A 72089-nucleotide genomic window follows, 5' to 3' on the forward strand; every position below is an offset into this window, starting at 1 on the left:
AAAGGAACTTATCAAGGCGTCAAGCTCATTGATGAACTCTCCAAGGGAACCTGGAGGGCGATAGATGACAAGGATATTAAGCTTAAATGGGCTAGTGACTGTGACAGCGTGGAATTCAAATGAGGAGATAGACAGATGGGTTAGGGGAAAAATTGAGAATGACCACTTGGGAGAGATGAGGATTCCTGTGCCACCACCCCTCTGACCAGATGCTCTCGGGGTATGCGAGAACACATGGTCAGACGAGGAGAGAGCAGTAGGAGTAGCAGTGTTTTCAGTGGTAATCCATGTTTCCGTCAGCGCCAGGAAGTCGAGGGACTGGAGGGTAGCATAGGCTGGGATGAAGTCAGCCTTGTTGGCGGCAGAACGGCAGTTCCAGAGGCTGCCTGAGACCTGGAACTCCAGGTGTGTGGTGCGTGCAGGGACCACCAGGTTAGAGAGGCAGCAGCCACGCGGTGTGAGGCGTTTGTGTAGCCTGTGCGGAGAGGAGAGAACAGGGATAGGCAGAGGCATAGTTGACAGGCTGCAGCAGATGGCTACAATAATGCAGAGGAGTGTCACGATCGTCTAACATAGAGGACCAATGCGCAGCGTTGAAGGTGAACATATTTTATTACTATAAATGATCACACGATCAAAAACACAAACGAAAACGTGACGTCTACGGTTTCACACAAACCGAAATGAACAAGAAACCACAAACACAACGTGAAAGACAGATAGTTAAATATGGCTCCCAATCAGAGACAACGAGCCAACAGCTGACACTCGTTACCTCTGATTGGGAGTCACTCAAACAAAGAAATACAATAACCTAGAACCCACAACAAAACATATAAACTAACACCCTGGCTCAACATACGAGAGTCCCCCGAGCCAGGGCGTGACAGTACCCCCCCCTAAAGGCGCGGACTCCGACCGCGCCAACGAAACACAACAGGGGAGGGACCGGGTGGGCACTCCGCCTAGGCGGCGGATCCGGCTCCAGTGGAACAGGCACGTGCCGTGCCGGACCGACGACGCACACCACTGGCTTGGTGTGGGGAACAGGCACGGGCCGTGCTGCACTGACGACGCACACCACTGGCTTGGTGTGGGGAGCAGGAGCGGGCCGGACAGGGCTGACGAACCGCCCCACAGACTTGGTGCTGGGAGCAGGAATGGACCGGACCGGGCTGGCGACGCGCACCACAGACCTGGTGCGGAGAGCAGGAACGGGCAGAGCCGGGCTGACGAGACGCACCACAGACTTGACGCGGGGAGCAGGAATGGGCCGGACCGGGCTGGCGACGCGTACCCCCGACCTGGTGCGGGGAGCAGGAACGGGCAGAGCCGGGCTGACGAGACGCACCACAGACTTGATGCGGGGAGCAGGAATGGGCCGGACTGGGCTGGCGACGCGCACCGCAGGTTCGGTGCGGGGAGCAGGAATAGACCGGACCGTACTGGGGACACACACCACTGGCTCTACACCGGGATCTGGAACGGGCCGGACCGGACTGGCAACACACGCCAGTACCTCTCGCCGTGCCTCCACACCTTCCATCCCCTCTTCTACCAGTGGCCCCCGTAACCCGGCGGCCTTCTCCGGCAACCCACTGGACCGCTCTATCGCGGCCTCCTGCTGGTCCGCCGTCGTGAGCCCCCCCCTAAAAATTTTCGGGGCGTCTCTCCTACCCGTGGACCACGTCTCCATATCCCTCGCCAGCTTCTCGCCCTTCTGCCATAATGTCAAGCCCTTGTCTTCCTCCCTCGGCTTGACCCAGTCCAGGAGGCGAAGGAGATCTGTGAGGGATCTCCCTGGCGATGGCTCCTGAACACGCTGCTTGGTCCCATCTTGGTGGTTTCTTATGTCACGATCGTCTAACATAGAGGACCAATGCGCAGCGTTGAAGGTGAACATATTTTATTACTATAAATGATCACACGATCAAAAACACAAACGAAAACGTGACGTCTACGGTTTCACACAAACCGAAATGAACAAGAAACCACAAACACAACGTGAAAGACAGATAGTTAAATATGGCTCCCAATCAGAGACAACGAGCCAACAGCTGACACTCGTTACCTCTGATTGGGAGTCACTCAAACAAAGAAATACAATAACCTAGAACCCACAACAAAACATAGAAACTAACACCCTGGCTCAACATACGAGAGTCCCCCGAGCCAGGGCGTGACAAGGAGATCAGAATGAAATGAACTAAACATCTGGGAAAGGAGAGAGCAGGCCTCCCTCACCAAAAAAATAAAATATATATAACTCTCCCAACTTCCACCTCAGAAACTATAATTGTTTCACTGAACCACCCGAGTAAAACTCTCCCAACTTCCACTTTAGAAATTAGAATTGTTGTAAACTACAGCAGACTGTTATCAGTAGCTGTAATTAAGTACAGCAGCTACCAACCACCTAACGTTAATGCCTCGGATGAGGTTAGAAAAACAGCTGAATGGTAGCAGCTAGCTGGCTCAATCACAGGTACTCTTAAGCATGAAATAACATTGGAAACAATTAACCACAGTTGCAAAAAGTTACCAGTAGCTACCCGCTAGCTAGCTAGCTAGCTTTGTTGGTCCAAGTAGTGGGTAAGCTAGCCTCGTGCTTCGCCGGGGTCTGCCGAATACAATACTTACCTACAATAATTACCTACAATAACCTTCAATAACTACCTGAGTAAGCTACCTATAATACCAAACTACAATACCTACCTACAATCTAAATACATGGTTTAAGCTTAACTCAACACCATATAAGAAGCCAAGCTTACCTTTCATAACGCAGCAATGATTAAACGTTGGGTAGCTAGCACAAAGATATTGTATTTAGCTACCACAGTACAGCCAGCTGGTAGTGTTGGCTGGCTAGCAATGGCTGCTGTGTTGACTTTGTTTGAAAAACGGCGTCGCTGCGAACGAATGTAGCTGGCTAAAAGGATATTGTTTTTAGTTGCTACCGTTGCTAATAGCTACTCGCCAGCTAATCCAGGAGGTGAGTTAGCTAGCTAGCTTCGTGCTACACCCGGCACCGCCGAATACAAAAGTAACCTACAATAACTACACAACAGCTACCCACAACAGCCCACGATGCCTACCTATACTACTTAATAATATACAGCCCACGATGCCTACCTATAATACCTAACTACAATCTAAATACATAGTTTAAGCCTTACTCGACAAAGCCCAAGCTATGTATAAAGCCAAACTGGCAGACTGCAATCAGTAGCCGTAATTAAGTACAGCAGCTACCAACCACCTAACGTTAATGATAATGAGGTTAGAAAAACAGCTGAATGGTGACGGCTAGCTGGCTCAATCACAGGTACTCTTAAGCGTGAAATAACATTGGAAACAATTAACCACTGTTGCTAAAAGTTACCAGTAGCTACCCACTAGCTAGCTAGCTAGCTTTGTTGGTCCAAGTAGTGGGTAAGCTAGCCTCGTGCTTCGCCGGGGTCCGCCGAATACAGTCCTTACCTACAATAATTACCTACAATAACCTACAATAACTACCTGAGTAAACTACCTATAATACCTAACTACAATACCTACCTACCAATTGTAAAGTGGTTATCCCACTGGCTATAGGGTGAATGCACCAATTTGTAGTCGCTCTGGATAAGAGCGTCTGCTAAATGACGTAAATGTGCCCTTGAGCAAGGCACTTAACCCTAATTGCTCCTGTAAGTCGCTCTGGATAAGAGCGTCTGCTAAATGACTAAAATGTAAATGTAAATCTCCCCGTAGTCTCGACTTCCAATGGATTGTTGATGATGGAATCGGAATCTCTCCACACCTTTCTTGTTTCATCTCCTCCAGTCATTGTCCTTTCACATTGTCCTTTCATATTGTCCTTGTTTGAGTATTTCAATCTCCATATGTTCCCCCAAATGCTTCTGGAAGAAAAGAAAAGACCAAACAGTATCTTTTGCAAAACAACACTTTCAAATTAAACATCAATATCAACTAAGAATATAAAAATGATATATAAATGATGTATGAATCACATTAAATGATAGAATAATGAACTAGGATAATTATTCATTCATACACTTCCCCCCTTTGATTCATAAAATCATACTAAAAATCACACTAATATTGAAAAAATTGAAAAATGATCAAATAATCAAAAAGGATATTTATCCATCCAGTTCTACTTGTCCATCTTCATCCAGATCAGGAACAGTCAACACCGGCATCTGAGTGTTGTCTCCAGGCATCACTCTCCAACCTATCTCAATATCATAGCTTTCTCAAAGGTCAGTAACAAATTACAAACATCACACACAGTGCTATCAAAGCTGCAACTAAAATCTGAACCATCACTGCCCCTACTGGGCCTACCTGATCTTGCAACCAAGTCTTCGCTGACTTCCGCTCCTTCAGATCTACCAAATGCATCCCTTATATTCTTCAATGCATATATAACCCTAGTGATAATATCTGAACTATCTGGACTCAAAGTATAACTAATATTATCAATATGATCTTCCCAAATGTTACACCATACCATGGAAAAAAAGTCCCCCCTTCTCCCTTGGACTCATCCTTCAATGATAGGCTTGAAGACTATGACATGTCTCCATGTCTTTTTCATCCTATTTCCAACCCTAGATTTATCTGTGTCCGGTGGTACCCCTCTTTTAATGGTAGAAACCTCATATGGAAGCTTCAACGTTGACATGTAACAACATCCTGTCCATCCATAGGGTAAGAATATATATGCTTTATCACCACAAACCCACCAAATATCTCTAAAATTCCCAATAGTTACATTGACAGGCAAAAGCTGATCTTTCACCATCAAAGTCCTGCTCTTCTTACTACCTGGTACATAAAAAGTAACATATTTCTCATTACTACCCTTAAGGTCATGCATACCCAAAGTTATCATATAATCATCACAATCTGATATTCCCATAAACATACCCCTTACATCATATGTTTTATTAGAACAAAAACAACTTTTAGCCCTCACTGGTTTCACCTCCAATACTTAGGGTTCGCTGTTACCTGAGTTTCCTTCCCATCTAACAAATGCACACAAGTTAATTCACTTAACCCACTAACACCTAACCCTAGACTTAAACAAATGTTTTGACAACGACATTATTTTATCGGTTACTGATTGTTGCTGATACCACAGTCATGACAAAGCATAAGATTGACACATACTTGATAGAGGTCGAGCGACCGTCTCTAAAATGTTTGACTGGAATTCTCAACAGACATGGACCCTCAAGATTCCTCACTGATCTTACAGAATGAGTTAACTGCTGGAACCAAAGATTTCTCCCTGCCCATTGATCTCTAATTTTCACAACAGAAGAATCAAACCCAATACATTTAGTTTCTCTCTTCCCTAACGAGCGGTACTGATCAGATACCTCTCCTTGTCTGTCATTAAAATCAAAGACCTCATCCTGTACCTCCATGATAGTATCCTTCACTATTTCAGATGAATCTATATTGTCTCTACCACTATCTGCTCTCCTATTTTAACCCTATTCGTACTATCATTGACAGCACTCTCCATCCGTAACATAAACCCCTGAGTCCTTCTTGCTACCCCCTTTAATTTCAGAAAAGTTGTTGTCGGTGTCATACTTCCTACATTTGCTATTGCCATCGTATCATTAATCCCTTTCAAAGTTACCATTAAAGTAGTTGATTTAGTTGATGTATTAACCTTAATTATTTCTAGTGGGAAGGCTACCGATTTCCTATGTGCATTATTTACTGTTGGAGTGACTACTGTAATCTACTCCTCCTGAACTCCCTCGGTGACTGCGGAAGCTTCAACAGATTTCAAATCTTCCATTATAGGCGTCACTTTACGAATTACATAGCCCTTTAACCAATAATTCTTAACCGGAACAAATTGTAATGCTTGCACTAGATAAGTACACATATTCTCCCTAATCTTCTCTTATCATTTACGCAAAATAAGTGAACAATCACTCATAACCCTCTTCCCTTCCATATTGTTGTACAAACTATACCTCCTTTGACTAGGGGCACCGCTTCTACATCTGGTCCTGATAACAATACTTCTTCTCCATAATTATCTCTCCATGTGGGAGGAACGTCCCCATCCTAACCCCAATAAGTATTTTTCCTCTAAAATTGGTGCTGGAGCCATTGGCTCCCTTATAATCAAATGCGATATATTTATGGCTTTAATAACTATCAATGTTGAAAGAGTTAAATTGCTTCTCACTGTTGTTTTAATAGACTGAAGTGTTAATGTCCTTAGTTACTTCATCCATTTTCCCCAAAGCTTTGAAGTCTTTGCTTGTACTTCCATCTATCACCACTAGTGTCACTTTTTCCCAACTCTCAGTCCTACCTCTAATCCCTGACTTTCAAACTTTTGATTATAAAAAATACACCTATAATTACCTTGATCTCCCTGCTGGGAACTGTAAATATAGATACTCAATCACCCTCAATCTTCTCTTATCATTCAGCAACACATACTTTCTCAATGCATCTGCTTCTAACAGATCTAAACTCCTACCATATCTTCCCATTAAACTCTAAAATGTCCTTCACCACTGTTCTCTCTCTCTTACTACTAACTTTGAAACTTAGCTTACTGTCTTAGAGTTCCTTCATCCTAGTTCTCCTAACTTATTTTAATCTAATCTTTTCTCCTAACTTTTAAAAACCTTTTCCACTGATTTATTCACAAAATCTCTTTACCACCAAATTTTTAGGATATGTGATTGGGAAAGTCCCCACCTGCTTCTGACTTCTTTACACACAGACTTGGCAAACGACTAAACACCTTTTAGCCTAGCCTGAAATCTCTTGGTGTAAGAATGTAACCCAGAATAACAGTCACCCCTTTTAACTTTATTTTCCAGACAGATTGTCTAATAGGCAGTCTAATAGATTATCATCCTTCCTATGATATTATCTTTTTAAGCAAATATGATTCCCAAAAACCCTACTTTTTAACATCTTCTACCAGACAGCCGTTTAGTGTACATCCTATTGTACAGTTCAATTTACACCATGCATCTCTTTCCAACAATGCAACAGGTATATGTTCTAATATTAGTATGTCTATTTTAATTTCTCTTTGATTTTTATAGCAGAGCTCAATTGGTTCCCTAAGAGTAATTAACTGTTTTACTACCTCAAATCCCTATCCTAATTAGTTAATTTTACCTAGTGAGATGTTTAACCTCTTTAGGCTGAACACAGATAAGATTTTCACTATTCACCATTATTTCTCATAGTCCTCTGTTTTTACTTCAATTGTTAGATATTTTCTTCCTAATTGGTGCTATCAGCTGACACCCCCCTTCGTATCTTCTAGGCACTCTAGAATCCTTAGGGTTCACCTGGAGAACAGGTGATCTTGACTGGCCCCTGTATCTTCCTTAAAAATGTTCTCTGTTGTTTCCTCCTGGTCCATTGCACTCACAGGTAAAGTAACCAACCTGTCCATAATTATAACAGTCTTCTGAAAGTTGCTGGAAGTGTAGCTGAAATCTTCCTCCTCCTTCTAAGCCTTCTCGTCCTCTTCCTCTCCAATTCTGTGTCTGTCCAGAAACTGGCTGTGGATATGAAACACCTGGTACCCCCCTTGGTGGCTGGTACAATTGCATTTGATATTGTTCAGTTGAAGCTGTAACAGTGATTGTTGATTTGGTTCACTCTGATTCTTCATAACCAAAGCTTCTCTTCTCCACCAGTTGTATGATTGAGTTTTCTGAGAGTTTCTTGATCCCGTTCTTTCTTGCTGTTGACATATCAGGATTCTTCAAAAGCTTATATTCTAAGTTCTGTCCTCGAAATATCATCTTCCATCATCTTCTTACTGTTCTCTTCCAGACATCTCATTTTCTTCCTTCTGGAGTTTTGGATTCATCTTTCTGGTCGTTTCTGCTTGTCCTCTATCTATTATTCGTTCATCTTCCTCTCTGATGCAATAATCACCCTGCTGGATGATCACTGGAAGCTGAGGATAAACATCCCTAAGCTCTACTTCCTTCTCATAAGGTGGGTGTCTTTTTCCTGAATCCGTATGTGAGAAAGGTGTACTAACTTCTGCCATTAGTTTTTCTGTCACCTTCTCTATATCTTTGTTTATCGCTGGAATCTTTTATCAGTTTTTGTTTGAGAATGAAGGGCAACTTTTATTTCATTTGCCGGACAACCTAACACTACTTTAGTTAAAGGATTACAATTTTTTCCCTATATCAACCGGTGTAATCACCTTCATAGCCTTGCTGTCCTTTCTCCCCATTATAACAACCCTTTTATATTCCTTTATCGTGAATTATTTTATTTTAGACTATATAGCCTATGGCTTCCCCCCTTTAATTATTAATATAAACCTTTTTTTTATTTTTATAAATCAATAAAAATATGACTATGAAATAATTCAATTAAAATTTCTATTCAAAAACCATTTCTAATTAAAATAAAAAATCAATTAAAAAATCAATTAAAAATTATGAATAATGAAAACCAATTTTTTATTTCTACATCCTATGTCACCAATTTATCAATTAGTGGTGGCTATCTTACCACAACCCATCAAATGCAAATAGTCAACTTCAGACCCATAAACAAAGCCTGTAACCCTACCATTACTACAATTCCCATAAACCCCCTTGCTCTATAGGCACCTAATTATCTTTATTTTACAGAATAATGTCAGTCCTTGATTCCCAACACAACTCCAATCAACCCCAGTGATGCACATAGCCTCCAAAATGCAATTTTTAATGAAATAGTATTTGCCAAGCCTATGTGAAATTGTCATAACATCAGATATCCTGTAGGGGAAGGTTTTGTAACCAGACCAGTCTCAAACCCTTGACTCGATCCTCTGTCGCGTCACGTGACGTGTACGTCAGCACCCCTTCTCTTTCTCTCCCTCTCTCCTGTCGTATCGTCCTATTGCGCCTCTCATATGACAAAAGAACAGAGACACAGGAAAATATTTTAGTAGTTAATGCAATACTGAGTTACTTCAACCATATTCAATATTCCCCCACTCACATTCGCTTTAAGACTTAACTCAGGATTAAATAGATCGCTCAAAAACATTTTTATTTTAATTTTTATTTATTTTAATCGTCTTCTAATTCAATTTATTATAATCCGTCACCATATATCTAATTTATAAATTCACTACATCTCAACAAATAGTTTCATTTTCGAACAACAGTCACTTTAACGATTTAGAAGATTCGTGTCCAAATATCTCTTGTCTGTGGCTATTTCTCCCCCTGCAGTGTAACCCCACAGAAATATGACCCTTCACCCCCAATCCCGTGTTGTAGTTTTAGCAAATCACCTCGTGTCGTAGTTTTAGCGCCGTAAAATCAAGCGCATGCGCAAATCCATTTAACCATACGATTGCCACACAATAGAACCCCAGCGTTCTACCTCAGTTCTCTATTTTACACTTATAGTCAGACAATTACACATAACAGAGCTCACATTTGCGTAGAACTCTGAATTCCACACACACACAAACAAGTTTAAGAGGCTTATCTCATCGCAATGAGACCTCTAAGGACACGTTAGCATGTAGCACGCAACACAATTAGCCTTAGCATTTAGCATTAGCCGCTATGTACAATGTAGCATGAAACCCAATCCAGCATTTAGCATTAACATTAGCCTTAGCCTTTAGCTAACTGTGGCCTACCACACCCTAAGTAACCCTGCATTGTGCCTAAATCATTGTCCATTTATCCCCTGCTAACTTTATGCTGCCGTAAGTTATGGATATCATATATGAGCGGTTACCCCATGCAAATACTCCGTCGACTATAAGATGAGAATAACTTACAATATAACCGTCCACCTTATAGTTCCGAGAACTAACCTGAAACACCGAATGCATAATCAGGATTTATGGCCCATCTCTATATGATGGCCCCTTAACCTGGGGTCTTTATCAGATTCACAATGCCCTAACGTATACGCATATCTGCCTTAATTGCACACCTTCAATACTTAATTCCTACCGTTTTATGCTCTAAAATTCCAATTATCTGCCGTTTACCAATGGAATCACATTTTAGAATATTATTACAGACTCCTAGTCGACAGCAATAACGTCACATCAACAACGACCCAAGTACTTTTAACTGTACACCTTCAATGCCCTCTCATGAATCAGCGGAATAACTAATGCCCAAATTTTGTGAGTAATCTCACCTTTAAAGCCGGCTTGGGCAGTAGTCAACTCGCGACTCAGGAAAGGAACCAAGAACGATGAAATCAGAATCCCGGACGAGCCCCCATTCTGTCGTGTCGCGTCTGCTGTTGGTGGCTTATTGCTGTCAATCAAAGAGTCCGCTTAGGCTGCACCGTGATTAGAGGCTTTTATTAATATCACAAGGTTACAGCATAAGTTACAGACCCGCGGTGTCTGGAGAAGCCCCGTCCCAAATTAATCTGAATGCTTCTGACTCTTCTTCATTTTTCCCCCAGTATATATAATCTCCCCAAGATGTGGGTGGCTCCCTCTACTGTCCAATCCCCTGTCTACAACACACTTCCTATCTGTTGTATGTGGCGTTACACTAAAACATTCCCTCTTGATACTAAAATCAACGTCCTCTCCGGTTCCACTTAAAACATTAACAACGTCATAATCTTCATATACGATACTACCATAACAGCCTCCACTCTTCTGGGAAGGCTTTCCACTAGATGTTGGAACATTGCTGCGTGGACTTGCTTCCATTCAGCCACAAGAGCATAGTGAGGTCTTGCACTGATGTCGGGCGATTAGGCCAGGATCGCAGTCGGCGTTCCAATTAATCTCAAGGGTGTTCGATGGTGTTGAGGTCAGGGCTCTGTGCAGGCCAGTCAAGTTCTTCCACACCGATCTTGACAAACCATTTCTGTATAGACCTCGCTTTGTGCATGGGGGCATTGTCATGCTGAAACAGGAAAGGCCCTTCTCCAAACTGTTGCCACAAGGTTGGAAGCACAGAATCGTCTAGAATGTCATTGTATGCTGTAGCGTTAAGATTTCCCTTCACTGGAACTAAGGGGCCTAGCCCGAACCATAAAAAACAGCCCCAGACCATTATTCCTCCTCCACCAAACGTTACAGTTGACACTATGCATTTAGGCAGGTAGCTTTCTCCTGGCATCTGACAAACCCAGATTCGTCCGTCGGACTGACAGATGGTGAAGTGTGATTCATCACTCCAGAGAACGCTTTTCCACTGCTCCAGAGTCCAATGGCGGTGTGCTTTACGCCACTCCAGCTGAAGCTTGGCATTGCACATGGTGATCTTAGGCTTGTGTGCGGCTGCTCGGCCATGGAAACCCATTTCATGAAGCTCCCGACGAACAGTTCTTGTGCTGACTTTGCTTCCAGAGGTTGTTTGGAACTCGGTAGTGAGTGTTGCAACCGATGACAGGCGATTTTTACGCGCTTCAGCATTCGGCGGTCCCGTTCTGTGAGCTTGTGTGGCCTACCACTTCGTGGCTGAGCTGTTGTTGCTCCTAGACGTTTCCACTTCAATAACAGCACTTACAGCTCTAGCAGGGCAGAAATGTGTGGAACTGACTTGTTGGAAAGGTGGCATCCTATGACAGTGCCACTTTGAAAGTCACTGAGCTCTTCAGTAAAGCCATTCTACTGCCAATGTTTGTTTATGGAGATTGCATGGCTGTGGGGTTGATTTTATACACCTGTCAGCAACGGGTCCACATACTTTTGTATATATAGTTTATCATGGTGGCAAGGAATATGAACTAACATGTTATAGAGCAAACAATGCAATTATCACAACACATAGGTTGTAATATGGCCTTTTTTTCCTGGCTTCGTTTCTCCAGTGATTTTACCCACACACCGCTACTGTTGCACATTCTTCCTTGCAGATCTTCTCAAGCGCTGTTAAGTTAGATGGGGAGCAGCGGTGAACAGCAATCAAGTCTTTCCACAGATTTTCAATGGGATTCAAGTCTGGACATTGGCTGGGCCACTCAAGGACTTTCACAGTCTTGTTCTGAAGCCATTCCAGCATTGTTTTGGCTGTATGCTTGGGGTCATTGTCATTGTCCTGTTGGACAGTCTGAGGTCGTTTGCACTCTGACGCAGGTTCTTATTAAGGATTTGCCTGTATTTGGCTTCATTCATTGTTCCCTCTATCCTTACCAGTGTCCCAGTCCCTGCCACTGAAAAGCATCCCCATAGCATGATGCTGCCACCACCATGCTTCATGATAGGGATGGTGTTAGATGGGTGATGAGCTGTGCCTGGTTTTCTCCAGACATAGTGCTTTGCCTTCAGGCCAAAGAGTAAAATGTTTGTCTCATCAGACCACAGAATATTTTACCTTATGCTCTCAGAATCTTTCATTTTCCTTTTTGCAAACTCCACGGGTGCTGTTACAGTATGAGCCTTTTTCTCAGGTATGGCTTCCATCTGGCCACTCTCCCATAAAGCCCATGACAGAGCCCAGATTGGTGAAGTGCTGTATAGAAACTGTTGTCCTTCCGGCAGGTTGTTCCATCTCAGCCAAGAAACTCTGTACTTCTGTCTGAGCGGTCAATGGGTTCTTGGTCACTTCCCAATTTGGTCGGATGGCCAGCTTTAGGCAGAGTCTGGGTAGTTCCATATTTTTCCATTTCCCAATGATGGAGACCACTGTGCTCTTGGAAACTTTTAACACTAGAAATTGTTTCATACCCTTCCCCAGATATATGCCTCATCACAATTCTGTCTCTGAGATCTACGGACAGTTCCTTGGACTTCATGGTATAGTTTCTGCTCTGACATGCACTGTCAACTGTGGGACCTTATACAGACAGGTGTGTTTCTTTATAAATTATGTCCAAATAATTGAATTGGCCACAGGTGGACTCCAATGAAGTTGTAGTGACATCTAAAGGATGATCAAAGGAAATTGGATGCACCTGAGCTCAATTTGGAGCGTCATAGCAAAATGGTGTGAATACTGATGTAAACAAGATACAGTGGGGAGAAAAATTATTTGATACACTGCCGATTTTGCAGGTTTTCCTACTTATAAAGCATGTAGAGGTCTGTAATTTTTATCATAGGTACACTTCAACTGTGAGAGACGGAATCTAATACAAAAATCCAGAAAATCACATTGTATGATTTTTAAGTAATTAATTTGCATTTTATTGCATGACATAAGTATTTCAGTTTCCCAGCACCTCGACCAGCACCAGCAGCAGCAGGCCCAGTTGAACGCCGCCATGCAGAAAGTGCTCCAAACTCTGCATAATCTGCCCAGCGCTCCGGTTCCACCTCAGGGAGCGGCGAGTGCACCCAGTCCACCTGTTCCTGTGCTATCACCCACTTCTGAGGGAACCCTCACCCTACCGGAGCACTATGACGGTAAAAATACTAAATGTAGCGGCTTCCTGCTACAGGTTTCACTTTATCTGGCGCGTCAGCCTGAGGCATATCCATCTGACCAAGCCAGGATAGTGCTGGTGATTTCGCTACTTAAAGGAAAGGCGCTGGATTGGGCCACGGCAGTCTGGGAAGGAGATGAGGCCGTGGCGCTTCCCTACTCCACCTTCCTCGCTCGTTCAGGGCGGTGTTTATGGAAAGAGCGAAGACGGACGGCGTCAGGTCATGGCCAGTCCCCAACACCATCAAGGGTCTTCAGAGCTTCCTGGGCTTCGCCAATTTCTACCGGCGTTTCATCAGGTCCTTCAGCTCCATAGCCGCCCCGCTCACCTCTCTCCATAAGGGTGGGCCTCAGAAGCTGGCCTGGAACCCTGAGGCTGACGCTGCCTTCAAGAGGCTGAAGGAGAGGTTCCCCACAGCGCCCATCCTAAAACACCCAGAACCATCTAGTCCTTTCATCCTGGAGGTGGATGCATCGGAGGAGGGCGTGAGTGCGGTCCTCTCCCAGCGGCACGGTAAGCCAGAGAAAATGTATCCCTGTGCCTTTTTCTCTAAAAAGCTTACCCCCTCAGAGAGGAACTATGGAGTTGGAGACAGGGAGCTGTTGACGGTGGTCCTCGCTTTGGAGGAATGGAGACACTGGCTGGAGGGCACAGTCCATCCATTCCGGATTCTTACTGACCACCGGAATTTGTAGCACATACGGGCAGCGAAACGGATGAACTCTCGTCAAGCCAGGTGGGCCCAATTTTCTTACTCACTTTCAATTAATTCTGTCCTTCCGTCCAGGATCCCAAAATGTGAAAGCCGACGCACTCTCCAGGATGCACCATACTGGAGAGAGGAAGGATCTGGGGGTCCTATCCTGCCCCCGTCTCTAATCGTCGCACCTGTCGTTTGGGATGTGGATGAAGACATCTACCTGGCGGCTCAAGAGGACCCAGCGCCTGCCAACGCCCCTCCGGGATGCGTGTCTGTGACCGCCTGCTGATCTGGGCACACACCACCCTTACGGCAGGGCACTCCGGTATTACGCACACCCTGCATTCTCTAGCACAAAAATACTGGTGGCCAACCTTGGCTTCTGATGTCTCTCGCTATGTCAACTCCTGTTCCGTATGTGCCCAAACGAAGACACCTCGGAACGCCCGACAGGCAAACTAGTTCCTCTACCAGTGCCTCAGCGACCTTGGTCACACCTATCCATAGACTTTGTTACCGACCTCCCACGTTCTAACGGCTTCACCACAGTCATGGTGGTCGTAGATCGGTTCTCAAAATCATGCCGTTTTTGCCACTAACTGGTCTTCCTTCTGATCTCAAGGTCGCTGAGGTCCTGTTCCAACAGGTCTTCCGGCACTATGGACCTCCGGAGGACATTGTCTCGTACCGTGGCCCCCAATTCACCTTCCGAGTGTGGAAAGCTTTCCTGGAGAAGATCGGGGCCACGGCCAGCCTCACTTCCGGGTATAGGCCTCAGTCAAATGGGCAGGTGGAGCACATGAACCAGGAGCTAGGGAGGTTTCTTCGTTGCCACTGTCAGGACTGGCAGGGTGAGTGGGTGAGGTTTCTTCCCTGGGCAGAATATGCCCAGAACTCCCTCGTTCACTCCTCCACGTAGCTCCCTCCCTTCCAATGCGTCCTGGGGTACCAGCCGGCCCTGGCCCCTTGGACACCCAGCCCGACCGATGTGCCCGCTGTCGACGAGTGGTTCCGCAGGGCCGGATAGGTCTGGGACGCCGCCCATGTCCGTCTCCAGAGGGCCATTCGTCGGCAGAAGGACCAAGCTGACCGCCACCGCAGTGAGGCTCCCGTATTCCAGCCTGGTGATCGCGTCTGGCTGTCCACTTGACGCCTGCCCTGCAAGAAACTGAGCCCCTGGTTTGTGGGGCCGTTTAAGGTCCTCCGGCGGATTAATGAGGTAACGTACCGGCTGCTCCTTCCCCCTCACTACCGTGTCTCACCTACTTTTCATGTGTCTCTCCTCAGTCCGGTGGTTCCTGGTCCTCTGGCGGATGCCGTCCCTCGGGGTACGCCCCCTCCGCCCCTGGACATTGACGGGAGTCCGGCGTATGCTGTGAGGGATCTGCTGGACTCCAGGTTCCGTGGGGGACGGCTCCGTTACCTGGTGGATTGGGAGGGGTATGGCCTTGAGGAGAGGAGCTGGGTTCCGGCTGGGGACATTCTGGACCCCAACCTAATTCAGGACTTCCACCGTCGTCGCCCTGACCGGCCCGCTCCTTGTCCTCGGGGTCGTCCTTTAGGCTGGTGACGTCCTGCGGCGGGAGCCGTGCATCCGGGGGGGTGCTGTCACGTCTCCTCCCGTTGCTCCCCTCCGGCGCTCTGATTCACTGGTCTACTGAGCCACCGGTCTGAGCGCACCACCTCTGCAAACACAGGAATTGATACGCAACGCACCCTAATCACCTCCAGCGCACCTGCACCTCATCACCACCACTATATAGCCCTGGACTGTTCTTTCATTGATGAGTGTAATTGTTAGTGTTGTGTCGTTTACTCGCTCATTGTTATTCTCTTTCTCATTGTTAAGTAAACCTTTACCTTGTTAATTCCTGCGTCTGCGTCCTGCCTCTTCGTATTCCTCAGTACTCGTCACAGTTTCACAAAAAAAACATATTTTACATCTTCAAAGTGGTAGGCATGTTGTATAAATCAAATGATACAAACCCCCCAAAAAATCCATTTTTAATTCCAGGTTGTAAGGCAACAAAATAGGAAAAATGCCAAGGGGGGATGAATACTTTCGCAAGCCACTGTAGTTACCGTGCGGAAAGCGTAGTGCATAAGGACTTACCAAAACACTTTGATAGGGAAGGCGCATGCAATGCAAGCAGATGAGGATATTTGCCTAGGATGGAATAAATTATGTAGTATAACCTGCAAAAGGGCGAATGTAAACCAGGGAAAAAACGTACTACCCTCCCCTTTGCCCAATTAAAAACAACCTGCAAAAGGGTGAATGTAAACCAGAAAAAAAAACACAACCCTCCCCAAAGCAAAAGTTAGACAACCGTTCCCTACTTTGTAATTAAATTATTATTATTATTTTCAATGGTGCTCTGATTTAATCTATTCAGTTTTTGTTGGAAAGGAAAGGGTTAACTCTGAAGAGAAAAAAATATCCAATCAGGTCTTTTCTTTGGTGGTCTCTGGGAAGATAAATCTAGCTAGCTAAATCAGCCATTGGCTAGGCCATCAGAAGCTAAAGGCATATCCCATTCAGCTGTATTAGGGCAGAATTTTGGAGTGACAGTGGAATCAACCAAACACATTTTGACTTGTAATGAGTGGGGCCGTTTTTACAAAAACGTATGTAAACTTCTGGAAGGCCAACAGGTCACAAAAACATGTGTAAACTTCAGGAAGGCTAACAGGTCACTGACTGCACAATAGCAAGCAGTAGTTTCCCCACAGTCTAGCTAGCTAGCTTTTGTTGTAGGCTAGTTTGCAGTGACTGCAGCACGTGTTGTCGAAGAGGCTGTTGTTGCTAATTTCTTAGTTTCTCCCCTATCAAGATTAACGTTCAACAAGAAGTTACATTAAAAATGATCATCATCTGGTGAGTGGAACTGTGTTTTTTATTGCAGCTCGCTTGCTATTAGCCAGGGGTGAGATTTCATGTCTTACCTGTATTGACACACAAGTGCGCTCACGCATTTTTTTGATATAACAAAAATTACAGGGTAGGCTACTCTACTGACAAACAGGTCAATAAAAACAATGTCTGATCAATATAATCGGCCTACTAAAAGGGGAGACACAAATACAATATGACATCCATCTAACCTGTCCAAAAACAAACAAAAGTGGCACTGACCCAATGATAAAGACAGTGAATATGCACATTCACCAGGGATATGGCCGATGTTCTCTGGTGCCAATAAGATAGGCAGGCTACTGTTAGCTCAATTAATTTCAGAATTTTGATAACTAAAATATATATTGGAGTCTTTTCATTTGTATCTCTTTACAGCAATAGCCATTTGCTCTCCAAACAGTTTTCCCGCGATTGTAAGTTTTTATATTGTCGATAAGACTGACTGGGTCTGTGCTTTTCACTGACCGTCGCAACTTTACAATCATCTATTTGATATTTGCAGCGCGCTTCCCAAATTGCGGGCACTTTCGACTGTAGGCTATGCAATTTTAAACAATCCACAGTAAAAAAAAAAAAAAAAAGAAACTAATGATCCTCTGTGGCCAAATTATGCTTTCTTGGTGTAGTAGCCTATTTGGAATGATTTTAATTAATTTCTGTATAGACAGGAGTAAGCTAATTAGGCTATTTAATTTAGGAAATTCAATTTACTTTAGGGAAAGCTTAGCTTCCTCTATCCTTATGGACATACCGCCTATGGCTTTTAATGTGGCATAAACCCAACCAGTCATGATGCTTTCATCTGATTGTCAAACAATGAGTTAAACAAAGGCGTAAGCTACCCGCGCACATTCGTTCACTCACAAAATAATTTCAGAATCCAAATCCCAACAGTGAACTGTGCACCCGCAATTTGATGAATCGAAAGAGACATCAGTTACAAAACTCCTAGGTGTAGTGTAATGAAATTCTGCGATTGTCATTAGTCCTACAGTTGTAGCCTGAATTTGATGCATCCATTGTTGTCCACGCGTGCCTCGGTCTCTGCCACTCATCTCCGCCTTGTCAGCGAGAGTCTCGGCTGCTGACATGCAGTAACAACACGATCTCACACTCAATTCGTGCAAATATGTACAAAAAGTGTTTCAGCCAATACTGTTTTCTATGCTTGTTTTCCCTTAATACTTTGGGATACTTGTAGTCAGAAAGGCCCTTTTTCCTGTTGGCAACAGTAGGCCTACACGATTTGCTTCATAACGCATTTCATATTTCGTGGAACCTACATTACACAATTTTCATCATAATGCATTTAATACAAGGCTGCACTTTTTTGTGTACATTACACACTTTCTTTCATAATGCATTTTATACAAGGCTATGTCGGATTTTATGAGGGTTGCCAGATTGGAGAAGAAATACATATTATAATATATTTTTGTTTTGTATCGATGAAGGTTTTTGATTGTGGAATGGGGATACATTTTTATGATGGGAAATTATAATACACACCATAATACACACGCAAACAAACACTTACACACCAGTGGAGGCTGCTGAGGGGAGGACGGCTCATAATAATGGCTGGAAAGGAGTTAATGGAATGGCATCAAACCATGTGTTTGATGGATTTGATACCATTCCACTAATTCCGCTCCAGTCATTACCACGAGCCCGCCCTCCCCAATTAATGTGCCACCAACCTCCTGTGTTACACACATTCTGGTATATTTTGCATTTTTATACATATTCTGTATTTCCACTGAAGAAAGCAATAATTAATCAATACACTACTGTAAATAAATGGACACTACCTGTTATAAAATAGAAATTGCTCTCCATAAATAAATGGTGAGAAATGCTCAGTCTGAAGCCATTCGGCCATGGGTTTCACAGCCCTATAATAATGATACAAGTTATATCACCTTAAAAAGGGTTTATTTACAACCTCTGGGGTATAATATGGTGGGCAATGTGGTACAGGAAAGACTGACATATAACCCCTAACTTGAGTTCAGTCTTCGCCAATGAGAAACAAGAGGGGCCTAGCTTCATCCTTCATGACTGGGAAAGGCCTTGATTCTAGGCCGTAGAAAATCCTACATCCATCTCATTAGATCAGAACAGGATGGACCAACAGGGATTCATATTACTGGTTTACATCCTAAAAAAAGGATAGTTGTGTTTTGCTGCATAACACACATTATTTGTCTACCGATATGTTGTGGATCATTGTCAGGTTATTTGAGATATATATATATATATATATATATAAGCTTCAGTAACAAAATAACATCATGGTTGTAATAACACTTTAAACAGGTAGTTTGTAAATGTGTAGAATGTGTTTTATGGGTCCACACTGGTAAATTAACTTATGTAAATTAACAGTCACAGAGGATTTTCTTCTGAATAACTGGTCAGGGAATAGCACTTTCCATTCAGCTTCAGGCAACTTTGATGTAAGGCTTGATCACACCTGTAGTGATTACTTCTATCCATCACCCCCATTGTTGCTTATCCATTGTTCACTAGATATATCAACGTAATTACACCCAACAGAATGTTGAAAAACAGAATGCTTCCCACCACTAGATCACATAACTAGACGTGAGCTGGACGTGACCCCAACGCTGCCACCAATGTAGTGGAAGAAAGTGAAAGCTGCAACAGAGACCCTAACCAAGTATATAACATGATTGACATGACCGTAATAATCATCATGAAACGGCCTTGAATGTGCCATAAGTGTAAGCCAACATAATTCATTATTTTACATGAACCTGTTTAACTGCATTGATATGGCTTAATTGATCATAGTTCAGACTCGTTATAGTTGCACATACCATGCAGTTGCACCAGGGGAATTTAAACCAAACAGATTTATTTTTGCAGGTCTTCTGTTTCCCCACATTTATTGATTAATTAGTTTCCCATCATGAAAATGCATCCCCATTCCCAAATCAAATACCTTAATCGATACCACAAAAAAAAAACAGACATACAACTTTTTACTCCAATCTGGCAACCCTCATAAAATCAGAGATAGCACCAGTATCCCCAAGTATTAAGCGAAACAAGCATAGAAAACAGCATTAGCATTAATTTAACATTTAAAAAGCTTGAGACTGCTATTATATTACAAGGATTTCGGTGACAACCTGGTTGATTAACAATATTGGGTTGTTAACACGTTTTTTAAAATGTTAATATACAGTGAGGAAAAAAAGTATTTAGTCAGCCACCAATTGTGCAAGTTCTCCCACTTAAAAAGATGAGAGGCCTGTCATTTTCATCATAGGTACACATCAACTATGACAGACAAATTGAGAATTTTTTTCCAGAAAATCACATTGTAGGATCTTTTATGAATTTATTAGCAACTTATGGTGGAAAATAAGTATTTGGTCACCTACAAACAAGCAAGATTTCTGGCTCTCACAGACCTGTAACTTCTTTTTTAAGAGGCTCCTCTGTCCTCCACTCGTTACCTGTATTAATGGCACCTGTTTAAACTTGTTATCAGTATAAAATACACCTGTCCACAACCTCAAACAGTCACACTCCAAACTCCACTATGGCCAAGACCAAAGAGCTGTCAAAGGACACCAGAAACAAAATTGTACACCTGCACCAGGCTGGGAAGACTGAATCTGCAATAGGTAAGCAGCTTGGTTTGAAGAAATCAACTGTGGGAGCAATTATTAGGAAATGGAAGACATACAAGACCACTGATAATCTCCCTCGATCTGGGGCTCCACGCAAGATCTCACCCCGTGGGGTCAAAATGATCACAAGAACGGTGAGCAAAAATCCCAGAACCACACGGGGGGACCTAGTGAATGACCTGCAGAGAGCTGGAACCAAAGTAACAAAGCCTACCATCAGTAACACACTACGCCGCCAGGGACTCAAATCCTGCAGTGCCAGACGTGTCCCCCTGCTTAAGCCAGTACATGTCCAGGCCCGTCTGAAGTTTGCTAGAGTGCATTTGGATGATCCAGAAGAGGATTGGGAGAATGTCATATGGTCAGATGAAACCAAAATATAACTTTTTGGTAAAAACTCAACTCGTCGTGTTTGGAGGACAAAGAATGCTGAGTTGCATCCAAAGAACACCATACCTACTGTGAAGCATGGGGGTGGAAACATCATGCTTTGGGGCTGTTTTTCTGCAAAGGGACCAGGACGACTGATCCGTGTAAAGGAAAGAATGAATGGGGCCATGTATCGTGAGATTTTGAGTGAAAACCTCCTTCCATCAGCAAGGGCATTGAAGATGAAACGTGGCTGGGTCTTTCAGCATGACAATGATCCCAAACACACCGCCAGGGCAACGAAGGAGTGGCTTCGTAAGAAGCATTTCAAGGTCCTGGAGTGGCCTAGCCAGTCTCCAGATCTCAACCCCATAGAAAATCTTTGGAGGGAGTTGAAAGTCTGTGTTGCCCAGCGACAGCCCCAAAACATCACTGCTCTAGAGGAGATCTGCATGGAGGAATGGGCCAAAATACCAGCAACAGTGTGTGAAAACCTTGTGAAGACTTATAGAAAACGTTTGACCTGTGTCATAGCAAAGTATTGAGAAACTTTTGTTATTGACCAAATACTTATTTTCCACCATAATTTGCAAATAAATTCATTAAAAATCCTACAATGTGATTTTCTGGATTTTTTTCTCTCAATTTGTCTGTCATAGTTGATGTGTACCTATGATGAAAATTACAGGCCTCTCTCATCTTTTTAAGTGGGAGAACTTGCACAATTGGTGGCTGACTAAATACTTTTTTCCCCCACTGTATATCCATCCTGCCCTGCCTTTGGAAAGTTTTTGAAAGCCAAGTTAACAAACAGATCACCGACCATTTCAAATCCCACAGTACCTTCTCCCTTGCACCTCAGCCACGCTCAAGGTCCTAAACAATATTATAACCGCGATCGATAATAGATAGTACTGTGCAGCCGTCTTCATCGACCTGGCCAAGGCTTTCGACTCTGTCAACCACCGCATTCTTATTGGCAGACTGCCTCGCCTGGTTCACCAACTACTTCTCAGATAGAGTTCAATGTGTCAAATCGGGGGGCCTGTTGTCTGGACCTATGGCAGTCTCTATGGGGGTGCCACAAGATTCAATTCTTGGGCCGACTCTTTTCTCTGTGTATATCAATGATGTCACTCTTGCTGCTAGTGACTCTCAGATCCACCTCTACGCAGACGACACCATTTTGTATACATCTGGCCCTTCATTGGACACTGTGTTAAAAAACCTCCAAACGAGCTTCAATGCCATACAACACTCCTTCAGTAGCCTCCAACTGCTCTTAAACACTAGTAAAACTAAATGCATGCTCTTCAATCGAACGCTGCTGGCACCCGCCCACCCGACTAGAATCACTACTCTCGACGGGTCTGACCTAGAATATGTGGACAACTACAAATACCTAGGTGTCTGGTTAGACTTTAATCTCTCCTTCCAGACTCACATTAAGAATCTCCAATCCAAAGTTAAATCTAGAATCGGCTTCCTATTTCGCAACAAAGCCTCCTTCACTCATGCTGCCAAACATGCCCTCGTAAAACTGGCTATCCTACCGATCCTTGACTTCGGTGATGTCATTTACAAAATAGCCTCCAACACTCTACTCAGCAAATTGGATGTAGTCTCACAGTGCCATCCGTTTTGTCACTAAAGCCCCATATACTACCCACCACTGTGACCTGTACACTCTTGTTGGCTGGTCCTCACTACATATTCGTCGCCAAACCCACTGGCTCCAGGTCATCTATAAATCACTGCTAGGCAAATCCCCGCCTTATCTTAGCTCATTGGTCACCATAGCAACACCCACCCATAGTATGCGCTCCAGCAGGTATATCTCACTGGTCATCCCCAAAGCCAACACCTCCTTTGGCCGCCATTCCTTCCAGTTCTCTGCTGCCAATGACTGGAACGAATTACAAAAATCTCTGAAGCTGGAGACTCTTATCTCCCTCACTAACTTTAAGCATCAGTTGTCAGAGCACCTTACCGATCACTGCACCTGTACACTGCCCATCTGAAATTACCCACCCAACTACCTCATTCCCATTATTGTTATTTATTTTGCTCATTTGCACCCCAGTATCTCTATTTGCACATCGTCTCTTGCACATCTATCATTCCAGTGTTAATACTAATTGTAATTATTTTGCACTATAGCCTATTTATTGCCTTACCTCCATTACTTGCTACATTTGCACACACTGTATATATATTTTCTGTTGTATTTTTGACTTTATGTTTTGTTTTACCCCATATGTAACTCTGTTGTTGTTTTTATCGCACTGCTTTTCTTTATCTTGGCCAGGTCGCAGTTGTAAATGAGAACTTGTTCACAACTGGCTTACCTGGTTAAATAAAGGTTAAATAAAAAATAAAAATAAAACACGTGGTCTGCCACTGCGAGGATGATCAGCTGTCCGTCCTGTCTCCCTGTAGCGCTGTCTTAGGCATCTCACAGTACGGACATTGCAATTTATTGCCCTGGCCACATCTGCAGTCCTCGTGCCTCCTTGCAGCATGCTTAAGGCACGTTCACGCAGATGAGCAGGGACCCTGGGCATCTTTCTTTTGGTGTTTTTCAGAGTCAGTAGAAAGGCCTCTTTAGTGTCCTAAGTTTTCATAACTGTGACCTGTGACCATAATTGCCTACCATTTGTAAGTTGTTAGTGTCTTAACGACTGTTCCACAGGTGCATGTTCATTAATTGTGTATGGTTCATTGAACAAGCACGGGAAACAGTGTTTAAACCCTTTACAATGAAGATCTTTGAAGTTATTTGGATTTTTACTAATTATCTTTGAAAGACAGGGTCCTGAAAAAGGGACTTTTCTTTTTTAGCTGAGTTTATATATATATACACACACTGAGTGTACAAATGATTAAGGACATCTGCTCTTTCCATGACAGACTGACCAGGTGAATCCAGGTGAAAGCTATGATCCTTTATTGACGTCACTTGTTAAATCCACTTTAATCAGTGTAGATGAAGGGGAGGAGACAGGTTAATGAAGGATTTTTAAGCCATGAGATAATTGAGACATGGATTGTGTATGTGTGCCATTCAGAGGGTGAATGGGCAAGACAAAAGATTTAAGTGCCTTTTAACGGAGTATGGTATTACGTGCCAGGCGCACCAGTTTGTGTCAAGAACTGCCACGCTGCTGGGTTTTTCACACTTACCAGTTTCCCGTGTGTATTAATGGTCCACCACCCAGGACATCCAGCCAACTTCACACAACTGTGGGAAGCATTGGAGTCAACATAGGCCAGCATCCCTGTGGAACGCTTTCGACACCTTGTAGAGTCCATGCCCCGACGAATTGAGGCTGTTCTGAGGGCAAAAGAGGGGGTGGAACTCAATATTAGGAATGTGTTCTTAATGTTTTGTTCTCAGTGTATAACTTTGTAAACAATTACCCATTTCTATAAGTGAGTACTATTTTAATAGTAATGTTAAATAATACACATTGGCTGTTAAGCCAATTATATTATGACTGTTGCATCCCGTTCTAAGTTTATTGTGATGGTAATGACGTTTGTTTTTTATGATAATTATTAGGTGGAGGTCGCTAGCTACAGTGGTATCTTCAACCTAGCCTAACTTTTAGCTAGCTGCTCTGCAGTGCAAGCTAGCTTGACTTGCTATAACGTTAGAGAAACAAGTTGAGGAAAAAGTAACTAAACAAAACATGTTTTATCACCTGAAACAATATATTTATCCTGTCTTGAATGTAAAGGTCATGTTTTACCATCTCCCAAAATAAATGTGATCTCTGACAAGAGGGCTGTCCTCCTTGCGTTAGAAACACTACACTTGTCTGTTCAATAGCGGGGCAAGATTCTGTGAAAGGGATTTACATGGGTAACCGGTATCCTGGGACATTTCCCGAAATAATACAATTACAAGACCCGGACATTTTCCCAATGTCTCACTAATGCAATTCCACAAAATACACAACATGTGCAGCAGCAGATTGGCAAAAAATAGCAAATGATTCAAACAGGTTGTCGCAGGAAGCCTCTAGCGTATTTACTTCACACAAAGTCGTCATAAATTCAAAGCACACGCATAATTGACGCTGCTGGACTGCACACAAGACCCAAATGCAGTTTAGAGTTCTCGTCAGAACTGAAAATTCTATCCCGGTCCGACCCAAGCCAGGTGAGCTGAAGCCCTCCCAGGCCTGGTCCGACATCACAGAAATTAAATGAGCCCAAACCTGAAAAAAAGCCAGATTAAAAAAAAAACAGTAGGCTATATTGATTTAAACTGGTGTTGAGAACAATGTGGCGGAGGCGTGTGGCAGCGGAGTGAGGAGATGAGGAAACAGCCATTGGGCCTAGAAAAACGCAGAGAGGGAAACTCACCTTAGTTATGATCAACTGAATGATGAAAGATTGGAATATAGTAGGCTAATGCAGTTGAAGACATGTATCAAATTCTTGCTTATACTGAAACTCACAAAGTCATATACAATCATTATACTAATTTAAAGCAATAGTTGCGTGTGGTAAAGTGTTGGTCCGATGTTACATGAGCTAAAATAAAAGATCCCAGAAATGTTCCATACGTACAAAAAGCTTATTTCTCTCTAATTTTGTGCACAAATTAGTTTACATCCCTGTTAGTGAGCATTTCTTCAGTGCCAAGATAATCCATCCACCTGACAGGGTGGCATATCAAGAAGGTGATTTAAACAGCATGATCATTACACAGGTGCACCTTGTGCTAGGGACAATAAAAGGCCGCTCTAAAATGTGCAGTTTTGTCACAACACAATGCCACAGATGTCGTGCAATTGGCATTCTGACTGCAGGAGTGTCCATGCATGTATTTTTCTTTGCAACTCTGCCTAGAAGGTCAGCACCCCGGAGTCGCCTCTTCAATGTTGACGTTGAGACTGGTGTTTTGCGGGTACTATTTAATGAAGCTGCCAGTTGAGGACCTGTGAGGCGCCTATTTCTCAAACTAGACACTAATGTATTTGTCCTCTTGCTCAGTTGTGCACTGGGCCTCCCACTCCTCTTTCTATTCTGGTTAGAGACAGTTTGCGCTGTTTTGTGAAGGGAGTAGTACACAGCGTTGTACGAGATCTTCAGTTTCTTGGCAATTTCTCGCATGGAATAGCCTTCATTTCTCAGAACAAGAATAGACTGACGAGTTTCAGAAGAAAGTTATTTGTTTCTGGCCATTTTGAGCCTGTAATCGAACCCACAATTGCTGACGCTCCAGATACTCAACTAGTCTCAAGAAGGCCAGTTTTATTGCTTCTTTAATCAGCACAACAGTTTTCAGCTGTGCTAACGTAATTTCAAAAGGGTTTTCTAATGATCAATTAGCCTTTTTTAAATGATAAACTTGGATTAGCAAACACAACGTGCCATTGGAACACAGGACTGATGGTTGCTGATAATGGGCCTCTGTACGCCTATGTAGATATTCCATTAAAAATCAGCCGTTTCCAGCTACAATAGCCATTTACAACATTAACAATGTCTACACTGTATTTCTGATCAATTTGTAGTTATTTTAATGGACCAAAAAATTGCATTTCTTTACGAAAACAAGAACATTTCTAAGTGACCCCAAACTTTGGAACGGTAGTGTAGGTATTCCTCTTGTCCAGATGGGATAGGGCAGTGTGCAGTACGATGGCGATTTCATCGTCTGTGGATCTATTGGGGCGGTAAACAAATTGAAGTGGGTCTAGGGTGTCAGATAATGTAGAGGTGAAATGATCCTTAACTTGCCTCTTCATGATGACAGAAGTGAGTGCTACGGGGTGATAGTCATTTAGTTCAGTTACCATTGCTTACAGGAACAATGGAGGACATCTTGAAGCAACTAGGGACCGCAGACTGGGATAGGGAGAGATTGAATACAGTGAGGGGAAAAAAGTATTTGATCCCCTGTTGATTTTGTACATTTGCCCACTGTCAAAGACATGATCAGTCTATAATTTTAATGGTAGGTTTATTTGAACAGTGAGAGGCAGAATAACAACACAAAAATCCAGAAAAATACATGTCAAAAATGTTATAAATTGATTTGCATTTTAATGAGGGAAATAAGTATTTGACCCCTCTGCAAAACATTACTTAGTACTTGGTGGAAAAACCCTTGTTGGCAATCACAGAGGTCAGACGTTTCTTGTAGTTGGCCACCAGGTTTGCACACATCTCAGGAGGAATTTTGTCCCACTCTTAATGGTGCAGCTGTATAACTTTTTGAGGATTTGTGGTCCCATGCCAAATCTTTTCAACCTCCCAAGGAGGAAGAGGCACACCTTATTCACTACTGTTTGTGTGTGTGTGGACCATTTTAAGTCCTTAGTGATTTGGACACTGAGGATCTTGAAGCTGTGCAGTTGCTGTGCAGTTGCCATACCAAGCAGTGATGCTCTTAATGGTGCAGCTGTATAACTTTTTGAGGATTTGTGGTCCCATGCCAAATCTTTTCAACCTCCCAAGGAGGAAGAGGCACACCTTATTCACTACTGTTTGTGTGTGTGTGGACCATTTTAAGTCCTTAGTGATTTGGACACTGAGGATCTTGAAGCTCTCGACACGCTCCACTGCAGCCTTGTCGATGTGGATGCCTACCCTCACCACCTGGGGTCCGACCGTCAGGAAGTTCCGGATCCAGTTGCAGAGGGAGGTGTTCAGTCCCAGGGTCCCAAGCTTGGTGACGAGCTTGGAGCAGACTATGTTGTTAAACACTGAGCTGTAGTCAATGAACAGCATTCTCACATACAGTGAGGGAAGAAAGTATTTGATCCCCTGCTGATTTTGTACGTTTGCCCACTGACAAAGACATGATCAGTCTATAATTTTTATGGTAGGTTTATTTGAACAGTGAGACACAGAAGAACAACAAAAAAATCCAGAAAAACCCATGTCAAAAATGTTATAAATTGATTTGCATTTTAATGAGGGAAATAAGTATTTGACCCCTCTGCAAAACATGACTTAGTACTTGGTGGCAAAACCCTTGTTGGCAATCACAGAGGTCAGACGTTTCTTGTAGTTGGCCACGAGGTTTGCACACATCTCAGGAGGGATTTTGTCCCACTCCTCTTTGCAGATCTTCTCCAAGTTATTAAGGTTTCGAGGCTGACGTTTGGCAACTCGAACCTTCAGCTCCCTCCACAGATGTTCTATGGGATTAAGGTCTGGAGACTGGCTAGGCCACTCCAGGACCTTAATGTGCTTCTTCTTGAGCCACTCCTTTGTTGCCTTGGCCGTGTGTTTTGGATCATTGTCATGCTGGAATACCCATCCACTACCCATTTTCAATGCCCTGGCTGAGGGAAGGAGGTTTCTCACCCAAGATTTGACGGTACATGGCCCCGTCCATCATCCCTTTGATGCGGTGAAGTTGTCCTTTCCCCTTAGCAGAAAAACACCCCCAAAGCATAATGTTTCCACCTCCATGTTTGACGGTGGGGATGGTGTTCTTGGGGTCATTGACAAGATCCTCCCGTGTAGTTATGGGCTGATTCCTCACCGTTCTCATGATCATTGCAACTCCACGAGGTGAGATTTTGCATGGAGCCCCAGGCTGAGGGAGATTGACAGGTCTTTTTTGTTTCTTCCATTTGCGAATAATCGCACCAACTGTTGTCTTGTAGCCCATTCCAGCCTTGTGTAGGTCTACAATCTTGTCCCTGACATCCTTGGAGAGCTCTTTGGTCTTGGCCATGGTGGAGAGTTTGGAATCTGATTGATTGATTGCTTCTGTGGACAGGTGTCTTTTATACAGGTAACAAACTGAGATTAGGAGCACTCCCTTTAAGAGTGTGCTCCTAATCTCAGCTCGTTACCTGTATAAAAGACACCTGGAAGCCAGAAATCTTTCTGATTAAGAGGGGGTCAAATACTTATTTCCCTCATTAAAATGCAAATCAATTTATAACATTTTTGACATGTGTTTTTCTGGATTTTTTGTTGTTGTTATTCTGTCTAACTGTTCAAATAAACCTACCATTAAAATTATAGACTGATAATTTCTTTGTCAGTGGGCAAATGTATAAAATCAGCAGGGGATCAAATACTTTTTTCCCCTCACTGTATGTCCGTAAACACTCCAGCCAGCTGGTCTGCGCATGCTCTGAGGACGCGGCTAGGGATGTCGTCTGGGCCAGCAGCCTTGCGAGGGTTAACAGGCTTAAATGTCTTACTCACGTCGGCCACGGAGAACAGTTAATCATGAAACATACACCACCTCCCTTCTTCTTCCCAGAGAGTTCTTTATTCCTGTCTGTGCGATGTACTGAGAACCCAGCTGGCTGTATGGATGGGGACAGTATAACCCGAGAGAGCCATGTTTCTGTGAAACACAGTATGTTACAGTCCCTGATGTCTCTCTGGAAGGAGAACCTCGCCCTGAGCTCATCTACTTTATTGTCCAGAGACTGAACATTAGCGAGTAATATACTCGGAAGCGGTGGATGGTGTGTACGCCTCCTGAGTCGAACTAGAAATCCACTCTTCTCCGCCAGCGGCGTCTTGGAGCAGCCTCTGGGATACGTTTAATTGCCCTGGGGGGTACGAACAAAGGATCCAATTCGGGAAAGTCATATTCCTGGTCGTAATGCTGGTGAGCTACCGCCGCTCTGATATCCCAAAGTTATTTCCGTCTGTATGTAATAACACAAAAAACGTTCTGAGCTAATAATGTAAGAAATGACACACACACAAAAAAACTACTGCAAAGTTGCTTAGGAGCTAGAAGCAGAGCTGCCATGTCTGTCGGCGCCATCTTACATGTTCAGTGTAATTTCAGCACCCTTTTGATTGGGACAGCACCATCGTGCTGCTTTGAGACAAGTGTGGGAGACTCCTCTAGATAAATCAATCAGTGTCAGATCTTTGTTTCACTGAATCTCCGTTTGGATATTTGGTAACAATTAGGCTGGGGAAATGTTAGCTAAATTGAGGTGAGTGCTAATGATCATTTTTATTGCAGTTTGCTCATATATTAGCTGATCAGAACATTTAACTAGCTTGTTATACAAGTGGATTTTCCTCTTCCCTCGCTTAGTAGCATGTCCTGCTCCCAACCAAAAGCCTGTGACTTGTCTGATAATCAATCAATGTGATTTTGTTTCATGGTATCTCTGTCTGTATATTTGGTTAATTGATCTCTGGCTGGACAAGTGGAAGTGGTAGCTCATTTATTCGTTTGCTAATCTATCACTGATTAGAAACATTTAGCATGCAATAATGTAGCCTAAATCAAGTGTATTATTTATCTATTGACTCACGTAGTAGCCTTAAAAATAGGCTATTTTCCTATCGTCCCAATCCCACTGAAACCCAAAATCCTGACTCCTGTCTTGCATGAAAATTCCTAACTTTATTCTGTAATCCATAGGTTGCATTATCAAACCACGTCTGGGCTATGCATGTCAAAATACCGCTATAACATTTCCCCTGCTTCTCTGCGCTGTCTCATATTGCTGCCCATATGAGAGCTTAGGTAGAGAATGTGTGATCAACAAACGATATGAGAGTAGATATGGATATTTCTTTTAACAGAGTTGGTCCCCGTTGAGATACCTTGATATTTAAACAATTTCCTCTCTTCATCTCCCCGTTATTCATGAGCTGATATACTATCTGTAAAACAATCAACCCGATTTTTGCCAAATAGGAGATATTATGTCATTTATTGGAGGTTATCTAGCAAGCTTAGCAACTTTGGTCATTTGACTTTTGTTTGACTGCCATTACAAAGTTTGTATGATTCAACAATGCTGTGGCCTACTCGGGGTGCGCTCTGTGCGTCCTGAGCGCGCTCTGTGTCGAGATAGCCTAGGCCTACTGCTGAAATGCGATGAATTAATTGAGGAACACTCTGAATTTATGAACGGCCTGTTTTGAAATTCACAACAATGTCATTGGCGATCAAAGTTACTCTATCATTACTAAACATCAGTTTCACTTGCTGTGAAGTCTTTACATAGTGGCGCAGCCAAGACGGCAATGTGGAGCAACAATCTTATTTTGGGACAACATTGAGTGACCATATCTTGGTTTTAAATGCTTTAAATTGGCACTTCACATTTTTGCGGTATTTCCTGGGACTCTCAGGATAAATATGAATTATTCCCGGTATTGAAACTTGGTAGATTTTCGGGAAAATATTAATCCCTAATCCGTGATGATGATGACGTAAAGCATAATGTAAAATGTCACGATGTGTACGGGGCATACTGGTGCTTTCAAGACAACTGGGAACTCTGAAAAAAACTAGGTCGAATCATGACTTCAGTGATCTTCAGGTCAGAAAGTCGGAGCTCTAGAAAGATGCCTGAGTTCCCGACATGGAATTCCGAGTTGGATGAACGTTCAAAACTATTTTTCACAGTCGTAGCTAGTTTTTTCTGCGAGCTCCCAGTTGTCTTGAAATCAGAAGTCGGACATTTCTGAGTTCCCAGTTGTTTTGAATGCGGCATAAGAATTCATCAATAGGTGCGTTCAGTTCGCTTGAACATTTGCTACGTTGAGGAACGGTTTGTACTGAACGACACGTTTCCCCAAAACGTTCTTGAACAGACTTTGAGGGAAGTTTGCTCCTGTTTGGTGGTTGTGGCGAGGTGTGGCTTGAAGCAATGCTTGACATATTTAAAGGGCAGTGGCCATGCTGACAGTGTTCCACAACCCAACCCCTCCCCTTTTTCAACTGGTCGTTCAGTACAGCAATGTTTCAAATCAAATCAAATCAAATTTTATTGGCCACATGCGCCGAATACAACAGGTGCAGACATTACAGTGAAATGCTTACTTACAGCCCTTAACCAACAGTGCATTTATTTTTAATGAAAAAGTAAAATAAAACAACAAAAAAGTGTTGAGAAAAAAAGAGCAGAAGTAAAATAAAATAACAGTAGGAAGGCTATATATACAGGGGGGTACCGGTGAAGAGTCAATGTGCGGGGGCACCGGATAGTTAAGGTAGTTGAAGTAATATGTACATGTGGTAGAGTTAAAGTGACTATGCATAAATAATTAACAGAGTAGCAGCAGCGTAAAAAGATGGGGTGGGGGTGGAGGGGCAGTGCAAATAGTCCGGGTAGCCATGATTAGCTGTTCAGGAGTCTTATGGCTTGGGGGTAGAAGCTGTTGAGAAGTCTTTTGGACCTAGACTTGGCACTCCGGTACTGCTTGCCGTGCGGTAGCAGAGAGAACAGTCTATGACTAGGGTGGCTGGAGTCTTTGACAATTTTGAGGGCCTTCCTCTGACACCGCCTGGTATAGAGGTCCTGGATGGCAGGAAGCTTGGCCCCAGTGATGTACTGGGCCGTACGCACTACCCTCTGTAGTGCCTTGCGGTCGGAGGCCAAGCAGTTGCATACCATACCAAGCGGTGATGCAACCAGTCAGGATGCTCTCGATGGTGCAGCTGTAGAATTTTTTGAGGATCTGAGGACCCATGCCAAATCTTTTCAGTCTCCTGAGGGGGAATAGGCTTTGTCGTGCCCTCTTCACGACTGTATTGGTGTGTTTGGACCATGATAGTTTGTTGGTGATGTGGACACCAAGGAACTTGAAGCTCTCAACCTGTTCCACTACAGCCCCGTCGATGAGAATGGGGGCATGCTCAGTCCTCTTTTTTTTCCTGTAGTCCACAATCATCTCCTTTGTCTTGATCACGTTGAGGGAGAGGTTGTTATCCTGGCACCACACGGCCAGGTCTCTGACCTCCTTCCTATAGGCTGTCTCATCGTTGTCGGTGATCAGGCCTACCACTGTTGTGTCGTCGGCAAACTTAATGATGGTGTTGGAGTCGTGCCTGGCCATGCAGTCATGGGTGAACAGGGAGTACAGGAGGAAACTGAGCACACACCCCTGAGGGGCCCCCATGTTGAGGATCAGTGTGGCAGATGTGTTGTTACCTACCCTTACCACCTGGGGGCGGCCCGTCAGGAAGTCCCGGATCCAGTTGCAGAGGGAGGTGTTTAGTCCCAGGATCCTTAGCTTAGTGATGAGCTTTGAGGGCACTATGGTGTTGAATGCTGAGCTGTAGTCAATGAATAGCATTCTCACGTAGGTGTTCCTCTTGTCCAGGTGGGAAAAGCAGTGTGGCGTGCAATAGAGATTGCATCATCTGTGGATCTGTTGGGGCGGTGTGCAAATTGGAGTGTGTCTAGGGTTTCTGGGATAATGGTGTTGATGTGAGCCATGACCAGCCTTTCAAAGCACTTCATGGCTACAGACGTCAGTGCTACGGGTCGGTAGTCATTTAGGCAGGTTATCTTAGTGCCCTTGGGCACGGGGACTATGGTGGTCTGCTTGAAACATGTTGGTATTACAGACTCAGTCAGGGACATGTTGAAAATGTCAGTGAAGACACTTGCCAGTTGGTCAGCACATGCTCGGAGTACACGTCCTGGTAATCCGTCTGGCCCTGCGGCCTTGTGAATGTTGACCTGCTTAAAAGTCTTACTAACATCGGCTACGGAGAGCGTGATCACATAGTCATCCGGAACAGCTGGTGCTCTCATGCATGCTTCAGTGTTGCTTGCCTCGAAGCAAGCATAGAAGTGGTTTAGCTCGTCTGGAAGTCTTGTGTCACTGGGCAACTCGCGGCTGTGCTTCCCTTTGTAGTCTGTAATAGTTTTCAAGCCCTGCCACATCCGACGAGTGTCAGAGCCGGTGTAGTACGATTCAATCTTAGTCCTGTATTGACTCTTTGCCTGTTTGATGGTTCGTCGGAGGGAATAGCGGGATTTCTTACAAGCGTCCGGGTTAGAGTCCCGCTCCTTGAAAGCTGCAGCTCCACCCTTTAGCTCAGTGCGGATGTTGCCTGTAATCCTTGGCTTCTGGTTGGGGTATGTATGTACGGTCACTGTGGGGACGACATCATCGATGCACTTATTGATGAAGCCAGTGACTGATGTGGTGTACTCCTCAATGCTATCTGAAGAATCCCGGAACATGTTCCAGTCTGTGCTAGCAAAACAGTCCTGTAGCTTAGCATCTGCGTCATCTGACCACTTTTTTATTAACCGAGTCACTGGTGCTTCCTGCTTTAGTTTTTGCTTATAAGCAGGAATCAGGAGGATAGAGTTATGGTCAGATTTGCCAAATGGAGGGCGAGGGAGAGCTTTGTATGCGTCTCTGTGTGTGGAGTAAAGGTGGTCTAGAGTTTTTTTTTCCTCTGGTTGCACATTTAACATGCTGGTAGAAATTAGGTAGAACGGATTTAAGTTTCCCTGCATTAAAGTCCTGCCTCTGAATGAGCGTTTTCCTGTTCACTTATGGCCTTATACAGCTCATTCAGTGCAATCTTAATGCCAGCATTGGTTTGTGGTGGTAAATAGACAGCTATGAAAAATATAGATAAACTCTCTTGGTAAATAGTGTGGTCTACAGCTTATCATAAGATACTCTACCTCAGGCGAGCAAAACCTCGAGACTTCCTTAGTATTTGATTTTGTGCACCAGCTGTTGTTTACAAATATACACAGACCGCCACCCCTTGTCTTACCGGAGTCAGCCGTTCTATCCTGACGATGTAGCGTATAGCCCGCTAGCTGTATGTTGTCCATGTCGTCGTTCAGCCACGACTCGTGAAACATAAGATATTACAGTTTTTAATGTCCCGTTGGTAGGATAACCGTAATCTTAGGTCATCCAATTTATTCTCAAATGATTGAAGATTGGCTAATAGGATTGATGGGAGAGGCAGTTTACTCACTCGCCGTCGGATCCTTACAAGGCACCCCGACCTACGTCCACGATATCTCCGTCTCTTTCTCATGCGAATGACGGGGATTTGGGCCTTGTCGGGTGTCTGTAGGATATCCTTCGCGGACGCCTCGTTGAAGAAAAAATCTTCGTCCAATACGAGGTGAGTAATCGCTGTCCTGATATCCAGAAGCTCTTTTTGGTTATAAGAGACGATGGCAGAAACATTATGTACAAAATAAATTGCAAATAACGCGGAAAAACACACATAATAGTACAATTGGTTAGAGGGCTGTAAAACGGCAGCCATCTTCTCCGGCGCCATTTAGTTTCCGTTCAACTGAACGTTCCAGAACGTAAAAACGTACTGAACGCAGCCAATGTCTCATTGTCTCAGTTAGTTTCCATTTGAGTAAACTGAACCCAGACTCCCTGCTCTCACTTCACTGTCAATAACTGCTGATAAAGCTGCTGATGAAGCGGGTTTAGGGAGATTGGATATCTGGCATCCGATATCTAAAGTCAGAAAAAGGGGGTAAGCCTAACTGCTATTATGACTAGATATTTGGTATGGACATCCAGGGGACATATTGTATCCAGTTTGATATCGAGGTGGTATCTGGGGCTTTGAAAAAGTGGATACCTATTTTAATATTCACCCTTCAGGCTAAAATGACTTTTATAGGCTGTTGGTAGATACATTCATCTCGAAGATTCTGACTGTATGAAGTGCAAGCGCTCCTAAAACATGAAGTATGCAATTAATTTATTCCCCCAACATTTTCCCAAGACTGTTAAAGCTGATGTGAGTGTGTCTAGACATACTGAATCAATCCATTAATGAGCATGGGATTAAAAAATAAGAGGAAAGTCAGTATGAGGGTTTTGGTAAAATTGTGAATGGGTTTCAAAGGCCCCATCTGGTGGCCACAACTATTAAGTGAAATATAACTGTGATTGGAAAGCTTTGAGGAACCTCTGCCATCCTCTTCTTGGAATTACAGTGTAGCCTATTTCCATACCAATGTGTATGTTTGCAGTGTCTCTTTCCGCCTGCTGACTGATGATTCCCATAGGTTGGTGGTGATATGATGTTACTGTATGACATTGTTAGTCCAACTTTTGTCAGTTTCTTCATTAAGTGACAACTAGGTCCTTTTGTCCTTTACTCTAGTTCATAACAGTAGAAATTGTTTACCATATTTGGTGTGCAATCTGCTGAACCAGTAAAACAATCCAGAACATAAACATGATATTCACAGGGATCAGTAGCAGGTCTAATTTGTTTTCCCTGGGGCACTCAACACTGATCTGTATTTATTAAAAACCCAGGGGCCTCTGTACTATTATTACTCATACATTAGTGCCGTCCTCAACGAATCCGCAGATGGAGTTGCAGTGCCTGTCAGTCTAATGTCCTGTTGTGTCCTTGGTGGAGGAGACTTTGTGTAACAGTTATTTCACCAGAACACAGACAGACCACGGCCAGGCCAGAACAACCCACTCTGGGAATAGAGACTGTCTGATACAGATTGTGTTAAAAAAGGAAATGTGCACTGCTTGGATGGGGGGAGTGTTGCCATGGAAACTCCTGTAAGGATCCATCTCTAAATTATTGTGAAAGACTGGCCAGAACTTTTAAGCAAATAGTTAACAATTCATACAGATAATACAATGGTCCAAATAAAAAGGGACTTAGATGCATTATCAGGCCTTTATCTAGATATATGGATCCATCTTCCAATATTTGGTCATATAAGGTTTGATATGTGTTTTTTTTTATTTATTGTGTAAAACAGAGTGATGGGTCTAAGCAATACATTCCAAAGTGCACAGGCATGTCTACGTAGTCTACAATGAGATATTTATTGAATTTACATTATAGGGGTTCAGATGGAAAAAGTCAAAAAAGACAGTGGCTGTTCTGATGCTGTTTGCGCAAGGCAACATTTGGCATTGGAAAGTTTTGAGGGTGCAATGTCCTGAATAACCTTGTTTCCTATTCTTTGGTTATGCTGTAAAACTCTATCTGTCCTCATCTGATATACAACTTAAACATACTTCTACTGCACGCCACTTCAGATACAACAGTATATAGACAAACCAAGCTGGATTTGATATCTCAACTCCACCATAAACAAGGCACAGGGACTACAGTACTAACGCTCACAAAATGACACATCCGTCGGTTCAGCTAGTCTTATTTGCATTCTTCTTTGGTGTCTGCTTCTTGGTGGCGGACTCTGGCTCTTTTGGGGTCTCTGGTTGGACTGGTGCAGCCATCTCTGCCTGTGCTGGGGCCTCTACTTGTGCTGTAGCCTGTGCTGGTGCCTCTGCATATGCTGGTGCTGGTTCCTCTGCCTGTGCTGGTGTCTCTACCACTACCTGTGCTGGGGCCTGTGTTGGTTCAGGGATCTTCTGGGCCTCAGCAGGTTCTGTAGACTCTGGCTCTTCCTCACTGTCAGAGTCATCGTCATCATCGTCTCCTGTGGACGGGGCCAGTAGGGAGGCCGCGAACTCCGCCAGCCTGTTCTGCTCAGCCCTCAGACGGGCCATCTCCTCTGTCATCTCTGGCTCCTCAACTATGTCCATGAGGCTGTGGACTGGTTCAGTGGCCACCTCCTGTGTCTCATCCTTGGGTGTCCCCTCGGTGGCGTCAGGCGTTTGGCGGATGCCTTTGATCTTCGAGTACAGGATCTTCCTCTCGTCCTGGAGTGCTCGGCAGAGCCTCTCCAGCTTGTCAATCTTCACGACAAACATCTCATACTCATTCTCCTTCAGAGTCCTCTGTGGGAAAAGAGAGTCTAACTTGTAGTGCATTTGAATAAAGGCTGACACTTTTGCATGTGTTATAGATGAGTAGTTACCTCTTCAATCATCTCAGAGAGAGCCTTGTTAGTGCTCTCAAATCTGGTCTTCCAAACATTAGACTCTTTGTCTAGTTTTTTCATCTTCTTTGTCATCTATGAAGCAAAATGTTTGTTGGGTTAAAACGTATCAGAAAATGTAACCATAATTCTGAATATGTTTAATATAGAAGACAGTCCCTCCAAAATATAGCTGTTTTCTAATTTCAGAGTTATGCAGACCTTATATTACCTTCAAGCACTTGGCCCTAAAAATAAACAGTATATTTAAAGGAAGGATATTTTTTTTTTTACGGATGCCACATACCTTCTCCATTTCATTTTTGAAGCTGGCGTACACATCGTTGCTCTTAGACAACGTAGTCTGGAACTCTTCAAACTTCTGGGAGTACAGAGCAAGCTGAAGAAAAACAGGGACAGTCAGGAGAGAACTCTAGAAATTGATTTCAGGAGATATGGATGTTGACTTCACATTTAGCATTCATATGCATCTATTCACCTCAGGAACAATCAGATCTATGCTTTGAACTATATATGACACCAGAAACAAATTTGCTATACTTTAGAGGGAGATGAGATGAGGTGAGGGGAAGAGCCAGTGGGGTTCATCAAACATTTGGTAATTCATGAGCTGGCTGACTGACTCAAATTTTCACTGTGTATATTTTCCCTGACAAACAAGGCCACTCATTGTTGGGATGCCTTGCCTGGTTTCTTCATTGCTTCAGGGCCTAATTGCAGAGCATTACATTCCAAGTCCTAGGGCCCTCGGTGTGTGTGCTCTACATTCAGCTGGCCAGGCGGCCTCAGCCTCCCTGGGCTTCCCTTTAGCAGTCCTCTCCTCAGTGTTGGCAGAGCTACGTTAATGAGCGGCTCTATAAATGTTTCAGAGGCAGTCGGTCCAGCTAGAGTTAACAGGCTGATCTCCCGACGCCTTCAGGGGAAACCGCATCTAACACACAGCCAGTCTCCCATATTCAAACATGTCTCTCTGCTAGCCACCCCGTTGAGATCAACTGTCTTCATTTGAGAGTTACTGGTTTGACACAAAAGCAAAACAACTGCTTTGACATGCTCTATAAAATAGGAAAGGCTTTTTGCTTGATTATGTTTTGTATTTCAGAAAAGCTCACTTGATACAGATCAGTTTCTGCCTCAAATCTTTCTAATAGATTTTTATTGCTGGCTGCGCTGCTTCGGCCGTTTCCTTGTATGATCTAAATCTATGCCTGTTATTGTAGAGAGAAATAAGGTTGACATTCCCAGTTAATTGGATTGGAAATATGACATGGCCTGGTAAAATACATGATGAATCATATAGGTACTGAAATGCAGTATTAACATAATTTGTTTTATTATTACTTTGTCATTTGGGAGCCAGGCTAATGTTTCTACTGAGAAAACACAAGGCTTTAAATAATGGCAAGGTTTCGCTGCAATTATTTAGAACCATATAAACTGGCAGCGATAATTTATGAATCCAGCGTGAAAGCATTTATCTTTGTGTGCGTCAGACCAACTAATTTAATTGTATAATTTTCTTGCACCCATACAATGATTGCACCACATCCAATAAACATAGCAATTGTAATTTTATCATAATTTTACAATCGAATGATCAATGGTACTGGAGTATGTATTCAATGTTCCAACAGAAAAAAATAACTGTGGCATTGCATCACTTGCATCACTTTTTTTAGTATTCCCATGATGCTGTGTGTCATCCTGCTGATTCAGGGAGAGGGAGTTGCTCTTGCCTGCTGCTATCATGGGAATAATGGCTGCTCTGTACAGTACAGCAAGCTGACAGATGTTCCTTTAATATCAAGTACTAGGTACATCAAGCCATATAGCATAGTTAGTTATGAGAGAGGAGAATCTGATTTGGGATTTCTCTCAAATCAGATGGTCACTTTTGCCATTGTGAGGATATTGAAAAGCTTTACTATAGATCCCAATGAATGAAATACAGTAACTACTGAAATTCTAGTTGTCTTTAACACACATGGAGCAATCCAGAGAACCTTAACGGTAGGATTGGGCTTGCCTTTCATAGGCTTGGCCCTGAAAGAAATGTATTGAATAAGGGTGTTTGGCACCACATTGGATATATTCACCTGAGCCTGCATGACTGTCTCTTGCTCTCTCAGAAGTTTAGCTTGTAGTTTCCACTCAGCTGCATGTACCAGTAACTGGTTAAAAACAAAACACACGTAAAGCACAAATTTACCTTTTTCTTCAACTGCAACTCTTGCTCCTTCAAAGTGTAGCATTTCTTTGTTTTGTCAATTGCCTCCCTAAGCAGCTAACAACAGAGACAGTGGATGGTTACAATACTCATTTCTGTGAGCATCACATGCACAATAAGACATTGTTTTTAAACTTAAAGGTACACCAGAATAAACAGTATTAAAGGCAACTGTATTTACATTACTTTACAGTACTTTGTGGGTAAGGTCAGTAAAAGTTGCGGTCCCGTGTGGCTCAGTTGGTAGATCATTGCACTTGAAACACCAGCGTTGTGGGTTCGATTCCCACGGGGGACCAGTATGGAAAAAGTCTGAAAATATATGCACTCACTACTGGAAGTCGCTCGTCTGCTAAATGACTAAAAATGTAAGTATAGTGACTCACGTATTCTTTCTCTCTCTTGTGCTTCTCCTCGGCCTCCTGCAGCTGTGCATTAGCTTGCTCCAGTTTGGTATCAGACAGCTTCTGCTGCAGGTCGCGGTGCTTGAAGATCTTCTCCAAGCTCTGAGTGATAGACAAGGTGAGATGACACACTAGATTAGACACTGGTTTGAGAAGGGCTTCTAAGACATTCTGTACAGGTTATGACTCCATCAGTTAGGATACATTTCTCACACTTTCTATCTTGTTAAAACCACCACTGCCATCCTGTTTGTCTATGAGAAATTGTCATAAACGTGTGCCTTGAAAAGTAATTAAGGCCATTGTTGTTTGCGCACAGTATTTCATTGGAAAGTTCAGACACTTTTTATGATGCCTGAGAGAACAGACAAAATAGTGGGTGGAGGACTAATAAAAACCTGGGACTTGAATTACTGTTTCACAATTAACAGCAGGGCAAATGTAAAAGCCTTATTAAATTGTTTTAAAGTAATGTCTACCCTAAACTGCGGTGTGAGGCCGGATGGACGTACTGCCAAATTCTCTAAAACAACATTAGAGGCAGCTTAGGGTAGAGAAATGAACATTAAATTATCTGGCAACAGCGCTGGTGGACATTCTTGCAGTCAGAATGCCAATTGCACACTCCCTCAAAACTTGAGACATCTGTGGCATTGTGTTGTGTGACAAAACTGCACATTTTAGAGTGGCCTTTTATTGTTCATAGCACAAGGTGCACCTGTGTAATGATCATGCCGTTTAATCAGCTTCTTGATATGCCACACCTGTCAGGATTATCTTGGCAAAGGAGAAATGCTCACTAACAGGGATGTAAACATAAGCTTTTTGTGCGTATGGAAAATTGCTGGGATTTATTTCATCTCATGAAACATGGAAACAACACTTTACATGTTGCGTTTTATATTTTTGTTCAGTGTATTTTCTTTACTATGGCAAATAACAATATGCATAAACAATTTCTCTGCGAAATGGAGAACATTTAATTCATGTCCATCTGGAAATGAATCCATCTCAGCATTTAGCCAACTATCAAATGTCAACTTGTGTCCATTTTATGCAACTGCTGATGTCAGAATGGCTTGTTCATCATTGCAATGTGTGGTTCTAATCACTTATTTTAATAGGACACATTAGATGTTATTTGGATGTCAAATAATCACATCTCTCTTTCTGGCACGCTGCCTCTTAAGTGTTTATACTGACTACAACCAGCAGATGGCACTTGAGACAAATTATTAGAAACTCCACCACTAAAAAACGACAACAAAGAAATATGACATTTAAATCATCTATGATGGTTTTTACACACCAGTCCCAGCTGTGTGAGCAGCAGCACCAGCAGCCTCAGTGGCAACCAACTGCGTGACAGATCCTGGCTTTCGTGTGTCACTTCAGGCTTGTCCTTTCCCTGATGTTGTGTGATTATACTGTATATGACGAGCGAGATTCAACCTTAAATAGTCGCTGGAAGTAAGGGTGCTGCATACTGTGTGTGTGTATATATGTGTGTATATATATATATATATATATATATATATATATATATATATATATATATATATATATGTGTGTGTGTATGTATGTGTGTGTGTGTATGTATGTATGTATGTATGTATGTATGTATGTATGTATGTATGTATGTATGTATGTATGTATGTATGTATGTATGTATGTATGTATGTATGTATGTATGTATGTATGTATGTATGTATGTATGTATGTATGTATGTATGTATGTATGTATGTATGTATGTATGTATGTATGTATGTATGTATGTATGTATGTATGTATGTATGTATGTATGTATGTATGTATGTATGTATGTATGTATGTATGTATGTATGTATGTATGTATGTATGTATGTATGTATGTATGTATGTATGTATGTGTGTGTGTGTGTGTATGTGTATGTGTATGTGTATGTGTATGTGTATGTGTATGTATATATGTATATGTGTGTGTATATGTATATATGTGTGTGTGTGTGTGTATATACAGTGAGGGGAAAAAAGTATTTGATCCCCTGCTGATTTTGTACGTTTGCCCACTGACAAAGACATGATCAGTCTATCATTTTAATGGTAGGTTTATTTGAACAGTGAGAGACAGAATAACAACAACAAAAAACCCTTGTTGTCAATCACAGAGGTCAGACGTTTCTTGTAGTTGGCCACGAGGTTTGCACACATCTCAGGAGGGATTTTGTCTCACTCCTCTTTGCAGACCTTCTCCAAGTCATTAAGGTTTCGAGGCTGACGTTTGGCAACTCGAACCTTCAGCTCCCTCCACAGATTTTCTATGGGATTAAGGTCTGGAGACTGGCTAGGCCACTCCAGGACCTTAATGTGCTTCTTCTTGAGCCACTCCTTTGTTGCCTTGGCCATGTGTTTTGGGTCATATTCATTCTGGAATACCCATCCACGACCCATTTTCAATGCCCTGGCTGAGGGAAGGAGGTTCTCATCCAAGATTTGACGGTACATGGCCCCGTCCATCGTCCCTTTGATGCAGGAATCATTCAGATGTTCATTGGCAAACTTCAGACGGGCGTGTAAATGTGCTTTCTTGAGCAGGAGGACCTTGCGGGCGCTGCAGGATTTCAGTCCTTCACGGCGTAGTGTTACCAATTGTTTTCTTGGTGACTATGGTCCCAGCTGCCTTGAGATCATTGACAAGATCCTCCCGTGTAGTTCTGGGATGATTCCTCACCGTTCTCATGATCATTGCAACTCCACAAGGTGAGATCTTGCATGGAGCCCCAGGCCGAGGGAGATTGACAGTTATTTTGTGTTTCTTCCATTTGCGAATAATCACACCAACTGTTGTCACCTTCTCACCAAGCTGCTTGGCGATGGTCGTGTAGCCCATTCCAGCCTTGTGTAGGTCTACAATCTTGTCCCTGACATCCTTGGAGAGCTCTTTGGTCTTGGCCATGGTGGAGAGTTTGGAATCTGATTGATTGATTGCTTCTGTGGACAGGTGTCTTTTATACAGGTAACAAACTGAGATTAGGAGCACTCCCTTTAAGAGTGTGCTCCTAATCTCAGCTCGTTACCTGTATAAAAGACACCTGGGACCCAGAAATCTTTCTGATTGAGAGGGGGTCAAATACTTATTTCCCTCATTAAAATGCAAATCAATTTATAACATTTTTGACATGTGCTTTTCTGGATTTTGTGGTTGTTATTCTGTCTCTCACTGTTCAAATAAACCTACCATTAAAATTATAGACTGATCATTTCTTTGTCAGTGGACAAACGTACAAAATCAGCAGGGGATCAAATCTTTATTTCCCTCACTGTATGTGTGTATGTATGTGTGTATGTATGTGTGTATGTATGTGTGTGTATATATGTGTGTGTGTGTGTGTGTGTATTTATATGTGTATATATATATATATATATAGTGAGGGAAAAAAGTATTTGATCCCCTGCTGATTTTGTACGTTTGCCCACTGACAAAGACATGATCAGTCTATAATTTTAATGGTAGGTTTATTTGAACAGTGAGAGACAGAATAACAAACAAAAAAATCCAGAAAGATGCATGTAAAAAATGTTATAAATTGATTTGCATTTTAATGAGGGAAATAAGTATTTGACCCCTCTGCAAAACATGACTTAGTACTTGGTGGCAAAACCCTTGTTGGCAATCACAGAGGTCAGACGTTTCTTGTAGTTGGCCACCAGGTTTGCACACATCTCAGGAGGAATTTTGTCCCACTCCTCTTTGCAGATCTTCTCCAAGTCATTAAGGTTTCGAGCCTGATGTTTGGCAACTCAAACCTTCAGCTCCCTCCACAGATTTTCTATGGGATTAAGGTCTGGAGACTGGCTAGGCCACTCCAGGACCTTAATGTGCTTCTTCTTGAGCCACTCCTTTGTTGCCTTGGCCGTGTGTTTTGGGTCATTGTCATACTGGAATACCCATCCACGACCCATTTTCAATGCCCTGGCTGAGGGAAGGAGGTTCTCACCCAAGATTTTACAGTACATGGCCCCGTCCATCGTCCCTTTGATGCGGTGAAGTTGTCCTGTCCCCTTAGCAGAAAAACATCCCCAAAGCATAATGTTTCCACCTCCATGTTTGACGGTGGGGATGGTGTTCTTGGGGTCATAGGCAGCATTCCTCCTCCTCCTCCAAACACGGCGAGTTGAGTTGATGCCAAAGAGCTCGATTTTGGTCTCATCTGACCACAACACTTTCACCCAGTTCTCCTCTGAATCATTCAGATGTTCATTGACAAACTTCAGACGGGCCTGTATATGTGCTTTCTTGAGCAGGGGGACCTTGCGGGCGCTGCAGGATTTCAGTCCTTCACGGCGTAATGTGTTACCAATTGTTTTCTTGGTGACTATGGTCCCAGCTGCCTTGAGATCATTGACAAGATCCTCCCGTGTAGTTCTGGGCTGATTCCTCACCGTTCTCATTATCATTGCAACTCCACGAGGTGAGATCTTGCATGGAGCCCCAGGCCGAGGGAGATTGACAGTTATTTTGTCTTTCTTCCATTTGCGAATAATCGCACCAACTGTTGTCACCTTCTCACCAAGCTGCTTGGTGATGGTCTTGTAGCCCATTCCAGCCTTGTGTAGGTCTACAATCTTGTCCCTGACATCCTTGGAGAGCTCTTTGGTCTTGGCCATGGTGGAGAGTTTGGAATCTGATTGATTGATTGCTTCTGTGGACAGGTGTCTTTTATACAGGTAACAAACTGAGATTAGGAGCACTCCCTTTAAGAGTGTGCTCCTAATCTCAGCTCGTTACCTGTATAAAAGACACCTGGGAGCCAGAAATCTTTCTGATTGAGAGGGGGTCAAATACTTATTTCCCTCATTAAAATGCAAATCAATTTATAACATTTTTGACATGCGTTTCTCTGGATTTTTTTGTTGTTATTCTGTCTCTCACTGTTCAAATAAACCTACCATTAATGTTATAGACTGATCATTTCTTTGTCAGTGGGCAAATGTACAAAATCAGCAGGGTATCAAATACTTTTTTCCCTCACTGTAAGTGTATGTAAACTTCCGACTTCAACTGTATAGTGTATATCTTATCTTATCTTACACTAATTAACTGCATCAATTTTCCCTTGTAGTCACACCCACTAAACACAGGAATGTCAGCTGGTCCATTGATTTGTCTGCAAACTAGTCCATGACCATCGAACAGATCATGTTTCCATGTTAAATTCCAGCATTTCCCAATGGACTGCTAAGTTTTTTTGTTGTTATTCTGTCTCTCACTGTTCAAATAAACCTACCATTAAAATTATAGACTGATCATGTCTTTGTCAGTGGGCAAACGTACAAAATCAGCAGATTTTTTGTCATTTAGCAGACACTCAGCGACTTACAGTTAGTGAGTGGATACATTTTACATACTGGCCCCCCATGTGTATGTATATGTGTGTGTGTGTGTATATGTATATATATATATATATATATATATATATATATATATGTGTGTGTGTGTGTGTGTGTGTGTATATATATATATATATGTGTGTGTGTATATATATATATTACACACACACACACACACACACACACACACACACACACACACATACATATATATATATATATATATATATATATATATATATATATATATATATATATATATATATACACACACATATATATACACACATATACACACACATATATATACACACATATACACACACATATATATATGTGTCTGTGTGTTTTTAAATGTGTGCACTAGCCTTTATTACTCCTGTATGAGCAATCAGCAGACTGGAGAAAATGACTGTGACTGGAGCCTGCATGCATGGGGTTAGTAGGCCAGGGATGGGGGTGTACAGATATACAGACATGTAACAGTGAGGTTACGTGTCCCTGTAGTGTACCTCCTCTCTCTGCTCGTACTGGCTGATGATGTGTTTGAGTTTGTCTGCCAGGTTGGTGTTCTCCGAACACAGCTTGTTGTTGCGGTTACTGTGCTGCTCGATCTGAGCCTGGATGTCTGTCAGCGTGCTCTGGAAGTGAGTGGTGATCTCTCTGCGCTTCTCTTCGTCCTCACGACAACGCGCAACGGTCTCCTCCTGAGGGAGAGCGGGAGAGAGAGGGGGAGAGAGAGAGACATTCAGATGTTAGTCAACCTCCAACACAACCCTCTCATAAAGTTGCTGGGGTCAGGTTTGTGAAATGCCAGTTTCCAGACTCAGCTTACTGAGAAGCAAACCAAGCATTGCCAGAGTTTCTATCTTAAGACATGGCTGTTTATTTTACAAATGACACAGGCGTAAGCTCCCACATGGGAAATGTAACTCAATTCAACCCGCAGCTAAGTGCTTGAAGACATAGCTCCTACCACTGAAGTAGCAAAGCACATTAATGCCACGCCTCCTCAGACTCTGTCTTACATAAGGAGCTACCAGATGACAAGACATGATGTTCCGCTTTCAACAGCTGTCACATTCCCATTCAGAATCGGCACATTTTCATTCACTTTGCATGTAGGAACAATGATCACTTTACAATCAGACTTTTGCATAATGATTGTTGGATTTAGAATGTAAGAGTTGGCTATTTACACATCTGCATATTAATCGGTTTATACCTAATAGTCAAATGATAACCCTAACTCTGCTTTAACCCTGATTTCCTCTAAATATTGAAATGTGAAGATGTTAGGAGCAGAAAGAGATGGATGGGTCAAGACTTTAGAGCTTTAGCCCATCAGGGGAGGGCCGCGCCCATCCTCTGCTTTTGCCTCTGAGCCTTTTTCTCTCGCCTTTGATTTATAGTCGAAGGGCAGATGCCACAAAAGCCCAATGAGACCATCCCTCTTGTCAGAGAACCACGTCACCGGTGCCTTGTGTCTGAGGGGTCTCCTCCCAAGGCCTGAGTGTGAATCTCACACACACTAACACACACACACGGCGCAGTGAGAGACGACAGAGGTCCTCCAGGAGGAGAGAGACGGGGTGTCCAATTACCTCCCCAGGGGAGAAGAACAGGAGATATAATACATCCCAGAGGTTGTGTAAGGGTTACACAATAGACAGGATACTGATCCAGTGAAAAGGGTCCATTTGTTTACAGATCATTGAGCATTATGCCATTAATGACCAATAGGGTGATTTTATAAATTATTCATAAACAAATCAAATGCCCATTTAATCAAACTGTGTACATAACTGTTGGCTGTGAATCAAAGAATAAGTGAACACTGTTTTCATTTATGTTGATTTAAGGGATAAACTTCATCAATACCGGAGGTTTAGCTGAAGAGGTTTCACCTTAAGAGGAATAACAGCAGTGGCAATGTGGCAACACAATATAAATCTTTGATTGTGCTAAACCTGTGACCTTTGCTTAAGCATGTGGCCAAATTAGGTAGTGCCATTGGTCATGCTCTTTCTTTGAAACCTTACAGACAAACTGCTTATGGGATGACTAAACATTTGTCAATCTATTATTTATAGATGTAACAGGACACTCAAGCACGTAAGGGCTAATTGAGCTATGACCCTCTCACATTGAGAGCACTCTGACTCAGGGAAGAGAGTCAAGGCCTTTTGGAAGTTGCCCCTTTAGCCATCTAACTTTTCGAATGAAAATACCAGTAGTTTAAGAAACAAAATAAAATGTACAGTGGACAGTGAGTATAGTTGACAAGCATTGACAGTAACATTTTCTCTCTCCTGCATTTGATGTATTATTACCCTCATAAAGTCTATTTGAGTTTCAATACTCACAACAGTGAGACATCAGTAGATCAGTTGATTAAACATAAAGTAAGAGGTTGGTAGGTTGTTGCTCTGCTCCCCTGCTGTGTATTGGAGTCATCTAAAGGTGTCAGTATGCTTCCCATCCGGAACAGTTCGTGCATAGAGGTGGACGCGTCCGAGGCTGGGATAGGAGCTGTGCTGTCTCAGCGCTCGGGTACGCCACCAAAGCTCCGCCCCTGTGCTTTCTTTTTGAAGAAGCTCAGCCCGGTGGAGCGAAACTATGATGTGGGGGACCGGGAGCTGTTAGCTGTTGTCAAGGCTCTGAAGGCGTGGAGACATTGGCTTGAGGGGGCTAAACACCCTTTCCTCATTTGGACTGATCACCGCAATCTGGAGTACATCCGGGCGGCGAGAAGACTGAACCCTCGCCAGGCAAGGTGGGCCATGTTTTTCACCTGTTTTGTTTTCACCCTATCCTACAGACCAGGTTCCCAGAACGCTAAGGCAGACGCACTGTCCCGGTTGTATGACACAGAGGAGTGGTCCACGGATCCCACTCCCATACTTCTTGCCTGGTGGCACCGGTGGTATGGGAGGTTGACGCGGACATCAAGCGGGCGTTACGTACGGAGCCCACTCCCACCCAGTGTCCGGTTGGGCGTCTGTACGTTCCGTTTGATGTCCGCGATCGATTGATCTGTTGGGCTCACACATCACCCTCCTCTGGTCATCCTGGCATTGGATAGCGCGGTGGTCGGGAGAGGTTGTGTTTTCTCTAGCAGGAGGTAAGCTTGGCTTCTTATATGATGTTGAGTAAAGCTTAAACCATGTATTTAGATTGTAGGTAGGTATTGTAGTCAGGTATTATAGGTAGTTTACTTAGGTAGTTATTGTAGGTTATTGTAGGTTATTGTAGGTAATTATTGTAGGTAAGTATTGTATTCGGCGGACCCCGGCGAAGCACGAGTGCTAGCTAACCCACTACTTGGACCAACAAAGCTAGCTAGCTAGCGGGTAGCTACTGGTAACTTTTAGCAACTGTGGTTAGTTGTTTCCAATGTTATTTCACGCTTAAGAGTACCTGTAATTGAGCCAGCTAGCTACCTACCATTCAGCTGTTTTTCTAACCTCATTATCCGAGGCATTAACGTTAGGTGGTTGGTAGCTGCTGTACTTAATTACAGCTACTGATTGCAGTCTGCCACCCAGTTAGCTGGTGTTGGGTAAGTTTGGCTTTATACATAGCTTGGGCTTTGTCGAGTAAGACTTAAACTATGTATTTAGATTGTAGTTAGGTATTATAGGTAGGCATCGTGGGCTGTATATTATTAGGTATTATAGGTAGGCATCGTGGGCTGTTGTGGGTAGTTGTTGTATGTAGTTATTGTAGGTTACTTTTGTATTCGGCGGTGCCGGGTGTAGCACGAAGCTAGCTAGCTAACTCACCTCCTGGACTAGCTGGCTAGTAGCTATTAGCAACGGTAGCAACTAAATACAATATCCTTTTAGCCAGCTACATTCGTTCGCAGCGACGCCGTTTTTCAAACAAAGTCAACACAGCAGCCATTGCTAGCTAGCCAACACTACCAGCTGGCTATACTGTGGTAGCTAAATACAATATCTTTGTGCTAGCTAGCCAACATTTAATCATTGCTGCGTTATGAAAGAACTAGACACGGACATGAATTATCTGTTTAGTGTGTTAACACACTATTGGTAGTTTGTTGTAACCAAGTATTGGTGCTAAACTGTGTGTTATTGGATGCTAGCATGCTAGTTAGCTATGGCGTCATAGTTAGCTAGCTGAATAAAGTAAGTTGAGTCTAGTCCTTGAAACATTGAACCGCTGTAGTTTACAACAATTCTAATTTCTAAATTGGAAGTTGGGAGAGTTTTATTCGGGTGGTTCAGTGAAACAATTATAGTTTCTGAGGTGGAAGTTGGGAGAGTTATATTTTCTGGTGAGGGAGGCCTTGCTCTCTCCTTTCCCAGATGTTTAGTTCATTTCATTCCGATCTCCTCTGCATTATTGTAGCCATCTGCTACAGCCTGTCAACTATGCCTCTGCCTATCCCTGTTCTCTCCTCTCCGCACAGGCTACACAAACGCCTCACACCGCGTGGCTGCTGCCTCTCTAACCTGGTGGTCCCTGCACGCACCACACACCTGGAGTTCCAGGTCTCAGGCAGCCTCTGGAACTGCCGTTCTGCTGCCAACAAGGCTGACTTCATCCCAGCCTATGCTACCCTCCAGTCCCTCGACTTCCTGGCGCTGACGGAAACATGGATTACCACTGAAAACACTGCTACTCCTACTGCTCTCTCCTCGTCTGACCATGTGTTCTCGCATACCCCGAGAGCATCTGGTCAGAGGGGTGGTGGCACAGGAATCCTCATCTCTCCCAAGTGGTCATTCTCAATTTTTCCCCTAACCCATCTGTCTATCTCCTCATTTGAATTCCACGCTGTCACAGTCACTAGCCCATTTAAGCTTAATATCCTTGTCATCTATCGCCCTCCAGGTTCCCTTGGAGAGTTCATCAATGAGCTTGACGCCTTGATAAGTTCCTTTCCTGAGGATGGCTCACCCTTCACAGTTTTGGGGGATTTCAACCTCCCTACGTCTACATTTGACTCATTTCTCTCTGCCTCCTTCTTTCCACTCCTCTCCTCTTTTGACCTCACCCTCTCACCATCCCCCCCTACTCACAAGGCAGGCAATACGCTTGACTTCATCTTTACTAGATGTTGCTCTTCTACTAATCTCACTGCAACTCCCCTCCATGTCTCCAACCACTACTTTGTATCCTTTTCTCTCTCGCTCTCCTCCAACACTACTCACTCTGCCCCTACACAGATGGTTACGCGCCGCCGCAACCTTCGCTCTCTCTCTCCCACTACTCTCTCCTCTTCCATCCTATCATCTCTTCCCTCTGCTCAATCCTTCTCCCTCCAATCTCCTGATTCTGCCTCCTCAACCCTCCTCTCCTCCCTTTCTGCATCCTTTGACTCCCTGTGTCCCCTATCCTCCCGGCCGGCTCGGTCCTCCCCTCCAGCTCCGTGGCTTGACGACTCATTGCGAGCTCACAGAACAGAGCTCCGGGCAGCTGAGCGGAAATGGAAGAAAACTAAACTCCCTGCCGACCTGGCATCTTTTCACTCCCTCCTCTCTACATTTTCTTCATCTGTTTCTGCTGCTAAGGCCACTTTCTACCACTCTAAATTCCAAGCATCTGCCTCTAACCCTAGGAAGCTCTTTGCCACATTCTCCTCACTGCTGAATCCTCCCCCCCACCCCCCCCCCCCTCCTCCCTCTCTGTGGATGACTTCGTCAACCACTTTGAAAAGAAGGTTGACGACATCCGATCCTCGTTTGTTAAGTCTAATGACACTGCTGGTCCTGCTCACACTGCCCTACCCTATGCTTTGACTTCTTTCTCCCCTCTCTCTCCAGATAAAATCTTGCGACTAGTGACTGCAGGCCGCCCAACAACCTGCCCGCTTGACCCCATCCCCTCCTCTCTTCTCCAGACCATCTCCGGTGACCTTCTCCCCTACCTCACCTCGCTGATCAACTCATCCTTGACCGCTGGCTATGTCCCTTCCGTCTTCAAGAGAGCGAGAGTTGCACCCCTTCTCAAAAAACCAACACTCTGACAACTACAGACCAGTATCCCTTCTTTCTTTTCTTTCCAAAACTATTGAGCGTGCCGTCTTTAGCCAACTCTCTTGCTATCTCTCTCAGAATGACCTTCTTGATCCAAACCAGTCAGGTTTCAGGACTGGTCATTCAACTGAGACTGCTCTTCTCTGTGTCACGGAGGCTCTCCGCACTGCTAAAGCTAACTCTCTCTCCTCTGCTCTTGTCCTTCTAGACCTGTCTGCTGCCTTTGATACTGTGAACCATCAGATCCTCCTCTCCACCCTCTCCGAGCTGGGCATCTCCGGCGCGGCTCACTCCTGGATTGCGTCCTACCTGACCGGTCGCTCCTACCAAGTGGCGTGGCGAGAAGCTGTCTCCGCACCACGTGCTCTCACCACTGGTGTCCCCCAGGGCTCAGTTCTAGGCCCTCTCCTTTTCTCCCTATACACCAAGTCACTTGGCTCTGTCATATCCTCACATGGCCTCTCCTATCATTGCTACGCTGACGATACACAACTAATCTTCTCCTTTCCCCCTTCTGATAACCAGGTGGCGAATCGCATCTCTGCATGTCTGGCAGACATATCAGTATGGATGACGGATCACCACCTCAAGCTGAACCCTGGCAAGACGGAGCTGCTCTTCCTCCCGGGGAAGGACTGCCCGTTCCATGATCTCGCCATCACGGTTGACAACTCCGTTGTGTCCTCCTCCCAGAGTGCGAAGAGCCTTGGCGTGACCCTGGACAACACCCTGTCGTTCTCCGCTAACATCAAGGCGGTGACCCGATCCTGCAGGTTCATGCTCTACAACATTTGGAGAGTACGACCCTGCCTTACACAGGAAGCGGCACAGGTCCTAATCCAGGCACTTGTCATCTCCCGTCTGGATTACTGCAACTCGCTGTTGGCTGGGCTCCCTGCCTGTGCCATTAAACCCCTACAACTCATCCAGAATGCCGCAGCCCGTCTGGTGTTCAACCTTCCCAAGTTCTCTCACGTCACCCCCCTCCTCCGCACACTCCACTGGCTTCCAGTTGAAGCTCGCATCCGTTACAAGACCATGGTGCTTGCCTATGGAGCAGTGAGGGGAACGGCACCTCCGTACCTTCAGGCTCTGATCAGTCCCTACACCCAAACGAGGGCATTGCGTTCATCCACCTCTGGCCTGCTGGCTCCCCTTCCTCTGCGGAAGCATAGTTCCCGCTCAGCCCAGTCAAAACTGTTCGCTGCTCTGGCAAAAATATTGGAAAGTGGTTATCCCACTGGCTATAGGGTGAATGCACCAATTTGTAAGTCGCTCTGGATAAGAGCGTCTGCTAAATGACGTAAGTGTGCCCTTGAGCAAGGCACTTAACCCTAATTGCTCCTGTAAGTCGCTCTGGATAAGAGCGTCTGCTAAATGACTAAAATGTAAATGTAAAAATGGTCGGACAGTGCGCTGTCTTAGTGGGAAGTACTGGTGGCCCACTTTAGCTAAGGACGTGAGGGTTTATGTTTCCTCCTGCTCGGTTTGCGCCCAGTGCAAGGCACCTAGACACCTACCCAGAGGGAAATTACAACCCCTACCCGTTCCACAACGGCCGTGGTCACACCTATCGGTGGACTTCGTGACGGATCTTCCTCCGTCACAAGGTAACACCACGATCCTGGTCGTTGTGGATTGGTTTTCTAAGTCCTGCCATCTCCTTCCTTTGCCCGGTCTCCCTACGGCCCTACAGACTGCGGAGGCTCTGTTTACCCACGTCTTCCGGCACTACGGGTGCCTGAGGATATAGTGTCTGATCAGGGTCCCCAGTTCACATCGAGGGTCTGGAGGGCGTTCATGGAACGTTTGGGTGTCTCGGTCAGCCTGACCTTAGGGTTTCACCCCGAGAGTAATGGGCAGGTGGAGAGAGTAAACCAGGATGTGGGTAGGTTTCTGCGGGCCTATTGCCAGGACCGGCCGGGGGAGTGTGCGGCTCTCATCCCCTGGGCAGAGATGGCCCAAAACTCCCTCCGCCACTCCTCCACTAACATGTCTCCATTTCAGTGTGTACTAAGGTATCAGCCGGTCCTGGCACCGTGGCATCAGAGCCAGATCGAGGCACCTGCGGTGGATGAATGGTTTCGGCGCTCGAAGGAGACCTGGGACGCTGCCCATGTGCGCCTGCAACGGGCCATCAGGCGACAGAAGGCGAGCGCCGACCGCCACCGCAGTGAGGCCCCGGTGTATGCACTGGGGGACCGGGTCTGGCTCTCGACCCGAAACCTGCCCCTTCGCCTGCCCTGCCGGAAGCTGGGTCCGCGGTTTGTGGGGCCATTTAAAGTCCTGAGGAGACTGAACAAGGTTTGTTATAGGTTACAGCTCCCCCCTGATTACCGTATAACCCCTCGTTCCATGTGTCTCTCCTCAGGCCGGTGGTGGCTGGTCCGCTCCAGCAGTCTGAGGTACGGGAGGTTCCTCCGCCCCCGCTGGACATCGAGGGGGCCCCGGCGTATACTGTGCAAGCCATCATGGACTCAAGGCGTCGGGCGAGGGGCCTTCAGTACCTCGTGGAGTGGGAGGGGTACGGTCCAGAGGAGAGATGCTGGGTGCCGGTGGAGGACATCCTGGACCCTTCCTTACTGCAGGAATTTCACCGTCTCCACCTGGATCGTCCTCCGGGTCGTCCCCGAGGTCAGTGTTGGCTGCTGGAGCCTCGCGTCAAGGGGAGGGGGGTACTGTCACGACTTCCGTCGTCACCGGCTTTCTAGCTGCCACCGATCTACGTTTCTGTTTTCCATTGGTTTTGTCTTTATTGTACACACCTGGTTCCCATCACGTTAATTTGTTTCCCTATTTAACCCTCTGGTTGTGCGTGATTGTTCTTTGTTTGGTGTTTATACTGCTGTGAGCTGATGTATTTCCCTGCTAAGAAATTAGATTTGTTGTTTTTCGAGTAAAGTTTGTCTATTACTCAGTTCTGTGTCCTGCGCCTGACTCCGTCCTACCACTGCACACTGACACCTGACACAGGGGGTGTAAAGCCATAACACATACGTTTTTCCAGCAACAGACTATGATCAATAATGTCAAAAGCCACACTGAAGTCTTAACAAAACAGCCCCCAAAATCTTTTTCTAATAAATTTCTCTCAGCCAATCATCAGTTATTTGTGTCAGTGCTGTGCTTGTTGAATGTCCTTCCCTATAAGCGTGCTGAAAGTCTGTTGTCAATTTGTTTACTGTAAAATAGCATTTTATCTGGTCAAACACCATTTCTTCCCAAAAGTTTACTAAGGGTTGGTAACAGGATGATTGGTCGGCTATTTGAGCCAGTTAAGGGGGCTTTACTATTCTTAGGTAGGGAAATAACTTTTGCTTCCCTCCAGGCCTGAGGGCACACACTTTCTAGTAGGCTTAAATTAGTCTTGTGTAGCTCAATTGGTAGAGCATGGCGTTTGTGGGTTCGCTTCCCACGGGGGGCCAGTATGAAAATGTATGCACTCACTAACTGTAAGTCGCTCTGGATAAGAGCGTCTGCTAAATGACTAAAATGTAAATGTAAAATTGAAGTTATGGCAAATAGGAGTGGCAATATCGTCCGCTATTGAATGGAGTTGACTGATGATAAACTGAGGTATCTGGACCCCTGCTGTTCAGCAATGTAGGGTTGACTTGAGGTTGAGCTGTAGCAGAGTAGGTTTGTGGTACATAGTCTTGTTTGAGACCTTGATAAATGCTTTCTTTCAGAGCTAATGCTTATAGGCTTTAGCTCAGCAGGCTAATATGGTCTCACACTCTGTAGATGACCTGGGTTCAAAACCCAGTTGGTCTTGAACGCCCACCTCAAGGGTCTTTAACCCATAATGTTGAGTAGATTAGTGTAGTGTTAACTGAGGCTGAGCTGAGCAGTGAGCATCAACCCACCTTCAGGGTCTTGAACCCACAATGTTGAGTAAATTAGTGTAGTGCTAACTGTGATGGAGCTGAACAGTGATCACCCACCTTGAGGGTCTTGTTGTGCCTCTGGAGTTCCCTGCAGAGGCCCTCCAGTTTGCTGTGGGCCATGATGGCTCTGCTGTGCTCGTACTGGAGCTGGTCCCTCTCCTTCCCCATGTGGCCCTGCTTCTTCTGCAGGAACCTCAGCTGCTTCTGCTCCCCCCGCCGCTCCTCCAGCTGTGGACCACGCAGACAGATGTGCCATATACATAGCACTGCCTTTCAGCCTCTGCCCTCTGTACAGACTTGGGCTGTCTATGCTGCTTTTGGCTAACAACCGACTGGGTGACTAAAAGAAGAAACTAATGTCCTAAGAGGATTTGGTATGGCTGGGTGGGTATATATTTGTTTCATCCCAACATCTCTTTAGGTTTGTCTCTTTCGTTTTCCTGGTGATACTATGCACTGTATATATATATATGAACTGTCCAATTACTAAACATGAAGCTAACTGTGATAGCCGACGTCTTTGGTAATATTATTCATAATGCATAGTGTTCCTGATGTTGTCTTGTTGAGGAATTACAGAGCCATGTTGTAGCCAGCTGTCTTATTATGGAATATGGCCTTTGCGTTCAGATTCGCCTTTGCTGCCAGAGGCGCAGAATATTTAGGTCATCACGGTACGAGGCTGAACCACTTCCAAGATCTCACCAGGCACTCCCTGTTTTTCCTGTTGATTCATGTGTGTTTTTATTTGTTTCCTTTTAACTTTCCCTGGTCTGTTTTATTGCCGCTGGTTCCTGCTGTGCTGAAGGACTCTACTCTCTGGTGTGCTGATAGAGGGGAGAAGAGAACACTCACCAGTTCGGCATACTTCTTGAGCAGAGCATCCAGTTTCTCCTCTGGTGTGCACAGCTTGTTCAAACTTTGCATTAGAAGCTTGCCCTCCTTTCCTGTGTGGATAGAGAGAAATCATGTAATGTTCGTTTCCATTTGGACAGGCACTAGAAAAAGAAAGATGAAAAAAGGCCACCAGGGATCATTCTATAAATGGCTTCAAAATAAATACTTTTCTGAAGCAATTTCCCCTGCATGAAAGCTGTTGCATCTTGACACCTATGGCTTTGGAAAAGCAAATAAAATCAAATGGCTGAAAATGCGTAACCAAGATTTGTATTACCCTCTGTTGCTGGCCTGGTTTCATGTTGTGGCAAAAAACTATCTCCAACATCTGCTATTGGTTAAAAAATACACTTTGTGTTGCACTGAAGCAGGCCTCTCCCCATAACTTGTGCAACCTGTCCTCAAAACACAATCTAAACATGAGGCACAACCTGGACAGATGTTGAGATACAATAACATGACACTTAACATGTCTGCTTGTTCCTTTGTGGATAAGAGGTCATGATTGTAAATTAACATGCCCACTTATAAGTCTTAGATTCAAAAGAAGATGATGATGAAGGAATGCATCCTCTGACTATATAATCATAATTTGGTGGGTGCTTATATTTGTCCTATTTAAAACATTTACAAGTGTGTATAGGAAATTATTTTTTGCATATCCCAACTCCCCCTGAGAGTAGGGTCATGGCCTGGGTCTGCCATTATTAACAGCAACTCTGGAGCAATTAAGGTTAAGTGCCTTGCTTAAGGGCACATTGACAGATGTTTCACCTTGTCAGCGCAGGGATTCAAACTAGCAACCTTTCAGTTACTGGCCCAACACTCTAACTGCTAGGCTACCTGCCGCCCCATTTACAGTGAACAAAACTATAAACGCATGTAAATTGTGTTGGTCCCATGTTTCATGAGCTGAAATAAAAGATCCCAGAAATGTTCCGTACGTACAAAAAATCTATTTCTTTCAAATGTTGTGCACAAATTTGTTTACATCCCTGTTAGTGGGCATTTCTCCTTTGCCAAGATAATCCATCCACCTGACAGGTGTGGCATATCAAGAAGCTGAGTAAACTGCATGATCATAAAACAGGTGCACTTTGGGCTGGGGACAATAAAAGGCCACTCTATAAAATGTGCAGTTTTGTCACAGAACACAATGCCACAGATGTCTCAAGTATTGAGGGAGTGTGCAATAGGCATGCTGACTGCAGGAATGTCCACCAGAGCTGTTGGCAGATAATTAATTGTTATTTTTTTTGCCTCCAACGTCGTTTTAGAGAATTTGTTAGTACGTCCAACAGGCCTCACTTCCGCAGTCCGTGTGTATGGCGTCGTGTGGGCGAGCGGTTTACTGATGTCAACATTGTGACCATAGTGCCCCATGGTGGCGTTGGGGTTATGGTATGGGCAGGCATAAGCTACGGACAACGAAGACAATTGCATTTTATCGACTGACAATTTGAATGCACCAAAATACCGCGACGAGTTCCTGAGGCCCATTTTTTTTAAAGGTATTTTTAATCAACAGATGCATATCTGTATTTCCAGTCATGTGAAATCCATAGATTAGGGCCAAATGAATTCATTTCAGTTGACTGATTTCCTCATATGAACTGTAACAGTAAAATCTTTGAAATTGTCACGTTGCGTTTTATATTTTTGTTCCTTATGTATTTGAATAGAAGTCAATTAAAACTATTCTTAAGAGCGATATACAGCGGTATGTATCCTATCATTTATTTTAATACACTACCGGTCAAAAGTTTTAGAACGCCTACTCATTCAAGGGTTTGTCTTTATTTTTTAAACTATTTTCTACATTGTAGAATAATAGTGAAGACATCAAAATCAAAATGTAGCAACCAAAAATATATTTTATATTTGAGATTCTTCAAATAGCTTTGCACACTCTTGGCATTCTCTCAACCAGCTTCACCTGGAATGCTTTTCCAACAGTCTTGAAGGAGTTCTCACATATGCTTAGCACTTGTTGGCTGCTTTTCCTTCACTCTGTGGGCCGACTCATTCCAAACCATCTCAATTTGGTTGAGGTCGGGGGATTGTGGAGGCCAGGTCATCTGATGCAGCACTCCATCACTCTCTTTTCTTATTTGAGCTGTTCTTGCCATAATATGGACTTGGTCTTTTACCAAATAGGGCTATCTTCTGTGTACCCCCTACCTTGTCACAACACAACTGACTCAAATGCATTAAGAAGGAAATAAATTCCACATATTCACTTTTAACAAGGCACTCCTGTTAGTTGAAATGCATTCCAGGTGATTACCTCATGAAGCTGGTTGAGAGAATGCCAAGAATGTGCAAAGCTGTAATCAAAGCAAAGGGTGGCTATTTGAAGAATTTCAAATATAAAATATATTTTGATTTGTTAACACTTTTTTGGTTACTACATGATTCCATATGTGTTATTTCATAGTTTTGAGGTCTTCACTATTATTCTACAATGTAGAAAATTGTTTTAGAAAATAAAGACAAACCCTTGAATGAGTAGGTGTTCTAAAACTTTTGACCAGTAGTGTACATGTTCTGTCTATTGATTGAGTGGTGACTAGAATATCTCCTCTGGGCTATCTCATTAGCACACTGCCCTGTCTTTGCCCTCACAGAAACTGCTGTCGAACAACAACAGATTATAGCACAGCTGTGTCGAAAAACAAAACCATTCTGCGGCTGAATGTAAGGTTAAGTGGTACTATGTTTTCCATATAAATCAAAGTGTTGATGTTGTCTTTAAAAGCAAAGCTGCACAATCCAAATAATGCATGAGGAAAACAAAACATTGACCACCCTATATCCACCTACCTTTCAGCAACTTTTTCGTATCCTTGCCTGTGCTGGCGTCCTTGGCGGTTGTGACTTCATCTTGCTCTCCGCTTGCCTCCTCATCCACCTTCTCCGTTTCCAGGATGATGCACTGTTTCTCTATCAGACTGGCTGCGGAACCATAGGTGTTGATGATCTCCTCCAGCCGATGACCAAACTCCTCCATGGGGTCCATGTGCTGGGCCTCCTGGGGTGGAGGGACCTGGGTCTCTGTGGTGACTGGGGACGGTGGTGGGGTCACACTGGTCTGGGCTGGGATGACCTCTGCAGCAGACTGGACGTTGATCTCCATTCTCACAGATGTGGCTGAGAGTGGACGGAGATGTAGGATATTAGATATACTATATATACAAAAGTATGTGGACACCGCTTCAAATTAGTGGTTTCAGCTATTTCAGCCACACCCGTTGCTGACAGGTGTATAAAATCGAGCACACCGCCATGCAATCTCCATAGACAAACATTGGCAGTAGAATGGCCTTACTGAAGAGCTCAGTGACTTTCAACGTGGCACTGTCATAGGATGCCACCTTTCCAACAAGTCAGTTCATCAAATTTCTGCCCTGCTAGAGCTTCCCCGGTAGCGTTCTGGAAGAACTTGACTGGCCTGCACAGTGCCCTGACCTCAACCCCTTCGAACAGCTTTGGTATAAATTGGAACGCCGACTGCAAGCCAGCCCTAATCGCCCAACATCAGTGCCCAACCTCACTAATGCTCTTATCGCTGAATGGACGCAAGTCCCCGCCGCAATGGGCCAACATCTAGTGGAAAGCCTTCCCAGAAGAGTGGAGGCTGTTACAGCAGTGAAGGGGGGGATCAACTCCATATTAATGCCCATGAGTTTGGAATGAGATGTTTGACGATCAGGTGTCCACATACTTTTGGTCACGTAGTGTACTAGTACCCATGTGGCAGATACAGAGACACATTATAAAACGAACAAACAAACAAACACAACTATACTAATTATACTAACTATACTAAAAAGGTACCTGTGTAATAGTGATGCAAGTGTTGACTCTGGCAGGGGAATGGGTTTAGGGTCATTCAATATTTTGCAGGGGGTTGAATAAAGAGAAACAATACCTTTAAAGAAATTCATAAATGTATGGTTATTGTGCAATTTATATAGGCTACATTGAAGTTTTTATTTCACTATATAAGCCTAAACTTCAGGGCTTAACTGTAATAGCCTACAAAGCTAATCTCCAAATAATGCTTTTGGGAATGGGCTGAAAAAGTTAACGTCAATCCACGGAGGCCAAAAGGACATTGTCCAAGTTTAATTCAATAAGACAAAAGCTGAGAAAGGAGAGTTGAAAATATTGAGAAGGGAGGGCCAGAAAAGTTCTGTTTGGAAAATATTTGGTGAAATGGTAAAAGATGATGATAGCAGTGCCAGCTATGTTATATGTGATGATTGTGAGGCGCTATACAAATTCGACAGTCACAAGACGGGACTTCAAATAGGCCTATGGCATGTCAAGGGAACTGTAGCCTACTGTTTAGATGGGTTAAATGCAAACTAAAATCCAGTTTTTTTTGGCAAACTCCGAAGTCCTCTGATGGTACTAGTCCCGTGCGAATCGACATCCCTGTGTTTTGAGAAAAATGTCTGAGTTTGACAGGTAGCTTATTGCTCGCGGTTTGAGCGAGAAAACATGAACTGATTCGATAAATTGAACGAAGTGCTGCATAGCCAATATATGAAGGGTTTACATTCATAAACTTAAACAGTAATTGCTTTTGTTTATACGTTTTGTGCGAATAAATTGAACATCGCCAAATGCGTCATACAAATATTGCACCTATTTAATGCAACCCTTGCTGTTAATAGATCGCAAAGCAGCATACAACAGAGCTAAACGTTTGGAACAAGTTCACTTCTCAATCATAGCCTAAAATCGCATATCAAGTGCAAGTTAGCTGTTTAGCTCACATTTTAAGGCTGGGGGGCATTTTGGACGTCTTCTACTGCGGATCGCTAAAATATCCTAATGATTATGATCACACTTCCTCAATGATCACACTTCCTCAATTCAAATATTATGGCGACACTATACCGAAGATGGTTTGGTATGGTTTAGAAACGTAATAACTATTGCATAATTAAGCATTTCTTGCAGTAAAATGATACATTAAATGTAGGCAAAGTTTGGACATGGGAACGGGAGTGGAGAAATATGATTTATTTATTTCTGCATCTTGAGAGAATGCAATGCTCAGTTAGATACCATCTGTAGAGGTGCTGTCTTTATTATAAAAACATAATAAAAGCTATTCACAGCTTTCTTTTAGTTTGCAACCGGTCAAACTGATGTAATTTGGACATTTTGCACAGAAAATCTTTCCAGTTTTTTTGGGTTGCGTTATTGTATTTTCTCCCCCTAAACGTCTTTGCTCCGCGAAAGATGATAGAGAGAACTTTACTGATGTCAACTAGATTGAATAATTAATTATATCGATATATTAACATTATTCTGTTAAGGAAGGGTTTATTTAGTCTTGTAGGTTAACATATAATGACAAAAGAAAAGCTACATGTATCTAATTATAGACAAGTTGACTAACAAATAGCCTATCAAAATGTCGGAAATTATAAGCAGAAACAAATCTAAATCAGGCAACAACAAAAAATCCTTCACCCCTGTCAAACAATCGTTCTGCAGTCTTTGACTGTAGCCTATAGCGCATTGTCTGTATTTGCAGGTTAGGCATGGGTGTGGGCCTCAGATTTCACTTTAACACATATAGTCGAGCGGTTTCAAATGGGTTATTAGCAATTGCGGGCGGGTGCGGGTGAACAAAAAGCTAACCCGCGCACCACTATTGTCTACCACCTGCCTAAATCTAAAACAAAATCTCCAAACTGCAATATCACTTTGTTAGACTAAAAGATGAACAATTTCTGAAATAAATCTCAAATATTTACAATTTTTATATTTCATCTGACGTTTAAGCTTCTCTTAGTCGGAATAGGTATAGTATTACTTCCCAGCAAAGTAACTTTCAGTCTGATGCATGTGGTACAAATCACTGTGGGTGGTGAAAAATAGCACAAAACCCAGTAGCCTGTCAGGAGTAAGGAAACAATACCACTGTGAGGATTTAAATATGCCCTGTCACAAATAGACCTCAGGCCCAGCAGGCTCCATTTGATTTAATATGGAATGAATTTAAAGCATCCAGAGGTTGTTTATCCCCCAGCTCTATTGCTACATGACTGCTCCCTGCTTATCAGGATCAAATTAGCCCTAGTCCCCCCCTGCAGCCACATTCCCCCTCCCACCCTCCCCGCTTCCAGCAGGAAGGCACATGGCACCTGTTCTGAGGCCTCACTCTATTTTAGGAGCCTCTAAATATGGTCAAGCTATTTGTTATTCCAGCCACGTACCTGTTGATGTCAATGACGGCACTTTTAATATAGAAGTGGGAAAAACACAGTTGACATTGTTCTAAATGTCTACATTCATTCTGTGTTAGCTGATAATACACCTGATGAGATGACATATATATTTTTTAAACAATGTGTTTCAGTTGATGATTTCGAATAGATCATTACCTCCTCTGATAATGTTGAATAAATAACACAAATAAAAAAACACTTGTCACAAGTGTTTGAATAATTCAGTGACTTCAGACCAAACCAACACAGCAGAAAACTTCACCACCAACTCAATTCATCACAATGATACAGAATAGTTAGCTTACACTGTGTAAGTTACACATGTCACACTAGCACAACATATTTGTCACTATGACCCGACAGTAAAGCCAAAAACAACTCATAAACTTTGTCACCACACATCATGAAGCAGCGTTTTACAAACCATCAGAACTAAACAGGGCAGATAGACATAGCTCAAAGACAAGTGTAATTTCTGTACCTGAACAGTGTGTAAAAGAGTTTGGGAAAGCCACTTACCAGGTCCAGCGGGTAGAAAGAGAAAAGTGAAGAGGGTCCAACAGGACTCTGGTGACTGAGACAACAGCTGTGACAGGCAAGACCCTCAAAATAACTTACTGCAACTCAACTCTGCTCACACCAAGTGGAGAAGGTGTCAGCGTATGGGGGGGCCACAATATTAGCCTTTCTGATCAGGCTTTGCTGGAGGGCAGCTCAAAGGCCCACCCTCGACTGTCCTTCCTGGAATCTCCAGGGGCTGTTTTTAAAGAAAGGTTTGGTGTAGTTCTACAGTGCAAGTTTGGATTGTCTGGTTATTATAGCTCTTGTTTAGGGCACTGAGTTTTTTTTTTATTCCTGGCTAGGAAAAACTCTGGTCCCTAGATGGCTCATAACTAGGGTCCAGTTTTTCCTGGTCATACACTATATATACAAAAGTATGTGGACACCCCTTCAAATTAGTGGCTATTTCAGCCACACTCGTTGCTGACAGGTGTATAAAATCGAGCACACAGCCATGCACTCTCCATAGACAAACATTGGCAGTAGAATGGCCTTACTGAAGAGCTCAGTGACTTTCAACGTGGCACCGTCATAGGATGCCACATTTCCAACAAGTCAGTTTGTCAAATTTCTGACCTGCTAGAGCTGCCCCGGTCAACTGTATGTGCTGTTATTGTGAAGTGGAAACGTCTAGGAGCAACAACAATTCAGCCGTGAAGTGGTAGGCCACACAAGCTCACAGAACGGGACCGCCGAGTGCTGGATCGTCTGTCCTCGGTTGTAACACTCACTACCGAGTTCCAAACTGCCTCTGGAAGCAACGTCAGCACAAGAACTGTTCATTGGGAGCTTCATGAAATGGGTTTCCATGGTCGAGCAACTGCACACAAGCCTAAGATCAGCATGCACAATGCCAAGCGTCGGCTGGAGTGGTGTAAAGCTCGCCGCCATTGGACTCTAGAGCAGTGGAAACGCGTTCTTTGGAGTGATGAATCACGTTTCACCATCTGGCAGTCCGACGGACAAATATGGGTTTGGCGGATGCCAGGAGAAAGCTACCTGCCTGAATGCATAGTGCCATCTATAATGTTTGGTGGAGGAGGAATAATGGTCTGGGTCTGTTTTTCATGGTTCAGGCTCCTTAGTTCCAGTGAAGGGAAATCTTAACACTACAGCATACAATTACATTCTAGATGATTCTGTGTTTACAATTTTGTGACAACAGTTTGGGGAAGGCCCTTTCCTGTTTCAGCATGACAATGCCCCCATGCACAAAGCGAGGTCCATACAGAAATAGTTTGTCAAGATCGGTGTGGAAGAACTTGACTGGCCTGCACAGAGCCCTGACCTCAACCCCATTGAACACCTTTGGGAGGAATTGGAACGCTGACTGCGAGCCAGGCCTAATTGCCCAATATCAGTGCCGACCTCACTAATGCTCTTGTGGCTGAATGGAAGCAAGTCCCCGCAGCAATGTTCCAACATCTAGTGGAAAGCCTTCCCAGAAAAGTGGAGGCTGTTAAAGCAGCAAAGGGGGGACCAACTCCATATTAATGCCCATGATTTTGGAATGAGATGTTCGACGAGCAAATGTCCACATACTTTTGGTCATGTAGTGTATCATGTGGTCATGATAACCTCCTCCCCTGGCCCTAGTTAAAGCTCATGTTGTGTTGTGACCGCTGTAAAAACGGCGATGTCTCATCATGTTATGTAGAAGTATTTAATAGAGCTGTTTGTAGGACTCATAAAAACGTGTATACATTTAATCCAATGGAATATGTGATGGACATCAGCTATCAACATTTACAGGAGGCAGCCAAAATGGCACTGGGCCATCTAAATGACCTCTTTTTAATTAAAACTTTTATGGAATGACTCCTCATGATGAGCATTTAACTGCTCCAGAGTGCATTTTGTAACTGCGTTGGCGCCCTGATTTACCACCAGCTGCAGTACTACTTCTACTTCTTGCCAAGTCATAAATGTTAATTATTTCATTTCATGGATTTCATGTGGAAGCTTTTCCTCTGCCCCATCTATTTCATAGGCCAGCACTGAACTGTATATTGAAAATAAACTGTATGTAGCTACTGCCCCCGAACCCTCTATATGGTCAAATTCAATGACTGGCTAAACGGCGACTCAGATTTATCTGATTGATGTGGATTGACTGAGCAGAAGAATATGTTGAATCCTACTGCTGGACTGGGATTATAATCCTAAATCTAGTAATTCAGGACGTGACTGAGGTGGCTGGGATTGGGGTGGGGGATGGGGCACTGTCTCAGCAGCTTGACAGTATGTTGGGGTTGATAGTGAAAGCCATGGCGTGTCTGTTGTACTATACAGTATTCTACTGCGCTAGTACCCTAAATTCAGGCTATGCTCAAACTCTACACACTCAAACCCTACACCGCAACCCAAGCACTCTGTCCTGCCACCTCTGGTCTATTGGCCCTTCCACCCCAACGGGAGGGCAGCTCCCGCTCAGCCCAGTCCAAGCCCTTCTCTGTCCTGGCAGTGGCACCCCAATGGTGGAACCAGCTTCCCCCTGAAGCTAGGACAGCAAAGTCCCTGCCCATCTTCCGAAAACATCTGAAAACCTACCTCTTCAAAGAGTATCTTAAATAATCGCACAGCACCCTCCCTTGCACCCCCTAACATAAAAAAATAATAAAATAAACAAAACAAAAAATATATTTTTGAAGCCTTTCGTGAACTCACAATCCCACTTGACTCCCCCCATAATGAGGCATTGCATTGTTCTTGAAAGTTTAATTTAGCAGTGAATGAAGACGTGTGGCAAACTACAGAACCCTGGATCTAAAGGAGAAACAAAGGAACAAAAGCTGCTGTCGGGAGACACCAACTCAACGCCGAAAACTTCAGAACTTAAGAACTCGGATACCTGTGTCAACACCTGCTACCAACCAGCCAGCTAGCTAGCTAGCTAACTTGGTTTTAATGGAGCCTGCTTCGCCTGGAATAGCTAACAAACGTTTTCAGCGCTGTAGACGCTGTGTTTTATTACGTTCTTGTCAGGGACAATATTGACAATCCGGAGTTCCAATGCGGAAATTGTTTGCTAACGGAGGACTACAGGAATGAGGTGGCTATGCTTAGCAAACAGATCTAAATTCTGCGCGAATTTATGGGGAAAACGCAGATTGGAACTTTCTCGTTGTCAACTCCAATGGCAGGACGCCGCTCGGGCCTAATGGATGTTTCCCCACCTTGTAATCTTTCCCTATCCGAATGGCCTGTGCTACCTGGAACTTGCCTGCCAAGGAAGTCGTCTCCATCTGCTTCTCCTCCTCCATCCTGTAGAAGAAGCAAGAAGAGTGTTCCAATCAGCGCTGGTCCCATGTCACAAGTTGTGGAAACCGAAGGCAGCGGCATGCTGCTAGGTGGACGAGAGTGACTGCGAGAGGTTTGGAGCAGATAAGGAATATAAGGAATAAGACATAAGGAATAGCTTCGCTGTACTGGTGCCTGATCTACCTGCGCCTTCATCGCTGGAACTACCTGTGTCTATGACGGCAGTGCTAACTCCAACTACCCTGACTCCAGCAGCGGCTTTGTCGTCGAGTTCGGCTCCTTTCCCTCTCTCTGGATCTGACGGGGCATGGGGAGGTCTGGACCTATCGCCGGGAGCAGCGGGCGTACGCTATCCTGCTTCTCGTGGGCTCGTGAAAGGCTCAACTAATTGTGTGAGGGGTGGAAATGGGCAGATTTCTCAATTCCCTTCTCCAGCCATTGTATTGGGCAGTTCAATGGTGAGAAATGTCTCAGTCCCTGGAGTAAAAACGTTGTGCTATCCAGGAGCACGAGTACATGACATCAATAAGCTGCTCCCACACATTTTAAACCAGCATCTGGAAATTGAGTCTATCATAGTCCAATAACTGATTGGGTCACTACTTGACACCAACAAATGCCCCATTAATATCTGGCCTTCCCTAAATCATGGCATTGAACGGTGCAACATACTTTTAGCCCTCCATAACTGGCTAAGAGACTATTGCAGCTCTGTGGGTGTAACATTTATTGACAATTTTGATACCTTCTGGAAACAAAGCTCGTATTATAAGGTGGTAATCATAATAATTGGGGTTCCTGGGTCCTTTCACAGCATTATAAGGCTGCGTTGAGACTGACTTATCAATGACCCAAGCCCAGCCCATTTAATCCTTACCATTGTGTCGCTGAGTTCTCATAATGCTTCAGCAAATGTACATTATCCCAGGGGCGCTGGAAGACACAATGTAAGTAACCTAATTTATGTCCCTCTTACTGCCCTGAATGCCTCTGCTGATCCTACAGCTATTGTATGCAGTAATCATGTGCCTATGAACCAGAGTTATACCGTTAGTACTGAGGCGATGTGCCCTAGCAGGAAGTCCACTGTGTGCAGCTCACCCTGCACTAACATAAATAACTCGCACTAACATACAGTGGGGAAAAAAAGTATTTAGTCAGCCACCAGTTGTGCAAGTTCTCCCACTTAAAAAGATGAGAGAGGCCTGTAATTTTCATCATAGGTACACGTCAACTATGACAGACAAAATGAGAAAAAAAATCCAGAAAATCACATTGTAGGATTTTTTATGAATTTATTTGCAAATTATGGTGGAAAATAAGTATTTTGTCAATAACAAAAGTTTCTCAATACTTTGTTATATACCCTTTGTTGGCAATGACACAGGTCAAACATTTTCTGTAAGTCTTCACAAGGTTTTCACACACTGTTGCTGGTATTTTGGCCCATTCCTCCATGCAGATCTCCTCTAGAGCAGTGATGTTTTGGGCTGTCGCTGGGCAACACAGACTTTCAACTCCCTCCAAAGATTTTCTATGGGGTTGAGATCTGGAGACTGGCTAGGCCACTCCAGGACCTTGAAATGCTTCTTACGAAGCCACTCCTTCGTTGCCCGGGCGGTGTGTTTGGGATCATTGTCATGCTCGACTTCCTGGCGCTGACGGAAACATGGATTACCACTGAAAACACTGCTACTCCTACTGCTCTCTCCTCGTCTGACCATGTGTTCTCGCATACCCCGAGAGCATCTGGTCAGAGGGGTGGTGGCACAGGAATCCTCATCTCTCCCAAGTGGACATTCTCAATTTTTCCCCTAACCCATCTGTCTATCTCCTCATTTGAATTCCATGCTGTCACAGTCACTAGCCCATTTAAGCTTAATATCCTTGTCATCTATCGCCCTCCAGGTTCCCTTGGAGAGTTCATCAATGAGCTTGACGCCTTGATAAGTTCCTTTCCTGAGGATGGCTCACCCCTCACAGTTTTGGGGGATTTCAACCTCCCTACATCCACATTTGACTCATTTCTCTCTGCCTCCTTCTTTCCACTCCTCTCCTCTTTTGACCTCACCCTCTCACCGTCCCCCCCTACTCACAAGGCAGGCAATACGCTTGACCTCATCTTTACTAGATGCTGCTCTTCTACTAATCTCACTGCAACTCCCCTCCATGTCTCCGACCACTACTTTGTTTCCTTTTCTCTCTCGCTCTCCTCCAACACTACTCACTCTGCCCCTACACAGATGGTAATGCGCCGCCGCAACCTTCGCTCTCTCTCTCCCACTACTCTCTTCTCTTCCATCCTATCATCTCTTCCCTCTGCTCAATCCTTCTCCCTCCAATCTCCTGATTCTGCCTCCTCAACCCTCCTCTCCTCCCTTTCTGCATCCTTTGACTCTCTGTGTCCCCTATCCTCCCGGCCGGCTCGGTCCTCCCCTCCAGCTCCGTGGCTTGATGACTCATTGCGAGCTCACAGAACAGAGCTCCGGGCAGCGGAGCGGAAATGGAAGAAAATTAAACTCCCTGCCGACCTGGCATCTTTTCACTCCCTCCTCTCTACATTTTCTTCATCTGTTTCTGCTGCTAAGGCCACTTTCTACCACTCTAAATTCCAAGCATCTGCCTCTAACCCTAGGAAGCTCTTTGCCACATTTTCCTCCCTGCTGAATCCCCCCCCCCCCCCCCCCCTCCTCTCTCTCTGTGGATGACTTCGTCAACCACTTTGAAAAGAAGGTTGACGACATCCGATCCTCGTTTGTTAAGTCTAATGACACTGCTGGTCTTACTCACACTGCCCTACCCTATGCTTTGACTTCTTTCTCCCCTCTCTCTCCAGATAAAATCCTGCGACTTGTGACTGCAGGCCGCCCAACAACCTGCCCACTTGACCCCATCCCCTCCTCTCTTCTCCAGACCATCTCCGGTGACCTTCTCCCCTACCTCACCTCGCTGATCAACTCATCCTTGACCGCTGGCCATGTCCCTTCCGTCTTCAAGAGAGCGAGAGTTGCACCCCTTCTCAAAAAACCAACACTCGATCCCACTGATGTCAACAACTACAGACCAGTATCCCTTCTTTCGTTTCTTTCCAAAACTATTGAGCGTGCCGTCTTTAGCCAACTCTCTTGCTATCTCTCTCAGAATGACCTTCTTGATCCAAACCAGTCAGGTTTCAGGACTGGTCATTCAACTGAGACTGCTCTTCTCTGTGTCACGGAGGCTCTCCGCACTGCTAAAGCTAACTCTCTCTCCTCTGCTCTTGTCCTTCTAGACCTGTCTGCTGCCTTTGATACTGTGAACCATCAGATCCTCCTCTCCACCCTCTCCGAGCTGGGCATCTCCGGCGCGGCTCACTCCTGGATTGCGTCCTACCTGACCGGTCGCTCCTACCAAGTGGCGTGGCGAGAAGCTGTCTCCGCACCACGTGCTCTCACCACTGGTGTCCCCCAGGGCTCAGTTCTAGGCCCTCTCCTATTCTCCCTATACACCAAGTCACTTGGCTCTGTCATATCCTCACATGGCCTCTCCTATCATTGCTACGCTGACGATACACAACTAATCTTCTCCTTTCCCCCTTCTGATAACCAGGTGGCGAATCGCATCTCTGCATGTCTGGCAGACATATCAGTATGGATGACGGATCACCACCTCAAGCTGAACCCTGGCAAGACGGAGCTGCTCTTCCTCCCGGGGAAGGACTGCCCGTTCCATGATCTCGCCATCACGGTTGACAACTCTGTTGTGTCCTCCTCCCAGAGTGCGAAGAGCCTTGGCGTGACCCTGGACAACACCCTGTCGTTCTCCGCTAACATCAAGGCGGTGACCCGATCCTGCAGGTTCATGCTCTACAACATTCGGAGAGTACGACCCTGCCTTACACAGGAAGCGGCACAGGTCCTAATCCAGGCACTTGTCATCTCCCGTCTGGATTACTGCAACTCGCTGTTGGCTGGCCTCCCTGCCTGTGCCATTAAACCCCTACAACTCATCCAGAATGCCGCAGCCCGTCTGGTGTTCAACCTTCCCAAGTTCTCTCACGTCACCCCCCTCCTCCGCACACTCCACTGGCTTCCAGTTGAAGCTCGCATCCGTTACAAGACCATGGTGCTTGCCTATGGAGCAGTGAGGGGAACGGCACCTCCGTACCTTCGGGCTCTGATCAGTCCCTACACCCAAACGAGGGCATTGCGTTCATCCACCTCTGGCCTGCTGGCTCCCCTTCCTCTGCGGAAGCATAGTTCCCGCTCAGCCCAGTCAAAACTGTTCGCTGCTCTGGCACCCCAATGGTGGAACAAGCTCCCTCACGACGCCAGGACAGCGGAGTCACTCACCACCTTCCGGAGACATTTGAAACCCCACCTCTTTAAGGAATACCTGGGATAGGATAAAGTAATCCTTCTACCCCCCCCCCCCCCCCCCCCCCCCCAAAAAAAAAAAAAAAAAAAAAAAAAGTGTAAAGTGGTTATCCCACTGGCTATAGGGTGAATGCACCAATTTGTAAGTCGCTCTGGATAAGAGCGTCTGCTAAATGACGTAAATGTGCCCTTAAGCAAGGCACTTAACCCTAATTGCTCCTGTAAGTCGCTCTGGATAAGAGCGTCTGCTAAATGACTAAAATGTAAAATGTAAAATGTAATGCTGAAAGACCCAGCCACGTTTCATCTTCAATGCCCTTGCTGATGGAATGAGGTTTTCACTCAAAATCTCACAATACATGGCCCCATTCATTCTTTCCTTTCCACGGATCAGTCGTCCTGGTCCCTTTGCAGAAAAACAGCCCCAAAGCATGATGTTTCCACCCCCATGCTTCACAGTAGGTATGGTGTTCTTTGGATGCAACTCAGCATTCTTTGTCCTCCAAACACGACAAGTTGAGTTTTTACCAAAAAGTTCTATTTTGGTTTCATCTGACCATATGACATTCTCCCAATCCTCTTCTGGATCATCCAAATGCACTCTAGCAAACTTCAGACGGGCCTGGACATGTACTGGCTTAAGCAGGGGGACACGTCTGGCACTGCAGGATTTGAGTCCCTGGCGGCGTAGTGTGTTACTGATGGTAGGCTTTGTTACTTTGGTCCCAGCTCTCTGCAGGTCATTCACTAGGTCCCCCCGTGTGGTTCTGGGATTTTTGCTCACCGTTCTTGTGATCATTTTGACCCCACGGGGTGAGATCTTGCGTGGAGCCCCAGATCGAGGGAGATTATCAGTGGTCTTGTATGTCTTCCATTTCCTAATAATTGCTCCCACAGTTGATTTCTTCAAACCAAGCTGCTTACCTATTGCAGATTCAGTCTTCCTAGCCTGGTGCAGGTCTACAATTTTGTTTCTGGTGTCCTTTGACAGCTCTTTGGTCTTGGCCATAGTGGAGTTTGGAGTGTGACTGTTTGAGGTTGTGGACAGGTGTCTTTTATACTGATAACAAGTTCAAACAGGTGCCATTAATACAGGTAACGAGTGGAGGACAGAGGAGCCTCTTAAAGAAGAAGTTACAGGTCTGTGAGAGCCAGAAATCTTGCTTGTTTGTAGGTGACCAAATACTTATTTTCCACCATAATTTGCAAATAAATTCATAAAAAATCCTACAGTGTGATTT

General features: G+C 44.2%; 1 protein-coding gene and 1 long non-coding RNA gene across 2 annotated transcripts; one reads left to right on the forward strand and one right to left on the reverse strand.

Annotated features, from left to right (window-relative positions):
* The first annotated feature begins 16801 nt into the window (after positions 1 to 16801).
* On the forward strand, positions 16802 to 59117 carry LOC311108537. The gene is made up of 3 exons (XR_014610518.1): positions 16802 to 16970; positions 40285 to 40378; positions 59048 to 59117. It is a non-coding gene; the product is annotated as an uncharacterized lncRNA (long non-coding RNA).
* Positions 36587 to 59688, reverse strand: LOC311108536 (beta-taxilin-like). Its single transcript, XM_084151184.1, has 9 exons — positions 59244 to 59688; positions 56379 to 56470; positions 55581 to 55751; positions 46144 to 46338; positions 40243 to 40362; positions 39839 to 39913; positions 37916 to 38008; positions 37609 to 37704; positions 36587 to 37528 (listed from the first exon to the last, which is right to left on the reverse strand). The coding sequence occupies exons 1-9, from the start codon at positions 59554 to 59556 to the stop codon at positions 36932 to 36934; spliced, it is 1752 nt and encodes a 583-aa protein (XP_084007310.1). The 5' UTR covers positions 59557 to 59688; the 3' UTR covers positions 36587 to 36931.
* Positions 59689 to 72089: the final 12401 nt, after the last annotated feature.

This window comes from Coregonus lavaretus (assembly GCF_964263955.1).
Source record: "Coregonus lavaretus genome assembly, chromosome: 33".
Classification (NCBI taxonomy): domain Eukaryota; kingdom Metazoa; phylum Chordata; class Actinopteri; order Salmoniformes; family Salmonidae; genus Coregonus; species Coregonus lavaretus.

Excerpts from the sequence above, each read along its gene's own strand:
- LOC311108536 (XM_084151184.1), bottom strand. The coding sequence starts at position 59,556 with ATGGAGATCAACGTCCAGTCTGCTGCAGAGGTCATCCCAGCCCAGACC. Across the intron at positions 46,339-55,580 it reads GGCACAACAAGACCCTCAAG|GAGGAGACCGTTGCGCGTTG; the intron begins GTGGGTGATCAC and ends GCTCTCCCTCAG. Across the intron at positions 38,009-39,838 it reads AGTTGCAGTTGAAGAAAAAG|CTTGCTCTGTACTCCCAGAA; the intron begins GTAAATTTGTGC and ends GTTTTTCTTCAG.